Source organism: Ciconia boyciana, chromosome 3, assembly GCF_034638445.1.
Source record: "Ciconia boyciana chromosome 3, ASM3463844v1, whole genome shotgun sequence".
NCBI classification, from domain to species: Eukaryota; Metazoa; Chordata; class Aves; order Ciconiiformes; family Ciconiidae; genus Ciconia; species Ciconia boyciana.
Window position 1 is genome coordinate 93,555,364 of NC_132936.1, and position 70,363 is coordinate 93,625,726.

The following is a 70,363-nucleotide window of genomic DNA, read 5'->3' on the forward strand; positions in this document are numbered from 1 at the left end:
TTTGATGTATGTTTCAGAACCAACAGATGTCTCATGTTGAAATTCACAAAGCAATTGTTAACAAAGATGTCATTCTTTTCCTATGTTTATTAGGCACCAATATTAAGAAAAAGAAATTAATCCTTCAACTTAAAACACCTACATGCTATTCTATTTTTCTTATGATGTAAGAACTGTCAATAGTTCTCACACCATCTCTTGATATTCAGGTTATAGGAGGCTGAATATGAGAATGAAGAGAAATCATTCTTTTTAAAAACACTATGAAAACATTACTAAACATCTACCTCTTAAAGTCTATACATTCAAACAGCTTTTCTTTGGAGGTCAACTTTAAAACATTCTTAAAAGATGATGCCATAATACAGAAATTTAGAAGAAGAATCACATTTAGAGGCAATCAGAGACTTTGAGCAGTTGTTTTTCCCTGGTTTTGATTCCCACTATCGTTTTTTCTTCATATCCTTTCTGTTCTGGCTTTTAATTCCTCCTGGAGGTCAGACATTTGAGGCATCCAATTCTGATTGATTGCTGTGGAAATAACGACGAGGCAAAAGTGAGAGCGGTGACATCATGGGAGAAACAGATGGTGAGAGCCAATGAACTTCTAAGAAACAAAGACACTTCTGCCAATAAGTGTTTCTAGAGAACAAGAAAAAGAAAACTGACATAAACAATCTTAGTTCATAATGCAAAGAGGGAGTGCTTGGAAATTACTCCTCACTGGTAGACTGTCTGAAAGGAAGAACAACTAGCATTGTGGATAGCTTTTTGGACTCCACTACGCCTTTGACCCAAGCTAAATTAAAGCTGTGTTGAATACTGGAAGAGCAGATAATAGAAGAACATTCAGGGTGCAAAATCTCCCAGACACTTCCACATGATTAGGAAGGTAGTTCAGAGCAAGCTCACAAAACCCCTCCCTCTTGGCTCATACATCTTTGGAAAACTTGCTTTTGGGGAACGAGAGTCCTCACAACAAACCAGGTTTTTCAGTTATGGGTGATATTGGTGTCTTTAATAATCTTGTTGAGATGCTGACATTGTGCAAATGTAGCTAAATTTGAAAAGGAATATGGATAAAGTGACAGTCAGCCTTGCTACTAAAGAAAAGAAAGAAAACAGGAATCTGCACAAATGGTTGCCTGTTATCTTCTAGTGTGAAGAACATGAAGAAACGGTTGGTTTGGGGAGCGGGGTGGCAAGGCTTTTAAGTTTTATTCTACCGTCTGTCATAATACTGGCATTACAGTTACTCTGGTGTCTAAATATGAGAGTATTTTGTGATTACAAGCTTGATTAAAAGCCTGCTATCTAGGGTTGCTAGACTGTCTCTGGCTGCATCATCAGCGGGGGAAGTAATTGCAATGTCGTCTCTTGACATGATTTGGAGGGGATCTGAATGTGGCCTCCTATCATGAGGAGGACAAGATGAGGTCTCACTGGTGACAAGCTGCAAACTGTGCTAATGAAGGCAACTGAGCTGATACACTTTCTTGATATGAATTTAGAGATGATGAAGTATTTTGCCTCATGTTACTTTGGGGAAGCATGAGCTAGCATTATGGAAGACTGCATCTTATTGGCATCTGCTCAGTGACACCAGACAAGCAGCTCTTCCCTTGAATGGAGTTTGCTGTGCAGCCTTTCTTCCTCTTGCTGAGACAGGAAAATCTGACTCCACTGGTGGCAGCAGAAACACTTGAACCAAAGTCGTTGGGTTTGAGGCTGAGGCTTAAGCCTAGCTGTCTTCAGGCATGTGAGCGGATACCATTCCCAGACAAAGAGTATAGGGTTGTGATTCCTTCATAGAAAATCTTCTTCCTTATTTTCTGTTACTATTTGATCACATCATGGAAAGCACAAGCTTTCCCAAAGCCCAGTGAGTATTGAAGTGCCTTTGTATTAGACACTTTGAGGACCATACACTTTCATCTCACCTAACTTTTGATGTCTATGTTTGAGCTTCTGCTCCAGGCAATCTTTATAGCCAACAGAGAGAGATAGGCACTTCCAGGAGTTGGTTCATTTGAGCGCTTTTCAACATCTACCTTAAAATGAGATTACCCATGCCCCAGAATGCCTGTTTCTCTCTGCTGACTGTTAAAGTAAGTCTAGACGTCTAGCTCTGATGTAAATGCCAACATCTGGACAGGTTTATCCCACCAGCAAAACATCCCCTGGTAAAATCCAGAGCAATTACTTTGTTCTCTTGAAAGGACAAACAGCTAAATCAAGGGCGAGAGCAGAGAAGAGTGAGGCTGAAGAGAAAGCCAGGGAGAAAACGATAAAGTGATCAAATTCTCACACCACTTCAGGGCCAGTAAGGAACAGAATCAGTGCAGAGGCCTGGCTCACCCCCTTATCTATGGATTTGGTGGGAAGAATTTATAGATTTCAGAGGGAGGAGACAGGAGGATTTGAATGTTTTGATATGGTCTGTAGAAATAAGCTAATAAGTACTGGCCCTGTATGTAAATGAAGTTATCCCATTAGCCTAAACTCTATGATAGTGTTCTGGCTTTAAAGCATGCGCTGTTATATGCAAAGGATCTGTACATTGTAAAAAAAAAAAAGAGAAAAAAAGAAAAAAGGAAAAAAGAAAGAAAAGGAAAAAGAAAAAAGAAAAGAAAAAAGATAGAAAAGATAAAAGAAAAAGATAAAAAGAAAAAGAAAAAATGAAAAAGAAAAAGAAGAAAAAGAAAAAAGAAAAAAAAAAGAAAAAAAGAGAATGCTATTGTGTTCTAGAGGAAAGCAGAGCTGCTATGGGTTAGGTCATCCAGTGACAACTGTCCTGCTTATCCACAACAGGAGCAAAAAAGCAGTGCTAGGTGGTGTGTCACCAAAGGAGACCGCTTCTTTTATCAGCTCCCCTAGAACAAAGGAGCCCATAGATAGCTGCTTTCTCACATACTTGAGAATACTTGATGATTTTTTCATTTCTTCCTTTTCTACCTCTGCTCTTCCATCAAACCAACAGACACTGAATTCTGTCTCTTTAAATTTAATCCCTTAAGATACTGCACCTGCAGAGTTGCTGAACTTGACCAAGGCAGCACAACACAACATTATTTGACATTCACTCATATATGTAGATGCATTTTTCTTCTTCTTCTGTTAAAATTTCCCTCTCAAACATTAAAGATGCATCTGTTCTTAAATTTGCAGTGTCCTGTTGCTGCTTGTAAAGGCAATTACTATTTTGTGTGAGGAACACTCTCTGTGTGACTGCAGTGTATATTTATTACTGAGTTTTCTGCTGTAATGGAGGCAGTTACAATTCATTTAGCGTAGGGAGTAAAATATCAGTGTGACTGGTGGAAAGTAAACCAGCAAGAAATGTCCTACATAGGTGTATTCATATATGACTTGTTGTAAAATACAACATAAAATATGACAGGAAGAATGTTGCTATAATTAAAAACAAAGGACTGGAAGCAAGAATATCTGGTTTCTGCTTTCGGCTGTGTCACAGACGCTCTGTGTGGCTATGGAAGGATCACTTCTCTCTCCCGTGGGTTTCCCCATCTGGAAAATGGCCTAATGATACCTTCCAAAAAGGTGCTTGAGAAGCATGACTCATTAATATTTGTAAATATCCAGGGATCAAAGGGCCTGTAGGTATACAGTGTAACATATTATTATGCTGCTGTTCTTTGCCAATTTCCCTTCTCTGTAAGGATGAGCTCTTTGAATTTATTGCTTTTGACTTGGGAAAATGGCCCCATGGGACTCCGTGTTTTTATTGACTCCAGATGAAGTTTTCTCACGTTTACAAATAAAACGATAACTTACTGACCTCCAGTGCCCACCGCGCAAGCCCGCCCTTGGATCTGGCTCCCAAAAGTGGTTCTCTCTGGTGCATGGCAATAGCAAAATGGCACATTTCTGGTGAGCAGAACCACTTTTCTCTCTCACAGCTGGATGGCTCCTGTGGGGCTAGCACAGAGGGAAGAGCCCTGGGTGAGAGTTTTGAGAGTAAGCAGCACCAGGCAGGCACAGGAAGCTCAGCTCTGCCGTAAAGAGTGGTCATGGCTACAGATATTTTGCGGACCATGATATGATGCTGTTCCAGTAACGATTGGTCCTGTTTTCCCTGTCCTGGGATGCAGACAGTTTACAGTTCTTGTTACGAGGCAAATCACTTCTGCAGCTGCTCCGCTGTGGGGATCTTTCAGACCCAGAAGAGCCAGAGAGAAGCTCCTGCAAAATGTTTTCTCTAACTGAAGAGAATGTATCACCAAACCAAAACGGTCTTGGAAATGCTTGAAAATAACACCAGGGTTATAAACTTTCAGCTATTGGAGTGTGTGAGAGAGTCTGAATGTGCTGGAGTCCACTGGTAGATAACAATTCCAGAGAGTGATTCTGCATAGTTGCAGTCAAAGTGTTTCATCAGCCCTTAAAAGATAGAATTTACTTCAGAATTTACTTATTGTTATTTTGTTCTCCGGGGACAGCTGAAAGAGTTTGCGATCTGGTAAGATAAACGAGTAGCTTTTACTTACTGGAATACTTATGTCCTTTGGAGGTGGATGGATACTGTGTTTTGCTTAAAATAAAGTGCTTGAGCATTTCAGATATAGCTGCATTTCTCCAAATGCACCATACAACCCACTAGAGAAAAAAGAAGTGTGATGGCCTAAAGCCAACATTGGCTAAATTAGGGACAGAAGTTTTACTCAAGGGAAAACTGCTTTAGTTTTGGGTAATTTTTCTAAAAAATTATTATTCAAAAATGTTATCTTCATGGGAACAAGAGGTTGCAGGAGAGGCCAGGGCTGACCACTTTGAGCAGGAAATTATTAACGATTCTTATCTTCTGGAATTTGAGTAGATTTGGTTGGTGATCTTTATAGAACAATATTTATCTTTCCCTGGAACTTTCTTTTTGTCTCCACCAGCTATCAGAATTATAACCTGGCGTTCTGCATGAGTGGTCTTGTAACTGTGAGCCGAGGGACCTGGGAGCAAAGACAATAGAATTACAGTTACGGTTGGCAAATTGTGGAGACTTTTTGTTTAAAGGTTGGATGGTAATCACAGGAGATTGGGTTTTGTGATTACTACTGGTCCCTCACTCCCTTTTCCCATGTGAGTCTTTGCCTCTACAGGGCTGCAAGAAATTGCATGGAGTGAGACTTTCTTTTTTATATCCTATTAATGTGAGTTAAAATTTCAGTGTGTTTTTTCCCCTCCCCCTGTTTATGCTGCTTCTGCGTTTACAAAGGAGAGGAAAAATACAAATGTTCTTTGGAGATCATCTGATGTTTAAAACTTTCTCATTCAAATTTGTGTCTTCTTCAGTCTCTCAACTGCCCTGGTCAAAATTTCTCATTTTCTTTTCTTCCTACACCACCTTATCTGTCCTTCCTCACTGTGCTATCTTGTCCCATAAATACCCCAGAATCTATATGTTTGTACGCCTTCAACTATTTTTCTTACACTATCTTGAGTTATTCCTGCTGCATATGCAATAATAAACAATGATAGCACAAACTGATGGAGTTTTTTACTTTTTGTATATAAATGTGTCTAATCCCAGTTGTTGGGAGAAGTTGCTCTTCGCTGCCCTGCTTGAAACTGGTAGTGTTGTGTGGGCTAACAGTGTGAGAAGTGTCCTACCACAGAGAAAAGCAGTGCTGGATTCCTTACCAGATAGGCCAGAGATATACTAAAAATTTAACTTATCGCTAGTGGGGCCATGCTGTCCCTGTTACAGCAAGGTCTGTGCTCCCTTATTGCTTTATTAAAAGTGTTTTGGTGATGGTGCATAGCCCACAGACCAGACCACACGCTGGTCTGGTGTGTTGGTAGGTGTATCAGAGTCCTTTTGTACCAAAGCCTGGGATGTATTTTCCCCAATGAACCAACTTCTTCTGAAAGAGTGAGTGGGTTTGGTTGGAAGGGGAGCTTCAGCAAGAGATGACAAGGTTATTTTGGCAGAAAGATATTGCCAGGGAGATGGAGGTATCCCATGGGATTCTTGAGCCTCAGCTCTCTCCAACAGGAGTATAATCCTGGTTTTCTTCTTTGGGGTTTAGCAGCCTTGCCCCAAGTCCTCTACAAACAAAGAAAATGCTCAGAGTAGCTTCAGTCTGCTCAGGGTCAGGCCTTCTAATGGCCTGATGGGATCTGGGGAGCACAAGAAATATGAGGTGCAAGGCCAGTTGCATTTCACTCTGGAATTTTTCCATCTTCTCGCAGCTAGAATACATTCCCTGGAAAGCCCAACTAACATGCCCTTCCATTAGCCGTATGTTAATTATTACCAGCTATCTCAGAAACGGAAATCTTCACTCATTTTTCTCCTTAATCCCTATCTTCAGCAGAAAAGTCCTGTCTTCAGAGGGTGGCTGGCAGGAGGGGACAGACCATTCCTTTGAGTTAGTGCTCCCGTATCTGGCTTCTTAGTAATAACAACAACAACAACAATACTAATAAGTTAATTTTTAGCAATCTATTTCTGCTGGGGTTATGACCGTACTGTCAGAGGGTGCAGGTAATGGGATTGCGCTTCCACTTCCAGCTATGAGTCATGCAAAGCGTGAGGTAACATTCAAGTTAATGACATTCCTGTTCGCACGCCTGCCCAATAGCCTCTGTAGCTCTTTGATGCTGTTGAGTCTTTCCTACAGTGGCGTTTGCAGGCAGAGGCTTCCTTGGCTTGGGTGGCTGTGTTTACGTGGGCTTTATTTTCTTGCTAGCATCAGCCGAATAAAGAGGCATTCCTCATTGCTCCTCTCATCCAGGCTGAAATTCATGCCCTGTCAAGACACATGGGTGAGAGGTATTTAATCCCGCGCACCTCCAGGCACGGGACCAGGTGCCATCGTGATCTTTTTCTGTATCTCACCTCCAGAATTTGAAGAAGCCAGAAAACTAGTAGAGTCAGGAATGGGCCAGTCTGCCAGAGTGACCAGCAGGGGGGAGTGTGGGCAGCGCGAAAATTTAGTCGCTTCCTTGTCAGGGGAAAACCCAAGCAACCGACCAAACATGGTCCAAGGGTTTGAATGCTGGTGCAGGAGATGGGAGTCTGCTCTGGGTCCCTTCCCTGCTCTGCCACAAACCTGGAGTATGACCTGGGCAAGTTGTTCTTCATGGGAGTTGCCTTACCTGCTCAAAAGTTGCCTTTAGCTGCCCAAAAACTTGTCTCTGACTCAAGTCTGAGGCAGTTGCATAGCTGCTCTCTGTGGCTGAAGAGAGAGACGTGGGCATCTTTCAGGGCACCCGTAGGGTCTTTCTCCAGAGACATCTCTTGGGATTTAACAGTAGGAGCAGGGCTGGAGGAGCGTGGAGACTTGGGCACGCGGGGACAGGAATGGAGCTGGGGGGAGCCGGGAGTGGCTTGTGAGAGTTTGAACCCTGTGGAAAGCAGGACGGGAGGTAATGAAGCAGACTGCTGCTTCTGGCTACAGAGATGAAGAAGGAAAAGAGGCTGTCAGGAAGGGAATCGCTACTCGATGCGGAGAAACAGCACTGACTGACCAGCAGGAAGGTGTGAATCCCTATTGCAATGAGAGCAAGCAACAAATATACCCACAGACTCCATCAACTTTTGTAACAGATTCAGAAACATAGGACAGAAGGGACTGTGGTGACCATCGCATCTGATCTATATAACACCTGCCAAAGGATCTTCCCGAGTTCTTCCCTGTTTGAGTTAAGGAGAAACATTAAAGCTCTTTTCTAGAAAATAAATGACTGAAAGATTTCCAGTTTTCAAAAAATCCTGCAGAGCTTCTTGTACTTTTCCTCAGTTGTATTTTTGCCTCATTTCTAATCTCCAAGATTGCTTTGCATCATTTCCCCCCATTGGCTCTTTTAATATTTGTAACTGCTAAACCAAAGAGAACCATTTGTTATTGCATTGCTATCTCCAGTGTAAGACTCTTATACGCCCTGACCAAATCACCCATGACCTTCTCTTTCATCCAACGAACAGACTGCGTCCTGGCAGCTCTACTCCACGGCATCTTTTCCAGTGCTGCACTCATCCTCTGGCTCTTCTCAGCACCCTCCAGACTCCTCCCTGCCTATGCAGTGATCCCAGCAGCAGTTGTCTTGGTGCTGAAGGCTGGGATAATGCAACCTCCCTTTTCCTGTTTAATATTACCTGTTTTGCAGCCCAGGATCTTGTTACCCTTGACACCGTATTTCACCCTGGCAGATACATCCATGACCTCCAAGTCCTCTCCAGATTTCTAGCTTGCTTAGGTAGAAATCCCCTTTTGGTAGGAGGTCTCCTGCTTTCTTCCGCAGCTGTGAGTCATACATTTCTGCATTAAAATGCATCGTGTTTGCATGAGCCTAGGCAATCTGTATTGTTCTGCACCAAAGACATATCCTTTTCATTACTTAATAGTTCCCTCTTTGTGCCATCTTCAGACTTCAATAGGAATAATTTCACATATATCTTTCTGAGCTGGATTTGAAGGAGGTGGGCCAAAAGCACCACCTGCCAAATGGTGATTCTTCACTTACAGTATCACTTCTTGAGACCTACTAGTTAGCCAGTTTTTAATCCATTTAATAAGATCCATGCTTATTTTGTATTGTCCTATGGCATGAACTAAAATGGTCTGAAGAAGTCCAAGAAAATTACATCAACCCTGTTACCTCTGTCAAGCAAAATTGTAATCTCACTGATAGAAGCGGTTGTTATTCTATCGAGATCCATTTTCTACATATCTAGGCTCACCAGTGCAAATTATGCTATCCCATTTAATTCATTCTTACTAATTGAAAAGCTCAGGAATGGAGGCTCCACCAGGTCTCTGGGTATCTTGCTGCAGTGCCACACAACCTTCTTTATATGCTCATTGTAATACTGGTACAATGCCACCCTGTTTCTAGGCCTATGAAACCCTTTTTCCAAAACTTATTGAAGCCTCTCAGAGTCTTTTTCTGCCAGCTCTTTTTAATGCTTTGCAGGGGTTTTTTTGTGTATTCAATCTAAATCACTGCCTTCAGGTTTCTTACACTTCTGTTAAGTTTTTAAAAATCTCCGTAGTCGCTATTGGGAAGGAAATACATGTCGTCACTGTCCAAAGTCTACAACAGTCATATTTGTTGTCTACATCTGTTCTCTGTATCATTATTAGATAATTATTTCACAAGTATTTCCACGTAGAAATGGACCAGAATTGTTTTATGATATCCTTTGTTTTGACTCTGCTTGAAAAAAGCTGTTTTACTGCCCTTAAATCTACTGTCCACAAATATCTTCCTGTCCTTTTGCTCCCCCTATCAATTTTCTACAGTTGCAATCAATTAAATTATCAGTCAAATTAATTATTGCTACCAGCTTCTCTCTTCCTCCCTCGTATCTACATACACACAAATCCATACAGAGAGAGCAACATGTACATATTTAATTTTTGTGACTGCTTTATTTTCCCTCCAAACCAGCCTTCTTTCTCAATTGTGATATTTCAGCACCAATAAAAATATCCAGTTTCCCAACTATTCCATTTCTTCTGTTTGTGCTTCTCTCCCAGCTGATTTAGCTCAAAGCTGAATGGTTTTCAGCTTTGGAAACTGGCCCTTTTAAAACTCCAGGTTTACACATTAGCAGTTTGGACTTTATTCTGTTTGCCCATAACAAATCACACTGAGTCACGCTCATTTGAATCTTACCTAATCAATAATTCATTTTTAGTTCTGTAGTTATTAGTCTTCATCTAGTGCAGAATACCAATAGGGAGTGAGTTTCCACTGAAGGAAGGTGTTTTGGAAGGTCCAGCCTGACTCTTCCTACCCCACTCTGCCTCCGTTCTGCCTGCAGATGTGTGCTAGCTGTTGTGGGATCATGACCCACGTTAGCCCAGGCGCTACTAGTGCCAGTCAGAGTAAAATATGCACGAGTCACAAGTCTCCTGGGATGCAACTGCCTGTTTTGCTCTTAATCCTGCAGTGCTTTGGAGTCGGACATGCTTTGGTGCCTTTGGGACAGCAGCAGCCATCAATAAACCACCCTGGATAATTTTTTCCCATTTGCCAGCAGGTGACTGTCCCCAAGGTGTCTGCAATGACAGAGCACAGGCCGTCTTCTGTAAGACGGCACAGAGTCACTGTGCTGGCTGGCTCCAGCCATGTGCTTGGGTGCATCTGGCTAACTGTTGTCCAGCAGCGTGCAGGGACCTCCACGTGGCCCATGTCCTGATTCTTGTCTGGTTTCTGCTACCTGGCCACATCTGGTGAGAAGATTGCTCCTGCACTGGGGGCCTGCCTCAGTGGTGACCCCATCAGAGACCTTTGTTCTCCAAGGTGGCCAGATACGTACAGGTGGGATGCCAGGAGAGAAGTGCCAGCATGATCCTCCCAGTCCTCCCCCTGCCAGGATGAGCTGCAGACCTAGGAGAGCAGGTAGCTGACCCGATAGCCGCTCTGAAGCACACACGCACATTGTCAGAGAGAAACGCAGCTGGCTCAGGCAACCTCAGCAGCTGCTTAATGAGTCTTGACTCATCCGAGTACACCAAACATTCAACCAGATGAAATCGGCGCCGGCTGATGCAGCTCCTCCATTCCCACTGCTCAGTCCAGCGCAAAATGAAAGGCAAGCGCTTTCGACCGAAACCTGGCACGAGCCCCCAGTCACCAGCCTCAGCTCTCTGCGCCATAGGATGCTGTCCAGCAGTGAGGCCAGTCTGCACATGGTCCGCACCTGGGTCGAGGATGTATGTTATTAAAGAAGACAACTCCCTTGGCAACCGCTTCGTTCTCCGAGGTGGTAGCCCTTGGGCTTCTCAATGTCTCCAGTGTGTCAGAGGTGCTCTGTTACATCGTAAACTGACAGGTTGTCCTCTTCCCATGGAATCCTCTAGGTATGGTCCCTTGGGTGAAGGGCTACAGACCCTCCAGCCGCAGCTCCTCTAGCGGCCTCTGCTCCATGTCCTCGCCGTGCACTCTCTGCCCAGCCCAGGCCTGTGTGCCCAGACCGCTCCTCAGTCCCGGGCAGGACAGGAACATGGGTACACACACAGCAGAGGTGTTCATCAGTGAAAGACGTGAAATACAGAACGAGTAAGGTATTCCTGTTTTGGAAGTCGCCTCTTCCCTTCAAAGACTGCAAAGCCACCTTCCTTTCAAACAGAAAAGGCCAGCTCAATCATAGGCACAAATGCTGCTTCAGCAGAGCTGTGTAGCTGGAGCCATTCGCCGTTGCAGAGTCCCTCCGGCTGAGTACGCCAGAACTGCAAAGGATCAAAGCAAACTCCCCAAGTGAAATGCAGTGAAATAGGCCAGTGTGCAAGGGGGAGAGCGAGCAGAAGTGTCAGGGACAGGACTGCCGGCCTCCAGAGCAGGGCTAGCTAGCCAGGCATGGCGCTGCATGAAACACACTTATTCTTGCATTGAGTTTGCTGCCTGGCTTCGTTTGCTTAATTGTTTGTTTTCACAGATAGCACTGGGTTGTGCAATCATTTTCTTTGAAAATGGGATTCAGCTCACGTTATTTCACCTAACTGGGCTGATGTTGAGTGAAGCAAAAGCTGTTTTGCTGGCAGCCCTGGTCCCCAGCCAGTGACGTGTGCTTGGGATGTTACCTCAGAGAACAATTGTCTTGTCCCAATGTCAGGCGTGTCCTGGGGCCCCAGCACAGCACTGCGCATGGCAACTGGGAGACATATAAGCTAAGTCCCCCAAAACTAATGGCACAGAGCTCCAGCTGGGGCATAAAGGTATTTTGAATGGGCAGGAGGGGCTTTTTGCCATCCAAGCTTCAGCATTAATGTGGCTAAAGCATTTAGTCTTGGGTAGAGAGGGTGTGTTGGGGCTTTTGAAACTTTTGGGGGGTAAATGAGAAAGGAAGATCGAAAGAAATTGTATTTCTGAAGGGTGAGGGAAGCTTTATTCCAACTCAGCCTACTTCTCTTGTATTTGCAGGCTGGTTGGCTCTGGAAACGGGCTATCCAGATATAAATGCATTGCTGTAAGAGCTGTTTTATGGATCACTTTAAGGGAAAACAAACTGCTAGGTATTTCACAGCAAGTTTTTTTGAGCAAGGACTTTGTATTTTCCTTTGCTAGGAAGGCAGCTTGCTCTTTCTGAGTGCTGCTGCCTCACATTGTAATGGTAAGAGAGCACTGCCGTGAGCAGGTTTGGAGCACTGCCCTGATGGTCCTGTGCTGCCTTGCAACAGAATGCAGATGGATAAGATGTGAGTGGGTAAGATGCTAGTCCACCCACAATGTAACTCTCGTGAAATGTCCAGGAAGGGGATGGGGTAAAGCTGCTCTATATTTTTTGCTACCAGGATAGAGACAATATGTTAGATTCGCTGGAGATTTGCAAACTCACATCCCTTCCTCTGTCCATCATCCTTTGGAAGAGTTAATATTGCCCCTTGGGGAGAAAAATAACATATGTGGGAATACAGACAATATTGGAAAGCAACTTCTGTATCAAACTATAGATGTCAGAAGCTAAGCTCTTTGACCTATAGCTTAGTTCCAGAAAAAACACTTCTTTTTAGATGAGCAGAAAATAAGCTGGAAATGATGAAACTGATCATATGCTTGAACTTTAATTTTGTTGACGAATGGCAGTTGTATGAGTAGCTGCCTCTATGGTTTTTGTTTTAAATCATCTGGGCTTTGAATGTTGACCTTTCTGTGAATCAGTCACATCAAAAAACCTATTACCCAATTCAAATTTTGCCAATCTTCTTCAAAAGTAGTTTTATTTATGAATATCATATTTGGAAGAAAGGGGGCATTTCTGGCATCTCAGGCATCTTAAGCCTTGGCTATGTTTTGTCCTACTGGTGTAAATGAAGTTTTCCCAGAACTGACACTAGTGAAGTGTTGTCTCAAGCTGAAGCTGTTTGGACCAAAGTTCCTTCCTCCAAGATTTGCCCTAAGAGCTCCATTTCAAAATGCTGAGAGGAAAAAGGAATTTGGGAAATTATAATTAGCAAGGAGGAGGCTGACGAGCTTGGCCAAGGATGAGGAAGGCCCTCTCTCAAATTCTGTTCTTGAAAAATGCTGTACGGGCTGCATTTCAGTTCCAGAGCTGAGAAGTACTCCCCCGGGAGACTGAGAGCTGGAGAATTTAGGAACCTCCTAACAGCCTATTTGCCCTTGTTTTGATCTTTTATTAGTTGGAGTATTGCCCAGCCTTTTTCTGGGTGTGAAGGTGTGGCTCTGGGCAGACAGCCACCAAGGTGTGTGGGCATCTGTAGAGTCCAGAGACAGAAGGAATTTAAGAAAACTCCCCTGCTTTGAGCAACCCAATGTGCTCTCATGAAATTGCTCACTGAACTGTATTCAATATGCTCTACTTAAGGTCCTGACAAAACTGAAATACTATCTTGTGTAAACTGTGATTCAAAAGAGTTATCAAATTTCCATTTATCCAAAACAATTTGTTGAAGTCTATTATTTTTTTAAAAATTGCATGTTTTTGGAGTGTAGAGCCAGATATTAATATGCCTCTGAGATGGAAGCTTTACAATTGTATGTATGGTTTGTGGTTTACACATCAGATAATAATCTAGTTTCAGTATGGAAATATTTAACTGGCATCCAGTTGTAGATTTGATTGGAGCATCCTTTGGTTGGGGTTTATAGCCTGCATGGTTGAGTGAGCAGGATTTCCTGAAGGGATGGGGCCCCAGGTCATTTGTGGAGGTGAATCTGGGACGATCACGAGTTACTTGTGGGAAAGGGGGTGGGAGGAGGAAGTGGTGCAAGGAGGTCTAGAGTCACCTGTGGAGAAGTGGTGCTTGGGGATGGGGAGGTTCCCTACCTCAGGCCCTAATTGCTGGGGAAGAGGCGTGGGTGTCGCTTTGGTGCATATACATTTCACACCCCTCTGGTACCCTGGGATGAGGAACCACAAATGGCTGGCCAGTAGCTGCTCCACAGCTTTTCACCCTAAGGAAGTTATAACTCTCAAATCTCCTCCTTTCATTGCAGAGGGGCATTTGAGTCTTACCAAGCAGATCTGAGAGGAGGTTTGGGTCAGTGCTTGCTGGCACCATGCCTGTGCGGCAATAATTCCGCACCTCCTGAAGGGAGGCAGGAAGGGTTTCTCCTGCCTTGGAAGGAGAAGGAGGCATCAGGGTTTCTGCTGTAGCTTCTTCCTTCTAGGGGAGTGCTGGTGAGTGAGTGGCCAGAGAAAATACATGATTTGTGACAAGGTGTGTCCGTGACCCTGTCCCCATATCCCCAGCATTTAATCCGACTGTCAGATCTGTGGACAGGAGGGAGTTTTCCCTTGGTCAGATAGACACCACCAGTTGGGGTTTGCTACCTTCCTCTTTGGCACTGGCAGCTTCTGATGGTCGTGTGGGGCACTGGTGCAAACCACAGCCTGCCGCTGCTGGGTCTTGGAGACAGCCTTGCACTCTTCTCTCTTTCTGTGGCACGTTACGTTTGTGGTATTTGGCCTTTGCTACAGCTCTGAAGTGTGGTGTGAGGTGCTGGGAGGGACTTTGTGGCCCATGGCACATAGAATAGATGCTTTGTGGGTTCCTCTGGACTGAAGTCCCATTTGCTTGTCTTTGCAGAGGACTGCACATGCTGATTGTCCAACTTCTGTGTCCCTCTGTTACCGTACTCATTTGATGCGTCAGTGATGTAATTCTGATTTGATTGTTGTATAGGTTTATTTACTGTTCAAGTCAATATTGCTAACAGCCACTTGATTTGCAGGGGAGGGATAGGCATGCTTGAGCTCAGTTTTGTTTTTGTTTGGTAGTTATCAAAATGTTGAAATCTGAGGCCAAGTCATACTACCTCCCTCAGCAAGCAACATGTGTCCAGCACCTGGGACAAACATCAAGTGATCAATCTCTAACAACAGAACAGCTTTTCTGAAATTGGCCTTTAGTTCTTAGACCCATAGCCATGAATAACACCCACTCCCTATGCTGGGAGTGTAAAATACGAGCTCCAGGACAAATGATAATAAATGAGCCCAAATGAATTCTCCCCTCCAGGAAATTATTTAATACATAAGGCTGCCCCATCAGACACTTCTCCGGGGACTGTGATGTAAGTGTAAGGTGAAGTACTATCGCAATAACTGTGTGTGTATATTCCTACCAGCTCTATTAGCTGGGGACATATAAGTCGGGGTCAAGGTGTCTGTACCCTTAGGCTGACATTACATGTAGCTTCAGCAGGGAAAAAGCTGTTTGAGTCTCTTGATCTCTCCGTAGATACTAAAACAATCCTGCTGATCGCTGGGGACCTGTCCTGTTACCTCCACTCACTTGTCATTGCCTCTGCTGCCTGCTGCAAAAGGATCATACGAAGATCCAGTGAGAGACCGGAAAATATAGATGGAGAGAGAGAAAGAGGAACAACTCTTCATAATCTGCTGTAATTGTTGACTACAGGAGAAGCACCCAGGCTACCAAATCAACTCAGGAGGACAGAGCGAGTGATGGTGCTGCGCGTTCGTGAGCATTTTTCTCTCTTTCTGGGAGCTGCAGATCTTTGGGCAAACTCCTGAGTGACAAAGGCAAGTGAAACTGCCAGTGGGTGGTGCATGGGCATCTCTAATGCTTGCAAATACAAGCCTAGCGCTGCCCGTGCCCGCTGCATGTATTCTATTTATACCACAGCAGAGGGAGCGTTGGCAAAGCATCTCAGAGGAGCAACCTTTTGTTATACCTACAGCTGCTCCCTTCCCTGTTAGTGCAACCGACACAAAAATAATCCCAATAATAAGGATCGTGCGGTTAATTGATTCGCTGCCTTGCGACCATGCTGCAGCCGGCTCGGCGATAGCCTAGTTCTTGCATCTTGTGTCCCTGTGATTTCTTACAGGGAAGGAAGCACCTGAAATACCTCAGGACATTTAGGAGCTGTTCACCTGGCTGCTTCTCTCAACAGTTCACTCCATTCTGGCCTTTTTTCCATGTCTGCTAGAAGGCCGGATCAAGATGTTGCTTTTCCTCGTGCTGTTCTCCAGGCTCAGCGCGGAGGGACTATATTTGAAATCAGAGAGTGAGCTGTGTGTTAAGAAATAGCTCTGGCACTAAAATGTTTAAAATTACTCTTTGTTTCCCTGACTTCTCTCCTAATTTAGATTATCCAAATCCAGATTCCCCCCAGACTTGCCCACGAGATGGAATTCTAAGAAAATATTGTTTTGTTTCCTTTGTTTTTTAATGTCCCCATTTCTCACATTTCCTGTTCCAATTTCAAAGTGGGCCTGAGCTCCTCCGCTAACATTGCTCCGGCTGTTATTTTGGGGATCCGAGAGAGGGGAGAAAAAATAAACGAAGTGTGGGGAATGTGTTTCTTGCATTTCCCCCTTGTCAGCCACAGGTTCTTTTAGGCGAGACAGTAAAGAGTTACTGACATTCCTCTCTTTTCAGGTCAAATAGGGGGATTAGACGAAGGGTATTACTAACATGGGTCAAGGTATTAAAAAATGGATGCCTAAATTTAGGCTCCTAATTTTGTATTTTGAGACCCTAAATACGGGCTTGATCTTGTGCCCTTTGAAGTCAATGCCAAAGCTTCCACTGAATTCAATCTGCAGGATGAAGTCCTAAATTATGGTCAGGTTCTTAAAAGTTCTCAGCGTCTCACAGCTCCAAATAAGTCATCACTCAGCCTCTTTGCAAATCACGCGTCTTCCCTTAAGTGCCTAAACATGGAGCTCGTGCTTTTAGGTATTCCATATTTAAAATCCTGCCTGTTGATGCCGTCTTTCTTTCTGTCTCAGGACCCTTTGACATGGGAAAGCTAACAAGGCTAATAAAGAAGCGTAGCCTGGACACGCATTGATTTGCTTTTTCGGTGAGCGGTGCTTAGCACGAACACTGCGGATTCTATAGCAATATCAGTATTTATTACGGTGTAACGTTAACATGGAAGGCACATGAATGTCCTTGCTGGCGCCAGAATTCAGGCAAGTACATGACCATTTGCACAAACTTCACACACACCGCTCTCCTGGTAACAGGATGTTGGCAGGTGGGAAGATCACAGGATCCAGATGAAACGTAAGATGAGATGAGCAATCCTGTAGTGGTAATTTTAGAAGCTGGGTTCTGTACATTATTTACAGTACATTGTAGCTTTAAGGGGATAAGGCTCCCCCTTGCCACTCGTGGATTTAACCTTTTCTATGAGATTTCTGTGTGGGACTTTCAGCAGTGCAGCAGCCGGAGGGATTTTGTCCATCCAGAGGAGTGTTAAAATTGCAGGTTATTTGCAGTAGAGCTACCTTCATTCATAAAACGTTCACCTAGCGGGAGGGGAAAAGGCACCTAGGACCTTCTACCAAATAAAGAGAAAAAAGTACCGAGTGAGCTATCTGCTTGCTGCTCATCTGAAGTGTAGAGGCCTGGCATGAGGAGGGAGCTGCTCACGGTGAACTGTGACAGAGTCAGAAGCGGTTCCTGCCTCTGGGAACTTTACTTTGGCTTTACCTTCAGTTAGTGAAATGTCCCCTCTTTTTCCCGGGGGGGCTTGAAGTCTCCCTGTCTCTTGGAGGACATTTTTGGCAATTGCATTCTGAATACGGGAAACTCTGGTTATTTCTGATGGATATTTGTTTCTTCAGAAACCCTCTGCAACAATTAGTTAAAAAAACCCAGAGAGCGCAAAGAAAAAGGGACTCTTTTGCAATGTTTGAACAACACCCACCACTCTGTAGAAACGTGATCCTTGAGGGGAAAGGGATTATATTCTCCTCCAGGCTTTCGACTAGGCTGGATTTCTCCCCTCGCCCAGAAGGAAGGCCGTGGGCACCAGGGGTGCAGGGTGTGACCCCGCAGCCAGGGCAGCGGAGGGGCTGGACAGGAGCTAGAGTCACTCGTCGCTCAGACAGACCTGTCACTCATCTCCCAGCCTTCCTCGGGATCAGTGTGACCCGGGCGGCATCCCCACGTACTGCACCAGGGGGTGACACAAAATCTTTAAAAAATCAACAAAGGGAAGAACAGGTCTAAGATCTACAGAAAGCAAAGATTTTTTTTGTTTGTTTCGTGTGTTTCCCTCAGCCAGCAGGTGCCTCTATAGAGCCAACGCTTTGCCTGTATCAGTAGGAGTCTGTGGCACAGCACTGGAATACCTGCTTTCTAATGATAACATGGCCTTTTCTTTCTTTGGTGTCTTTTTCCCCTTCCCCTTCCTCCAGCCCGCGGTGAGCCCCAGGAATCTGCCAGCCTGGACTTCCACTCCATCCGCCACCCAAGGTCCTTGGGAGGACGGTGGCAGGAGAGAGATTTATGTACGTTGACACATGCATATTGTTACTATATATCCCGTATGAGGAAATTTTGCGTGTGACACGGGCGAAGCAGCTCGGTTGGGGAATGCCTGCAGTAACCCCAGTGAGACAAAGCTGCCTTTTCGCCCTTCAAATACCTTCCCAGGAAGCAGGGTGGGGTTTGCCTGGCAAAATCTTCACCCCTTCAGTACGGCACCCTTCTGCACACTGGGGCACGGCTCAGCCCGTGCAGGCAAGCCCCCTGAGCCAAGGGTGTTGGCGCTGGATAAAGAGAAATAAAACCCAACTGAGGATGGCCCCAACCCGCCCCTTTAGCACATAGGTGCTGAGGAATCGCCGTATCTGAAAAGCGAAGGCCGTGGGGGGGACGGAAGATGACTGTGATCACAATTTGTCCCCCGCTGCCCCCTCCCCCCAAACGGCTCCGCTGGACTTTGGAGCAATTCCCACGGGCAAGGTGAATTTTGACCCGAACGCGCATCCATCGGCGGGGCAGAAAGGGTGGAGGGAGCGCGGCCCGGGGGGCGGCCGGGGAAGGCAGGGCGGGGAGGTCGGGGTGTACCGTGGGAGCGGCGGGGGCTGCGGTCCCGAGTGGGGCGGGCGGGGAGGGCGGCGGAGGGGGCGCGCACCCCTTTACCTCCGTGGCCTTTTCGCCCAGCGCAGAAAGGGATGGGAGGGGAGGAGGGAGGGGAATCGCCGGGGAGGGTGGGACTTCGCCGGAGCGTCTCTCCCCGCGGCCGCGCCGAGCAGTTGCAGAGCGCCGGCGAGCGGGCGGTGGGGCGGGCGCTGCGCGGGGAGCGGGCGCTGCGCGGAGCCGCCGCTGGAGTGCGGGGAGCGGGGCTGCCGCCGCGCCGGGGGCGAGGAGCGCACGCCGCGCCGGCGGGGGACAGCGCGCCGCGGGAGCAGCCCTCCCCGGGCACCGGGACCTGCTGTTGGCTTGCCGCCTTGCTTTATCCTCTCGTTTAATTTATTTTTCCCCCCACCTATACTTTGATCCGCTGGGATTTTTTTCCTCCCTTTCCTGCAGAGCCTCCCCCCGCCCCAGTTCCCTCCCTCTCTAGCCAGTTTGGATTTTTTCTGGTTGTTTTTTTTTTTTTTTTTTTTACATTACTATTCTGCTGTTTTTTTTTAAAGCGGTGGACAGAGAGAGGGAGAGAGAGAGACAGAGAGGGCAGGAGGAGAGCGCTCTGGTCGTCCCCTCCGCCACCACCACCCCGACTTGCGGAGAGGGGTCGGGCCGAGCGGCGGCGGGATCAGCCCCTTCCCCCCGGGGAGGCGACCCCGGCTCGGGGAGCCGCCGGAGGCAGCCGCCGCGAAGAGGGGGCGCAGGAAAAGAGATGCATTGAAACTTTCCGCGCAAACTTTGGCGTGAGTGCGCGAAACCGAGCGAGCGCGGCGCGGGTGCCTGCCTGCCCCGGCGCGGGGAGAGCGGCCGCGGACGGGCGCCGCTGTGGAGCTCGGACTGCCCGGCGGCGGGGGCCGGGCGGCGGCGGGGCGGCCGCGGAGCCTGCGCTCGGCCCGGCGGAGCGCCCACCGAAAGCAGCAGCGGGGGCCGGCGGAGAGCCGGGCTTATGGAGGGGTGAAAGCGGAGACCCCGAAGAGGAACCCCCCTTCCCCCGGAGCCCCTCGCAGCGCCCGGCCGGCGGCACCCCAGGAGGCGGCGGCGGCGGGCACGGAGGAGGCGCGGGCGAGAGCGCGGCGGGGCGGCGGCGGCGGGGCGGCGGCGGCGAGGCGGAGCGCGGCGGGCCCCGCTCCGCGGCGTGCGCCGGCAACCATGAACTTTCTGCTCACTTGGATTCACTGGGGGCTGGCGGCGCTGCTCTATCTGCAGAGCGCGGAGGTAAGCGGCGGGGACGGGGACGGCGGCGGGACGGGGGCTTTTGTGCCCCGCGTACGGGGGGGACGGGCGGCGGAGAAGACTTCCCCCCTCCTTCCTTTTTTTCGCGCCCCCCCTTGCCTCCCACCTGCTCGGTGCGGTGCCGCCGCGCTGCTGGCACCGGCTCCGGGTGGGCGCCTGCAGCGCACACACGTGTGTGTGTGTGCGTGCGTGCAGTGCTGCAGCGGGGGGGGGAGCGCTGCCCGGCGCTTCGCAGGCCCCCGGAGCAGCCGGCAGCGCCGTGCGGAGTGCCCGCGCACATGTGCGCGCATTGCACGCCCCCGGCGCGGGGCTCCCGGGGCGGCGGGGCCGTGGGGTCCCGGCGGGGCTGGGGCCGTGGCCGGGCCCGGGGCGCTGCGGCCGGCGGGGCGCGGCGTGGCGCGGGGCAGGGAGGCAGCGCGCTGGCTTCTTGCATCAGCCTCGCCTCCCGTCCTCGGGTCTCCTGACATTGCAAAAGGGTGTTTCGGCGGTATTTGTCTTGGGTCCCGGCTCGGGTTCCTGCCGCCGAGTGGAGTTCAAAATACCTAGCTGGAAAAAACAAATAGAGATCAAAGAGGACAAAATGGATCCTGAATGTCTTCCAGATTGATTTTTTTTTTCAAAATACATATCTCCTGCACCGAGATTACAAAACCGCGCATTTGTCTCTCCTCTTCCTCCTCAGTCACTTTTACTTTTGCCTCATTGTCATTCATGAGGGATTAGAAACCAACTCTTCCTCCTTTTCTTTTTTTTTCAAGAAAAAAGAGAGGCAGCTTTCTGTGCAAACCTGTCCTATAAATCTGTCTGTTTTCTAAAGAGTCAAGAGGGCTGTGTTGCCAAGAGATATTAAGGGGTTTAGACGGAGTGCCCACGTGAAAGTGCCTGTTCCCTGGGCGGGCATGGATTACGTTTTAAAGACTATAACAGGTTAGTTCTCTCCTGCCATTTCTCCTCGGCACTTGGAGAGAACGCGGGCCAGATCATCTCCCACAATCGTGAAAATCGCTTGCAAACTAATCAGTTATTCACACTGTTTGTTCAGCACCGATGCTGGAAGGTAACTCCCCAATTAGGAGCCATTTCAGCCTGTAACTGAAGTCATGCAGGCACTGCACGCTTTGTTTCTAGCCTGTTATATCTCTACTTTCTCCAGTGACAGCCGCACATTCGGCTGTGCTCGATGGGAACCGAGGCGCAGCTCTCGCTCGAGCGTGGCACAGAGCAGCTCCGTGCTGCCTGCCTGCCTGCCTGCCAGATTTGGCTCCTGGGACAATTCTTTCCGCTCTCCAAGAGTTTTTCCACCCTCATCTAAAACGGGGGCTTTCTTTGCCTCCAGCTCCTCAGTAAACTTCGTGGCGTCTGTTCCCCGGCTGTAGGTTAGACAGCTCTGTATCCGTGTCTAGTGATAATACCCTTTAACCCTCCCCTTGCTCCTTCTCCCCTCCCCTTCCTCTTCCCCAGAGGAGGAAACGGCGGATCAGGTAGAGTCCAGGTCTGTCTGTCCTCAGGAGTCGCGTAAAAGCCTCGTGCTGCCTTTTCTCCTAGGCAGGAGGATGGTGCCGATGAGAAAAGAAAGAGGATAACGGTGGGAAAAAAGTAGGGAGGAATTACGGGGTGTCAGTGGCGTTGGGGGGAAATGTTGCGGGGATAGATACGTGAGGGGTTGCGAGATGTTCAGATAGCTGGGTGACGCGGGCCATATAAGTGCTCAGGCAGATCGACGGTGAGGTCTGCCCTTCGGTTCTGTCCTTATTTGTCTGTTGATTGCCTGGGCACCACAGTGATGGGAACGTTAGAAATACCAGCAGATCTCACGTAGGCAGCTTGACGATGACTCTGGGCATGGCAGAAGGCATGACTCTTCACGCCGGGACTAGGGTTTTGTGCTTTGATGATAATATTTATCTGTACTGTTAATCTGACTGTCGTGCTGAATAAAACCTATCTAGCTAGCCAGGCGCATTGGAGAGCATTAAATAAAAGCCCTGGCAGAGGCTGAGTTGGGAAAGCGGGGTCCAGCGCGTGTCAGGCAGCTTTCCTGAAGGCGAAGGAGGAGGGACACAGGAATCACGGTGCTCCTCTAGTGAAGGCGGCAGGGGGATGCCTCCTTACTGAAGCAGTCGTTACAGTCGCTCCTGCAGCGAGGCCGGGACGGTGGGAAACCGTGTCATGGTCGGGGCTGGGTGGTGCTGATGCCACAGGTGTCTGCCTCCACTGGTGGCAATAGCCTTTCTGTGCAGGAGAGGGAGGAAAAGGTGGTCTTGCAGTGCCACCTTCTCAGCTGTTTGCCCGTGCTGAGCTGCGGTGCACAGTCCTCATGCCCCGTGGGGTCAGAGAGGTTGCGTTGGTGTTGTTCCCTTCCAGTCCCCCCTTCCTAGAGAACGGGGGATGGCAGGTCGTTCCCCATCTTCCTTTGTCTGAGGGTCTCGGTGGCAGCCTGGTGGCAGGTCACCCCTGATGAGGGTCTCGGAACTCTTCCCTTCCTGCCCTGAACTGTGGGGGGACCTAGATACACCAGCTGTATTGCCAATGGGAACAGGCAGCAATCAGACACTGAGGTAGGGAGAGCGAGCCTGTGACCAGACTGCTAATGATTGCACACCCACCAGGCTCCCTGCCTTTGGTGTGCCTCTGCGCCAGGCTACGATGAGGAGCCACCAGAACCTGCTTCCCCAGCCCACAGGCAGCTGGGACGCAGCGGGTCACCTTCCCCAGAGCCGCTGTGGGCCCGTGCTCCAAGGACAGTCTGGGAGGAGGAGCGCTCCTTTGGGAGCAGGGGAGGGGGAAGCCTGTGCTGACATCTCAGGGGGGCTTGCTGATTCCTGAGCAACCCCAAATCCGCTCTCCTGTCTGTCCTGCTCCGTGTCAGAGGTGCCTTGGCTGTGCTTGCGGGATTACTGACCTCTGTCTGCATGTACAATGGAGAAGGAGTGCAGTGAGTCCCGTCCCCCGTCCCCCCCGCTTAAGTAGAAACCGCTGAGAAGAATTTCTAGCGCCTAAGACGAAAAGTGCCTTAACTCCTGTCCCAGAGTCCCTCTCAAAGTGGATGGATTGTTTGTTCCAGTCCTAAACAGTTACAAAGCTCTTTTAATGAGGCTGCACAGATTAGGGGGAGGGGAAGGGAGAGAAAGAGTACTGGTGGTGGTGGTGAGCGGGGTGATGGTTGGAGAGGAATGGCTTGATTAACCTTTTCTCTCCCTTCAGAGAACAACTTGCTTCGGGCAGGGACTTGGGGGAGAAGGGGGACAGGGAAGGTGCAGACACCTGGGTGGTGTGAGGCGGGTTTATTTATTAGGGAGGGTTTTACTCCACCACGGGACGTGCATTTGCTGTGACCTGCACAGGGCACAGAAAGGAGCTTCCCCTTGGTCAGCCCCATTCCCAGGGTCATTTATCCCGCTCTCGAGCCCAAGGGTTGCTTCCACACCTCTGTGAAATGTTGAAAATCTGTTGGAAGGAAATTGTGTTACAGAGCTGTTGGGTAATGCCAAAAGCCAGCAGAGGAGAATGTGACCTTCAGGCTCCCACCGAAGGGCACGCTGGGCCTGCTTGTCCCTTGGAAGGCTTTTGGTTCCCCATTGCCCTGTCTGATATGTAGCAGCCTGGTTTAAAGTGAGGCAAAAGCCCCTGCCTCACCTGCTGTTCTAGTGGACGGGCTTTGAGGGCACTAGCCACAGGTGAAAGGCACTGCTGCAAGGGCAGAAAAGTTTCTTGGTATACTGAGCAGAGAGTATGTTACTGGTAGTTCTGGGAAACCTTTCAGGATTCTGCTGAGAGCTCCTCTGGGAGCGCTCAGAAGCTGTCTGCAGGCTTCCTACCGGTTGTGTTTCCTGTCCTCTGGGTGGGATCGCAACCCAGGTCTAGGTGAGTGCTGGGAGTGTGTTCTGGCTCCTGCTCCAGTACGTCAGGAGCAGGGCGAGGTGCTGGCCAGGCGCAGGTGAGCAGTGAAAGTGTGTGGCTTGCTTCTGCTTCCCATCACCTGTGCACCACGTGTGCTTGCATGTGAGGAGGTGGTGGGCTTGGCAGCCAGCCGGGCAGCCTCGCATAGAGAATGGGCAGAATGACCCTCAAGGTGTCTCCGAGCTAATTTTGCTCAGTGCGTCACGGTCATTCTGTGTGTGAACCAAAAATCCCTCTGCGAAAGGTCTTGGGGGCGTTGTGACTTGGATAAACTGACTTGGCTCGTGATCCTCTTCCTGTGCTACAACACAGATTGAGGCTTTTCTGCCCTTGATACGGTTTTCTTTTGACCCATAGATTGTCGGGTGCTGAGTGGCTTTGGAAGGCCACTGCAACCTCGCTGCCTCCATTTTGTTTGTGCTGTTGCAGTGACCTTCACACTTCAGGAATGAAACTATTTCTAGGAACCTGCTTTTTAAACTGTTGTCACGGCACTGAGGTTGGGCACACAGCCCTCTCCTCCCCAGAGAAGAAACAGATCCATGCATGGGGTGGCTCAGGTCTGGGCTGGTGAGTTATGCCCGGGTACAGAAAGACTTTGGTTGAAATGAGAAGCAAGGAGTTCGGTCAGGGGGACCTTAGACAAAGGGAACTGTGCACAGACACAAAGGAACGGCTGGGAGAGGGCCTTCTAGGGCTTCGCCGGCTCTCTTGCCCCCTCCTTTTAAAAGCTGACACTTTGGGCTGCTCGGATGGTGGTGCTGCCCTCTGCACGAGGCTGCCTAGAAGACCATAGGTGGCAGATGCCTGTTGTGAGCTTGAGGTGGACTTTGCCTGCTCGATTCAGTCCTGTGTGCAGCTATGAGATCAGAGGGCCTTTTTCTAAGCCTAAATGCAGCATACTGCTGACGACACAGTATTGTGTGTGTATGTATTGGCCACGCTCTTTTTGGGCCTCTGCTGAAAGGCAGCAGGTCAGGGGCGGATGGCGTCATGCAGGTGGCAACATACCTCGGAGAAGTGAAGAAAGCTGGGCATTTTTTGGTTTTGGTTCAGAACAGCAGGGGGAAACCTGACTTGGCTGGAAAGTTACGTCAGAGCTAAAACCCTCACGCAGAGCAGGAAGAGTGGAGTTTTTGTTTCACCTGGAATTAAAAGGACTTCCCTAGTAAAGCGGTGTAACGCTTCTCCATCCTGGTCTGGAGGTGGGTTACCTGTCGCCACTCCTGCCTGCGTCAGCGGTGTGGAAATGCCCCTGGTCCCAACAGGGCAGCAGGAGTGAATACAGCGCTTGGGGCCTTTTTGGTTTTTGTCCTGGGGAAGCAGCGGGGAGCGCAGGGATGGGAGCCGTGCTGCTGCTGGGACACGCAGGGGCTGGGGACTGGGCGCGCGTCGCCCTCCCTGCCAGAGGAGAGGAGGGAAACCCGGGCGGTTTGGCGGCATTCGTCGGCAAAGTGGTGCTGTCACAGTTAATCGCCCTGACACCCTGCCAGATACCTACACCTCGGTGGCCACCGACAGACGTCTGTGACATTGAGCGGGGAGCCATGCCCTTTCGCGCCTGGCTGCCCTTCTCCCTTCCCTGCCCTCCCTGCTCTCCTCCCGGGCCGGATTCACCTTTACGGGGGGGAAATGGAGGCCTGGGGGAGAAGAGCGGTGCCCGGGCCCGCCGGTCATGTCAGCGGTCCCCCCTGTTCTTCCCCCCTGCCCGGGCCCAGACTTGCTCTCTGGTTTTTGACCGTAATCACCGAAAAAGCGCATCCCGAGGGACGCGTTTCTCCCTTTGGGACCCCTCCCGGGCCCGCCGCGCTGGAGGCCCGGCCGCCTCCCTCCCTGCCGCCTGCCCCTTCCCTCGGCCCGGGGCCGTCCCGCCCGCTCCGCCCGTGTCCCTCTCGGCTCCCCAGGGGTCGGGGGGAACAAAAGGTCCCTCTGTGCCGCCAGGCCGGCTGGAGGGGAAGGGCTCTGCCTCGGGGGGCGCCCCCTCCCGCCGGGGCCTCCCTCCGCCTCCTGTCCGGCGGGGCGGCGGCGGCGGGCGGCGGGCCTGGGAGCCCTCCCGCGCCCCGGGACCGCGTAACGGCTCCGTGTTGTGACTGATTTTCTGTTATCTTTGCAGTTGTCGAAGGCTGCTCCTGCCCTGGGGGATGGGGAGCGGAAACCCAATGAAGGTAAGCGCTGGGCGGCTTCCCGGCGGGTGGGGGCGGCCGGGGCCTCCGGGGAAGGAGGCCCGAGCCCCGGGAGCCGCCGGCGGCCAACACCGCCACCTCCCGGGGAGCGGCGGCGGCGGGAGCGGGGGGCTGCCGGCGGGAGGCTCCGCCGCCATTAACCCCTTCGCGGCGGCGGCGCCGCCCCCCGCGTCCCCCTGGCGGGCCTGGGGCGGCCGCGGGGCCGGGGCGGCCGTGGGGCCGGACCGCGGGGCCGTGGTGGCCGCGGGGCCGGGCTCCAGGGCGGCCGCGGGGCCGGGGCGGGCGGCAGGGCCGGCCCAGCCCGCTGCTGGCTTCCCACAACTCTGAGGAAAACTGCGTGCGTGCGCTTGTGCACATACACACGCTCATTTATATATATATATATACACACACGTGCGCACGCACAAAGAGCTGAGCAGCGGCGAACAGTTCGCTAGGGATTCGCCACAGTGCCGTAGGAAGGGATTTGTCATCTTTGCCGCCTGCCTCTTCCCCGGCGGCGCTGGCGGTGCCCGGCTGGGTGGCCAGAGCTGATCCCCGAACAAAGGCTGAAGCAGCGCCCCGACTCTCCCCAGATGGCCAGGCAGCAGGTCTCCAGGGGAAGAGAAGGAAAAAAGGACAGCCCAGGATGATTTTCTGGAGTCGTGCCTCCTGACAATCATGGGTATCCCCCCAGTCAGGATATTGCTAAGCACTGTACAGAGCCAGGCTCGAAAAATACACCCTTTTACTGCGATTTGAGCTAGCAGGCTTAGAGGGTTCAGGGGAGGGCAGTGTGAGCTGATAGATTCTGCTTAATTCGTTGCTGGCGGTCCAGTATGGACAGGACCATTGCTTGGTGAGGAAATGTGGTGGTGCCTCTGCAGGCGTTGTCATTTTGTGTCTCTCCGGCTGCCCAAAGGCCAGGCTGTGGCAGTGTCCTCTGCCTCGTTGGTTTGTGTGAGTAAATGTAGACCCGAAGAGCAGTCAGCCCCCAGGTTAGTCAGAGATGCCTCCTGCAAGTGCCCTGACTGGTGGAGACCTGTGTGTTGTAGCAGGTTGGCTTTCTGCCTGCAGTCCTCAGTTCAGAAGTGGGGTAAAAGGGCTGTGGACTTTGGAGCCTTCAGGCTGAGGTGATCATCAGCTGCTTTAAGACCATCCTGACCGTGTTTTCCCCATACCTTCATAGTACAGCAGACCCCTCGCTGCATGGCAGGGTCTGACGAAGGCCTTGCAGGGTCCCCACGGGTTGTGACCTCCAGCGTTATTCCAGCTGGAGGTCAGCAGAGGGCTCTAGCAGTGTGGGCCCAGATTGGCTCTTTTTTTGTCGCACTCTATTTCAATTTCTGTAACTTTATTGGTGTGGCAGGCTGCATGTGCATTGCCAGAGGTTTGTAGCAGGCTGTCTTTGGGATAGGTGTCCATTTTGCATGGGCAAAATTTCTGATTTGTTGGCGGGCTGCTGCCTGTTGCGCTTGACCCTTGCTCCTGCTGAAGTCAACAGAAGAAGGTTCAGTGACTCCAGAGGGATCAAGATGGAGCCTGCTGTGAGGCTTATTTTGGTAACCAGTTCTCTGCTCTTGGTAGAAAAGAGCCAGTGTCCTCATCTATGCCATTTGTTGTGTCCGACTACCTTTCTGGGGAGGGGAAGAATCAAACAATTTAATTCCTGGTCACAAGAAGGCTGATGGGATCGTGGGAGAAGTTGGTCTGGCAACGTGAGCGGTGAGACTTTGGTGCTATTGCCTTGGTGCTATTTCTGGTTCTGCAATGCAGATATATCTGTGAGCTAAAAAATCAGGACTCTCAGCATTACCTTCCTGGCTCTACTTCTGTCCTGCTGTATGACCTTGGAGGTCCTCTCTCAGTACCTCAGTTTCTCGTCTGTGAAGAGGAGGTGATGATGTGCCTCTGTTCCACAAAGACAGTCCTGCAGTTCTTTCCACTGAAGCTCTTGGGGTCTTTAGGGTTGGGGTGAAAGGTGATTTTGTGTCTTTGGCCATTTTGTGCTTGCTCTGAGATGTCGATCTGTGACAGGTTTTTATTTGGGATGGACTTACTCTGGTTGGAGACTGTAATTTTAGCTTCAGCCCCTACCCTTTTGTGCTCAAGAGAGCGTTCCACATGTTTTGTGGCACGGGAAGTTGTAGAGGAGTCAGACAAACACTCTTTGTTTGTTCCACGAGAAAAGATTTTCTGGTATAAATAAAGGAAACCACCAGCACTTGTGGCTGCACTTTTATTTTTGAAAGAACAGTGTGTCTGTATTGCTGCTAAGTCGTTGACGGGGGGGGAGGCAAAATGATCATAGACTTGCTCCTTTTCTAGTCGAGCATGTTCCCACTCGACTGCTCCAAATTTGGACTTAATCCTGTCTGCTGTGGCTATGTCTGCCCTGAAGAGTTAATGTGGGCCCTGACTGGGTTTTAACCTTACTTCCCCCTCCATTCGCAAAGAAGAACCTCTGACTCAAATCTGGAGGTGTTTTGCAGGGCAGGGGTGTGGGTTAAACGCAGGATTAACTTTTAACGTGGGCTGAAGCCCAAATTGCAGGAAGGGAGCAGGCCAAGTGGTGTTAGTCCTTCAGTGACCTTCCTATGTTTCCCCATGAAAGACAGACCTTCTTCCGTCCCTGACACAACCAATGGAAAGGAAGCACAGACTGAATCAGCCCAGCAAAGTGTGGAATATGACTCCTGGTACATAGGAATAAGCGTAGGTACCATAGCAAGGGCAGGGCTTTGTGGTGAGGATGACTGTATCTCAGTCATGCGCTCCGGTTTGGGTGCTAACTGTGCAAATGGACTATGAGCATTGCACAGTCTCTGTGTGAATGCTCCGTGTCCAGCGAAATCAAGGCAACGCGCCTTTTGTAGCAGGATGTTCTGACTGGCAGCTGGAGAAAGGCTCCCCGTTTCGTTTTCAGAGGCTGATTCAGACTTTGGAAAATCATCATATGTTAAAGTAAAGGCAAAAACTCCCAGGTCTTTATGGGAAGGATTTGGTCCTGTCAGATCTCCCAGATCTCAAGTACTGTCATCAAGGCACAGCTATGAAAGTAAAAGCTCTGCAAAAGAAGTTGAATGTGCTGTTCTGTGGCCAATCTGTAGTCTGGATTCTCTGGTGTAATCCAGCTGCTTGCGCAGTGCAAACATTTAGAAAGTGTGGCAGACGTGAATCAGTTTCACTTCAGTTTTCTACTCTGTTTTGGTTTCTGCCTCTTTATGTCCCAGACTACTGCGGTGAGCAGCATTTGATCTGCACAGGTAACTGCTACTTTCCCTCCCTCTTTTCTTCCCTCCCGCCCCTTGACATAGGTCTGTAAGCATTTTTATCCAGAACTGTGCCTTTACTGCCAGAGTTCCCAGGTCCTTTCTGCTGGCACGGCGTGAATAATCAACAGTGCAGTTCGGTGGCTGTCGTTGTGCCTGCAGAACTTCCCACATATTAAATTGTTCAACTTCATGGAACATAGGTGGTGACTAAGGTCACTTCGAAGGGGAACGGGAAGAAGGAGGTAGTAGCTGCAGCCAAAATAGCGGAACAGACAGGAGGCATGCTGCAGTTAAGGGAGGAGGGAAGAGGAAGGGAAGAGGAACAGAAACACGCTGTCTTCTAGATGAGGAATACCAACGAGCAGTCCATGCCTGCCAGGCTACATTTCCCTTTCACAGGCCACTTTCTCTTTTAATAGCTGCTCACGCTCTCTGACACTTCAAACTCCCTGGATGGAAGCTCCTCCCCTCTTGTACCCGCTCTCAGCACTGTGGCACTGTCAGCTCTGCATGACCTAGAATTAACTTTCAACAATTAACTGCGGGCTGTGAGCTCCAAGCCCTGCAGCTTTTGCATTTTTGTGGCAAAGTAACCTTTATGCCAGTTTGTCACAAGTTCAGTGCACTTTAGAAACGCCTACTGGAGACCATTTTTTTCCATGATGCAAGCAGTTTGTGCTTATCACTTAGAGTTATCAACCTTGGTGCTGTAGGACTCTGCATATTGTACAGGTGGATCATTATAGTGCATAACAGCATGGGGCAGGTAGTATCTCTTTGTGCATACTCTTATCCTCTGCTCCATTTGAGACATCCTCCTTTGCCTGCTGCTGGTAGAGCTAGGAGGCCTGGACGGCTCCAGGTACTCACTGTTTGCAGAACTGTACTAGCAGCTGGGTTTTGTGCGTGTGCACTTATCTGTCCTATCTCTCATCTCTTTAAATCTCTCCAACCCTTGACCAAGCAGCAAAATGAAGCTCTGGCAAGAGGCTGGGAAACATTGAGAAACGCTTGTGAAATCAGTGCAGATCGCAAGCAGTTTGTGTTTGCTTCATTCAGAGGGGAGGCAGGGGATAATGGCAGATCCATCCTGTTCCCCCTCCCACGCTACCTCGTTGTGGTTCAGTAGCCGAGTATATGGTCTAGTTAATCCTGGGGGTGCTGTGGGCTGGCTGTGAATCTTTCAGTGGGTGGCTTGATTCCTTGGTCTGGGAAAGTGGTCAGTGTGGAGACACAGAGGCTGTGACTTGTACCAGGTGCTGTCGTGGTTCTGAGGTGGCCTGTTGAGGTGGGTGTTCTGCATGGGCAAAAGAGGTAGCTGATGGGAAGAGTGAAGATACGTGGATGCATGGTTCAGAACCCTCTGCTTGTTCTTGGAAGTGTCTCTGTGCCGAGGTTTGTAGAAAGGATGCTTCTGGCTTATCCCCTTGCCTTCTGAAACCCTCTGGGTCATCCACTGGCTGTTTTGAAAGGGAGTAAAAGGCAAACCGGTGAAGGGCCTTAATCCAGAGTGCAGATCATCTGCAGCAGCCTCGGGTGCTTTTTGGCTGAGCTAATATGCGTAGTGGCAGCATATCTGAGAGTATGGGGGATAGTGGGAAAGGGGTTTGGGAAGGAGGCACCTGTGGGACACATCATGGTGCCAGGGAGGCAAATAGTGAGGCTCTCTTGACTATCTTGCCTCTGTCTTGAAGCAGCGGTAGGAAGAGATTGTCTTTCTCTTCCCCACTTAATTTGTGTGTGTGTGTGTGTGTGTGTGTGTGTGTAGGGCAGAGACAAAGGACTTAGGCCTGCAAGACTGTTAGTGAAGAGCATAGGGTAGATGTGTTGCAACTGTCTGGCTCGTTTTAAGGGGTGAAGCACTAGACATTCTTGAGCTAAGTTTGCATTAACTTATTCCCTCCATTCCTCCTTTTAGTTATCAAATTCCTGGAAGTCTACGAGCGCAGCTTCTGCAGGACAATTGAGACCCTGGTGGACATTTTCCAGGAGTACCCTGATGAGGTGGAGTACATATTCAAGCCATCCTGTGTGCCTCTGATGAGATGTGCAGGTTGCTGCGGCGATGAGGGCCTAGAATGTGTCCCTGTGGATGTGTACAACGTCACGATGGAGGTGAGGGCGCAGCTTGCAAGCTGGCATGCGTGGGTGGAGGAAGCAGGTCAACTATTGCAGTGACTCCAAGTCCAGCTCCCAGCTAATTCAGAGGAAGGGCAGCCTACCACAGGGAACAGGAGATTGTCGGATCAGGAGGGCTCACATCTCTCCTGACCCTTGTGCCCAGCATTACACCATGCAGGGTTAAAAGATGAGTTGCCCATCTCTATTCAAGGCTAAGAGGAAAATCTGTTTTTTGGCTCTGACCTCACAAGTGCCCAAATACAGTAGCCAGGAGCGTGCAAAGGAGCATTTCTGCAAAGGAACACTTCATGCTTAGAGAGCGCAAAGGAGCATTTCTGATGCTGTTATCTCTGAGGCTCCAAAGAAGATACTCCTTGGGCCCTTGCTCTACCTTAACTCTGCGTTTGGTCCACACAGCTGTTGCTCTGAAGGCAGTTGAGTAGTGCAAAAGGGGAAAGCCTGTCAGTACTCTCTCCCCGAGGGCATGTGAGGTCAGCCTTTACCAACAGAGCAGGGGATTTGGGTCATTAGCTACATTGGCACAGCAGGGGTGGAAAGGGGCTCTAAGAAACACACTGCTTCAGTGTCAAGTGGAAAAGCCTTTCTGCCTCTGGGCGTCCTCCTCCTTTGTTTGGAGGCTGCTGAATTCATTCCTTGGAAGAGACAGAGATGGCCGTGATAGCAAAGGCTGGGCACTTGGGGAAGATGCAAACCCTGCTTTAGAGAGCTTTGTCACTGTCCTTATCTGCCAGCCTGGATCCCAGCTTGTGTCCACAATGGTGCTGGTACCCATTACCCTTATCCCATAGCTCCCTCACCTACTTTTGTCCCTCAGCCTCTTGAATGGCCACTGTAAATATTGCCATCACTTTTTGATATGGATGAGAGACATGCAGGACTGTGATTACCAGCAAGCTCTTTTTACTTGTCATTTGAGCTGTGTTTGAACTCTGGCAGAGAATCTGTCTGTGCCCTTCCATGGTTCTCCATACTGCTTTTCCACAGCCTGGGCCAGAGCCTACTAGCGTGGTGTAGCTAGGGATGGTTTTGTTCCTACCATTCCTTGCTGAATTACTGTTTTTGGCTGGTATGCCCACATGCCTGTAAAGGGTCAGAGGGACTTGAACAGATCTCTGGTGCAAATGTTAGAGCTAGTGGTCCAGCCAGGTTCCGGGTTGAGAGACTGACAATACGTGCATAGTTTCCAATATAACTTCCCTGGAGGCACATGGGGCTGGGGGCTGGGCAATGTCTGGCTCTGCAGGGCTGTTCTAAGTGCAGATCACCAGGTTTACTTTGTGTGTCGAGTCACTGAGAAAGTGAGATGTCAGCTGGGAAGAAGTGGTGGCTCAGGGAAAAGGAGCTGGATATGGAGCTTTTGCTGTGGGCCTTTGCGTTAGACTGAAGCATGCCTCTACATGAGAGCAGGCTGGATGCTCCGTTATGCCTCTCTAGCATTAACCAGGGATGGCTCAGTGAGAACCTTGCCATGGTGTTACGCCCTATCCCATGCCTGTCTCCAAGGCAGTCCACCAGTGCTGGCACCTTGCATGCATGAGCAAACAGAGCTTTGGCACGAGCCTGGTGTTGCTGCTTGCTTGTGATCAAAGGCCTTCCCTGACTGGGAGAATGGGGCCTCAAAGCCAGCTCAAACTCTGCCATGCTCTTCCCAGGAGCACCTGGGGTGCAAATGCTTTGCCACGCAGCGGGCTGATTTGGAGCTGTGAGTATAAATAGTGAATGGGCAGTGACCCTCTCTGTTTCTTTCATTCCAGATCATGAGAATTAAACCCCATCAGAGTCAGCACATAGCGCACATGAGCTTCTTACAGCACAGTAAATGTGACTGCAGGTGAGAATGGAGCAGCACTGGTTCTTCTTGCAATAAACTTATTCTGAGCCTTTCCTTTTTTCTGCCATTGGGTTGGGACTGTTGTCCAGAGGCTTCTGCAGTCTCCTCAGTTGGTTTGCTGAGCCTGGGAAAAGAAGTCCTTTGCTGGCGAGGCTCCCTCATCTCTAGATATCACAGGTGGACAATGCTAGCCTGCACCCTGGGGTCTTTTGGCACTGGCTGCCAGCGAGGTGCAACAGGAGAGCAAACACTTTGAGAAGGACCACTTACCCTGTGCCATAGGCATCCTGCAATGCCAGCTGTACATGTCCTTCCCTGGACTTGGTGGGAACTGGGGATAATACTGGAAGCGTACATGGTAAGCTCCCTTTTAATGAGGCCTTTGTTCTCTCTTCCCCCACAGACCAAAGAAAGATGTCAAAAACAAACAAGAAAAGTAAGTGACAAGCCTTTCCTCCTTTCTCTTTTGGTGGTTGGTTGGCGTTTCCTCTCCCCACTGCCCCTTGCCCTTTTCTTTAGTTGGAGATACTCACTTTGAGAAGGTGTTTTTGGAAATGGCATATGGTAGTGCATGGGGCGACACTCTGAATCCGTTCCAGGTGGGCACAGAAACCCAGATCTGACGGTCCTTCCTTCATACCCCAGACCTGGAGCTTGTATGACCCATGGCCATGGCAGTCATTCCTAGTGCTTTATCCTGAGTCAGGGAAGTCCCGTCGTGTGTGTCCTACCAGAATGGATTCAAGGTGCAGCCCCGATTCTCCCTTCCCTCTTCCTGGGGTGTTTCTGGTTACTGCAAATCGCTGCCTTCCTTTATTATTAATTTTTTTCTTGCTGCTTGAGTGAGTACTTGCTGGCTTCTTTCACAGCAGCTTGGGTAGGAACTCTGCTGGCTACAAGGAGAGGTGCCAATAGAGGCCTGGTGGAGGCAGGACTGATGCCATGCAGGATGTGATGCTGGTTTTGGTTGGGTGGGGGCCCAGGAGGGTGTAAAGGGAGGTGGATGTCCTGACTGGGTCTTGGTGGAGGCTTTCTTGAGAGTTTTTTTCAATCTGATGGATTTGCTCTGGTGACCTGAAGGAGCTTAAGGAACAACCTTCCCTTTCCCTCCTCCCTAAAGTAAAAAGGTTGTGGAAGGTAGAGAAATAAGCTCTCGTCCTGCAGTAGTCGCAGGGACGATCACAAAATGTGGAACAACATCGAAAAGAAAGAGTGACCTCTCTGGGCGAGAGGCTCAGCTGGACTGCGCATGGCTGGGATAGTGACTCTGCCATTTAGAGGTGCGGAGTTGGAGAGGAAGGGGGTGAATACTGGGAGATGAGGCTGAAACAGAGACAGAGAGAGCAAGTGGGAGAGTGAGAGAACTTCTTTCACCCCTCTCTTGGTGGTTGTATATTTCTACCTGCCTTCCAGCCTCTCCTTCTCCCCCTGGAAATCTGCTCCTGGCTGCATCGGGCTGTGTGCAGCCAACACTCCTCTCTGTGCAGGGCCGTGTCGGGGACGGTCGGTTTGTGTGGCTCTGTGGTTTGAAGGTGTGTGAGATTTGGGTCTGTGTGAACTCTGGTGAGGATGGGGTGTGGGTGAAGCAGCCAGCCCGGACTGTGTTGCATTCCCTTTCCTCTTCTAACAGCACCTTGCCTGCTCTTTGCTGGTTCTGCACTCCCGGGGGAAGGAAGGGAAGGGATGGGAGAGATCGGTGTGCTTTGATTTGTGCTGGATTGAAAATCCTGTTATATTGGTGCCCCTTTCCTCCCTTCAGGTCGATTTTCCTCCCCTCACTGCCTCCCTGTGACTCCTGACATGTAGGGCAGAGGCTGGGAGCGAGCTGATGCTCTGACACTCGTTCCAGTGAGACGACTTGAACAGGGCCTAAGAGACACCTATGGTGCTTTCCCTTCTGTCCCTCCATGCCCCCTTGACAGCTCCCTCCTGAGGTGGGCTGCACCAGGGAACGAGGGAGCCTTTGCTGAACTGCCACAGTGTTGGGGCTCACTTGCCTCACAAGCCCTGGTGCTTTGCCTAGGGCCTTCTCCTTGCATGTCTCTCCCTTAGTCCCGTGCTAACGTGGCTCAAGGAGCAGCGCAGGCTCCAGCCTCCCTCCCTCCCTGTGCTCTCACTGGCCTGTAGGGATACATGGTTAGTGTCCAGGCCTGCACGTCCTAGCCCCTTCCTGTCCCAGCTCCTGCCCAAGAGTCAGGAGCAACTGGTGAATTTTTCAGAAGAGAGTCAGTGCCTTGGCTCCATCCACTTGTCTGTCTGGCAGATCCATGTGGAAGGCGAGGGGAGGGAGGGAAAGGAGGGAAGATCTGACAGCTTCTTGCTGGTTATCTCCTGGGTATCATAACTAGGTCAGGCCTCCCTCTTTCCCCTTTGGTACTCAGGATGGAGGCTGCCAGACGGGATGTTAGCAGACATCCAGTGAGGTCTCCTGGAGTCCTCCAAACCACAGGCAGGAGGTGGAGTGGGTGAGCAGAGCCTTGGAGCTAGATAGCTCTCTCCCACACAGCACTGCTGCGTAGACCAGGTCTCTCCCCTTGTCTGCGGGGTGCTGAGGCCAGGCCCCCTTTGCTCCTATCCCAAGGCAGGATTACCGCCAGCCCTGCAGCAGAGCTGTTTGAGCTCGGTTGGCCCCTCCTAGGCCCAGTGCCGAGCAGCGCATCAGGTCAGAGCAGTTTCCTTTTCCCTCGGGAGAGCCCCTCTGCTCAGGTTGCCTCTTGCCAGTCAGCGTGCGCCCGCGCTTGTCGCCTGGAATGGTTGTCTGCACTCACTGCGGTTGCGTGATGCTTTCAGGAAACTTTCTGTTCCTTCCCCCTCACCCCTTGTCCCTTTCCCACTGCCCCTCTCTGGAGGGGGCAGGTGCCCCTCTGAGGCTGCAGCAGATCTGCCTCTGCTGGCAGCAGCCCTGCTGGAGGTGGTCTCTGCTGAGTCCCCTGGCATTGCCTTGGCTGTGGGCAGGCTGGTTGCAGTGCTGGCAGGAGCGCAGGAAGGCCGGTGAATGTGTGTGCGAGGTGGAGATCTGTGCTTCGGCCCCGGGACTTGCCTTCCAGTCCTGCCTCATGTGCTTCCCTCCTCCCAGCAAGGCACATGGCTGTATTTTTTTTTCTCTTCTTCCTTGCATTTTCTTCCGTTTTTTTTTCTCTCTCTCCCTTTCTTTCCTCCTCTCTCTCTCTCTCTCTCTGTTTTTTTTTGTTTTTCTTCCAGAAAATCAAAGCGAGGAAAGGGGAAGGGTCAAAAGAGAAAGCGCAAGAAAGGCCGGTACAAACCACCCAGCTTGTACGTTTGTGTCCTCTGCTTGTAGACTCTCTTCCCTCCCTCTCCCCAAACCAATCCGCCTGCTTGCTGCTCACTCAACTCTCACCCCCCACCCCCAGTCACTGGTGGGCTGCAGACCCTGCAGGGGCAGCACTGGTGGTGGCACCGTGCTGGCACTGAGGGTATCTCAGGGAAGGTGGCTTTAGCTTGCTTGGCTCTCTCTAATCATCAGTGGCGACCATTTTCCCAAGGCACAAGAGCACGGGTGGGTGGGCGAGTGCCCTGCACCTCTTTTCCATGCCTTCCGGTTGCAACTCTGTCGTCTGCTTTCCCCCACTCGTCTTGTGCCCTTGCTGCTACAACGACTGGCGACAGGCAGGCTGGCATCTGCCGTGCATGTGTGCGTGTGTGCGTGCGTGCGCGCGTGTGTGTGTGTGTCTGGTGGAGTCACAGGCGGAGAGGAGAGGTGGGATGGTGGGAAGCTGGAGAGGGGGTGCTGGGGAACTGGGGGGGCTCTCTCTCTTTTTTCCTCTCTCTGCTGGATTTGGTGGCTTCTCTCTCCCTGTCTCTCTCTCTGTCTCTTTTGCTCTGCCTGTCTCATGGTGGTTCACAGAATTCTGCATTGTAAATTCATGGCCCCTCTGTAGGAGACTCCTAGGCGGCAAGGTTGGGATGGGGCTTACAGAAAGGAGGGCAGTGCAGGCTGCAGGGGTAAGCATGTGATGCTGGACCCCCACTGCTTTCCAGGGGAGGAGAGACCCTGTGTATTTAACTTATTTAGCTGCTGGCCTCTTTCTACTCGAATAGGCCCCTTCAGAGAACTCCTGTCATTGATACATCAGTAGCTGGTTGGGACCTCTCACGTTCCCATCCTTACTTTCCCCTTCTTCCTCCCTCTGGCCTGTGCCAATGGATCCAATGCAGCATTTGTGAATACTGTGCAGAGAGCCTGTTTTCTTTCTCTTTACGCTAATGCAAGGGGGTGCTGTCCTGGAACTGCCGGGGTGCTGCTGGAAAATCCATCAGCCCGTGACGCTCCAGTGGGCAGCATGGGGGCTGCGGGAGGGGGCAAGGGGATTGCTTTGATGTTTAGGGTGTTGCATGTGTATTTTCTTTCTGCTGAAGCGCTGTAGCTTAGACATCTTTCCTTTTGCCTTTTTGCAGTCACTGTGAGCCTTGCTCAGAGAGGAGAAAGCACTTGTTTGTACAAGATCCCCAGACCTGTAAATGTTCCTGCAAATTCACAGACTCACGTTGCAAGTCGAGGCAGCTTGAGTTAAACGAGCGCACTTGCAGGTTTGTGTCCTGAAGGATGAAAGATAAACACACAAAGAGAAAGAGAGAGAAAGAGAAAGAGGGGGGAGCTTGCTTCCTGCTGACTTCTGGCACCAGTGCTATATGATTACTTCTTTTCTCTGTCCTATGTGGGCCAGAGGGCAGAGGGGCTAACTGAGATGAGGACAGAGTTTCCCTGTGTCAGAGGGCGGCTGTGCGTTTCAGATGTGCTGTCAGGACTTGGACGGGGACGGCTCCCAGAGACAGGGCATTTGTATCTATGGTACCCTTTCCCATAAAACAAGATAGCGGAGTTCATGTTGCTGAGGTAGCCAGGGGGAGGGTCTGTCGCCCTCTGTATATTATCTGTATGCAACTCTGAGCTTACTGTTGGACAAAGACAAATCCTTAGCTGACTAGGATTTGACCACCCCTGTCTTCCAAGCCCTTTTTATGCGGCTTGTGACACTCTGCTGTGTGCAGAGTGAGGAAAGCCAGGCCAGGAGCCTCCCTCAAGGCTGTCCCTGCATTCTCCTTTGCCTCTTTGCTCTTAAAAGCCAGGGAGAGCCCCCTGTCCTCTTGCACTGTGCTCACAGTTCCCTGTCCATGTCTTGGCCAGAGTTGTGGTTTGAGGGGCTGCACTCAGGGCTGTGACGTGGGATACAGCAGGATTAAGTCTGTCTGTAGGTGAAGGCAGGCAGAGGTCTGTATTTCAGGCGTGAGGTGGGAGACGCAAAGACACTAACTGTGTGGTTAGTGTTTGTTCAGAGATTCATGCTGTGCATGTGTCATCCGAGCGCTCTCTGTCACGCACCATCTGTGGCATAGACGTGTAGAAACTGATTCCTGGTTCTCACCTGAGCGCTTTGGTGAACTCAGTGGGGTCTCTTGACTTGCACCAGCTGCGTGTGGGATCATCCTACCTATCCAGAGAGAGACATAGAAATGGGGTTGCTAATGAGCCTTTGACTATGACCCTGAACTCAGGCCCCTTTCACAGAGATCTAGGAGATTGCTTCTGTCAAGACAGTATTGCAGTGGCAGTGCCTGGATGGGAGAGAATAAGGGAGAGAGATCCAGGGTCCTCTGTGGCTACATCCTGAAAGAGGACACATCCTTTTGCCTCCGTTTGCCTGCCTGGAATTGGCTACGTGACTGAGGCTGCTACAAGTAGCAAGTGCTTCCTTTAGGTGTGAAAATGCTTTGTGCCCAAACCAGAGAGGTATTGGCACTGCCAGTGTGGTGGAAACTGCTCTGTATACAGAGGAATTTTCTGGGGTGCTGTAATTTCAGTGGGAAAGTAATTGATGGAGAGGCCAGAACAGAGCAGCTTCTGGAGTTAAACATCTTCCAGCGAGCACAACCTGAAGCATGAGATCAGACCTAACTTTGGCCTTTTCCCTCTGCTCCTGTTCCCTAACCCCAGAATAACTGGAAATTACCCTACAGAGTTTGAAGAGTGACAAATAGTCACAAATACAAAGAAAAAACAAACAATACCCCAAAGAAGTCATGATGGTAGAAGGGGTTTACTAGTTTCTCTTACTAGTCCCTCTCTGTGGTAGGATAATTGGCGCTAAGGGACATTTCCAGAGCTGGTGTGTTGGCCAGAAAGATGGGGAGGAGTCATAGGAGTGGGTAGCTTACCTGTTTCCAGATAAAAAGCTGGTTAAGCTACAGTTCTTCATGCTCTTTCTTGTAGAATTAGAATTGGGTCCTACAGGGGAGGGTAAATTCTCATTTCTCCTGCTGCTTCTTCAGGCTGCTGCTGCTGTTCTCTGGTGCTAACCCCTGCTCATGGCAGCTAGTGGAATGAGAGGCACTTTCTTCTCACCTTCTTGCCTGCATGAAGCCTTGTCTGCACTGCTTCCAACCCAAACAGCAGGCTAGGTGGAGAGCTGAGGGAGTGTCTTTCTGCATGCATTGCTTAGCTTTGTTTTTCTGTGTGTTTGCGTGTATCTATGTGCGCATGGTGTGAGAGGGTGCAAACAAGACACTCAGCTCATCTGTGAGGAAGCCTCTGATTCTGCTCCTAAATTTACCCCTGTGCCAGTATCCCCCCCGCCCCATCTAGGTGGGCCTGGGGGAATAGAATTCATTGACCCATTCGTGGGTCGAGATTCTCAGCTGTTTTGCCCCATCTGCACAGCACTTCACCCCACCAGTGACGTCATGCCATGTCTTAACACCATGTGCTCTTAAACACATTAGCCACCTCCCTTCCTTCCCTTCCCTGTCCTACTTGTACGCCCATCACAAACATTAACCCCTCCTCTCTTTTTTTCCTTCCCTCTCATCTCTGACAGATGTGAAAAACCGAGACGGTGAGCAGCGGAAAAGAAGGGGGAACGGCCCTGTTTCTGGAGCCTGATTTCTCGCCTGGACAGAAAAAAACAAAACACTAATCCAAATGAACCCTAAAAATGAAGGATCGGTAGAGCACAGCACTTTCAGTACGGACGATGGACTCCGGAAGGAACATTCCCCAAGGCACCCGCCGCACAGAATTCACCTTTGGGTTTTGAACTGTTTTACTTTATTTTTCTTTTCATGCTGCTAAATAACAGAGCCAGGAAGACTATAGGGGTGTATTTGATGGGTTTTTCCATGCATACATATATATGTGTGTATACATGCATATACATATATATATATGTATATATATTTTTACCACATCTATATATACATATATGTATATCTTAACCACACACACACACACATATATATAAAATATATATATATACTGATTATTTTTTTTAACATTGCTAATGTTATTGGTGTCTTCACTGGATAATACCCGACTGCTGTGGACACAAGCGGGCTACTTGGGGCATAAGAAACAAGCTAAGACTGGACTTGAGTAGAAGCGCTGGGTGTAAACTTCTTAACTCTAACTGACTTGTGCGGCCTCCGCTGTTTCTCTGTAGAGTGTGCTGTACCACAAACCACCTTCTCCTTGCCTGGGACAGGGAGGAGAAGTGACGGAGAGGATGGGCAGGGAGTTCCAAAGAGCGGCATCCTAGGGTGCAATGGGTCAAAGGCCAAGGAAATGGCCATCTGCGTGATCAAGGATTCCTCCTCCCCTCTCTTCCCCCAACCTTCGCCCTTACTCGTCTCATAACCTGCCTGCCTTGCTGGGACATGGGATGTCAGTGTACATTTTGCGTTGACTTTATTCGCTATAGAAACTTTGCCAGAGAGACACGCTGGCTTCTCTTAAGGATGGTGGGCAGCTGATGCGCACTAACTTTCCATTCAAGGAAGTATCACAGGAGTCTAGATTTCCCGCCCTTGGTGGCTGCAAAAGGACACAAGGCCTACAGTGTGCTGAAGCAAGAATGGGGACCGGTGCATAGCCACACAGTTGTTCAGCACTGTCTGCTTTCTTCATGCACAGAGCTGCCACTCAAGAGCATCCAAGATGCTTATGGAACATTTCTGGAAAGGGATATTAATCAAAAGTATATACACAGTAGGGGGGTGTGTGTGTGTATGTGAATGTGTGCATTTGTGTCTGTGTGTATGTATGTTTGTGTTTTTCTCTCTTTTTTATATATATATATTTATTTTTATACATATATATATATAAAAAAATAATATATATGTATGCCAAGATTGAAGGGGGGAAAAAGAAAGCAACTTTTGCTGCCTTCAGTTTGCATGCCCAGTGTGAATGACCCTTAAGAACGTCAAGATTTTTTTTTTCATGACGTACTGTAAATATCAGGCCCCTTTTCCACATCTTGGGCTGGGGAATCAAATGTGAAGGCAGCCGGAATCCCTAAGCCGTGTCTGAGAATCTTGGCTATGTGCGTATCTGCAATATACGCTGTGGTGTATGTGAAACCCACCTTACACACGCGCGCACACACACACACCCCTGAAAGCGTGTCTGTACATCTATGTGGATATATATAATCTAGTTCTGTGATTAAAATTATTATTAATAATAATAATAATCAAAAAGGTACTCGGTCTGTGTCAGCATGCTGCCAAACATCATCTGCAATTGAATTTTCAACGCCTGATAATGTACAACACGGAAAGCTTCCAAAAAGACAAGACAGTCTAAAAACAGACTCACAACAAGCGACTACTAACCACTAGGAACTCCCCATCCGACTGATGGCTTTCAGAAGGAGAAAAAACACACGGGTGGGTGCTTGCATCTGCAATGTATAATACTCATGCTGCATCATGCGCAAGACAGAGGCTTCCGATGGGGGGGGAGGGAAGAGAAAGTGTTTTATATACTTATTTAATATCCCTTTTTAAATTAGAAATTAAACAGATAATTTAATTAAAGAGTAGGGATTTTTCAGTATTCTTTGTTAATATTTAATTTCAACTATTTATAAGCCGTACCTCCTTTTTTTTTTTTTTTTTTTTTTTTTATTTGTACTGGTTGTGTATAAATTTAACCTTCCTGTTGTCCCGTCCCATCTCTCCCCAATTGTTGGCAGAGTCAGTAGCATGTTATGGGCAGTTATTTAATTAATTTCTCTAACACCTACCCCTACACATTCCTATTGAGACAAGGGTTAGATATACATCTACATACTATATATATATTTGGCTATGTGTTTGTATATATATATATATGTTTATGTATATGTGTGATTCGGATTAAATAGACGCTACGATTTTTTTATATATGTAAAAAGAAGAAACAGGAAAAATAGAAAATTCTACATCTTGAATCTCTCTCCTTTTTAATTTTAATATTTGTTATCATTTTATTTATTGGTGCTACTGTTTATCTGTAATAATTGCGGGGAAAAAAGATATTAACACTACATATTGTGTCTAGTGAATTTTTTCAAGATATTCCTTAGTACATATTTATTTTTAAACAAAGAAATTACAGATATATCTTAAAAACCGACGACGACGACGAGAAACAAACTTTTTTTTGTATTAAAGAATTTAATTCTGACCTTGATTTCCTTTGCCTTCTCCTTCTGCCTTGCATCCTGGTTTTCTTCCATTGTGTAACAGAGCCTCCAGCATTGCCTCTGGAGGCTGCAGGGCACCAGCAACCTGCCAGTCAGCCTCTTGGATTTGGGCCCAGAGCCTCCAAAAGCACCTAGGTACCTAAAGCCTGTTGAAATGAACGGGAGGTAGGCACCAAAATACTTGTGTGGAGCTCTGCCCGAGTTCCCCGCTCGGTGAGAAGAGGGTGGTCTGATGGGCAGGAACGAGGGGGCAGGACTCCAGGGCTCCTTCCCAGCCTCTGATGCCAAGGAGCATGGTGATGATGGTCCTAACCCTGCCTGTGTCTTGTCAAGAGGCAAGGCCCATGTGCTGGGCCCTGTACAGGCACGAGTAGATGCGATCCTGGTGGAGCTTACAATCCAAGATGAAAGTAATGCTCTGCGCCTGCCCTTCACTGGTAATGGACTTGGTGTTTGCAGTTGGAGCAGCGTGTGTGTAACCAGCTGCCAGTGATGGCTCAGCAAGACCTCATCATCCTGCTCGACGTTGAACACAGAACTGTTCAGCTCTGACTGTGAGGGATCGCTTCGTGAGGGATCTTGATACCGTTCCACCTTTTGTGATGTGCTTTGGGGTCTTTGGGAGTAAAAGCTCTTTGGAAGCGCTGTCCTTTCCTCATCAGCCATGAGGTGAGTGTATCACGTGTCAGTCATCTGGCCACGCTGGAAAGGAGCATACAGGATGTTCCTGGATGCCTGGGAGGCGACTCACCTGGGTCAATACAGACCACTGAGTTCATGGCTGCCTTGGTCCTGCTCTGGTGAAGGTAAAGGATCTGGCTTTTATTTAGGGCGGACTTAGGCAGCTTAACAAGTGGATCTGGAGTCACAGCCTCTGCAGAGGGCAGAGTGGAGGACAGAGGACGAGTACTTGAGCAGGCTCTGGTTCGTCTTGGTCAGTAACATCTTCTGGAGTGCAGCGGTGAGGTGAGAAGGTGAGTGGGGCCGTGCATGGATGCTGCTGCGTGAGGAACCCAAGGAGTTGCTTCCCTTGTGTATTCACCACTGGCTTTTGGTTTGTGAGGATCTATGGGCTGTTTCACAGGCGGCTGTGCAAGGTAACAAAGACAGCAAGCCTATCCTCGGTAGACCTGCATTGTCTCTACGTGAGCTGGGAACTGTTTACAACTCAGCAAATTGAAAAGATTCAAACCAGCAGGTCAGTGTTGCTCCCCTGCGCTGAGCTGGATGTTAAATCTTGCATGAGGGAACCCAGGTCTCCTGGATGGATGAGGCAGCGGGTCCCTACTGTCAGTTGCAACACGTCAAACCCTACCTGCTGATGGCAAGCTGGGTTGGCTGCTCCTGGCGCCTGGTGGAGAAGAACGTGCTGCACCTCTCTCTTTTCCTTCCCCTGAGGGCTCAGGAGAAGTAGGACATCTGCAGAGCCAGGTGACCTGGTAGCCTACTCCATGAGGCAGCGGCTGTGCCTGACTGGATGGCATGTTTCAGCTGGGACAACTCCACCTGCTCAAAGGATTTGCTTGCATGTGGCCGCAGCAGAGCCGAGGCAGCTGCCTCAAACCACTGCAGTGAGAACCTGCCCAAGCCAGCTCTGAATGAGGTACCTGGGGCCCTGGACGCAGTCCAGCTCTTCTCCTTTATCTTCCAGAGTGGGCACGGCTGGGCTGTCACGTCTTGTGAGGAGAGCGATCGCAGCTTGATGTTGGAGGGGAGCTCAGCCTGGCTGGAGAGGCTGCACAGGGGTGAGGACCCCGCTCCTGGAGGAGCTGGGAGGCAGGAGCATGGCTGCCCCTCACCCTGCCCAGCCTGAGCCTGTCTCGCACCTGGCTCACGTGTGCCCCATCCCGAGGTGAGGAGAGGACGCGTGGAGCACGGCCAGGTTTGCAGGCTGGCGCTCTGATCTCGGCATGCAGCCTTTCACTCTGCACACGCGAACTTTCCCTCAAAGGCTTCTTGTCACGTCCACGTTTTGGTGGCTGGCTGGCTAAGCAAAATGCTCTCGTCAGGCAGCCCGCTGGTGCTTTCCTCATGCCCGCTTCATTTATTCTGTGGGATTCAAAGGGCGGAGGCACCTTACGAGGGAGAAAAGGGTGCCCCAGCAGACACGACAGAAATCCCCACCAGCAATGGGAAAAGGGTGCTTTTGGTTGGAAACCCTTTCTGTCTTTCCCGTTTGGCACCTGCTAGCTGGTTTAACCCCTTGTCACTAATGTCTTATGCTGCTGATCAGGTCTGTGAGTCAGCCAGGCTCCGCTTGGGCTCTGCCACCACCTGCAGTGCCCATTAGAAATGCCTGTAAAGCTTCTGTCCTTCAGCGTGGTCCCACGAAGGACCTTGGAAGCCCAAAGAAGGTCTGTCCCACAGGCCACGTCCTCCACTGTCTGCCCGCACGAGCTTTGGTAGTGAGAGATGGGTATTTTTATCCCAGACCACACGGTGAGTGTGGGGGGAGCCTCTCTGTGCTTGGGATGCCTGAAATTTAAGGCTAATCCTGATCGTCCAGCACAAGGTCTGCAGTCCTGGTCCATGCAAGCACCATGCTTGCACCCAGCACCCTGTTCGGGACTGGGCCAGTGTGGCCCCATGGCACTGTGCCACCCCACAGGCAGCTGCTGGCCCCTGCTGCGCCCCACAGCACCCAGCACCCTGCAGCACAACGGGACTGCTGAGTTGCCAGCCATCCCAGAGGGACCAGGCATTCATGCCTGGACCTCCAGCCAAGTCACCCCATATCTCGTAGGAGGTGGTGAGTTGTGGATAAGAACTGGGGAGGTGATATCCCCTGCACGAGCAGTGAAGGAGGGTGCGAAAGGAATGCAAAGAGCGCCTGACCACAGCTTTGGGGAAGGCTTTGCCTTTGGTTTGGGGAGCTGGGAGGACCATGGGGGCTTTGCACCATGGAGGGGACAAGGGTCAGGTCCCCCCTCAAATGTCAGTGGTTTGCTGGCAGCACGCATCGGGGAGGGGTACCCAGGTACCTCTGCTGCCCACCCCGCGCTGCCCGTCTCCTGGCCAAGCCTGGTGCACGCAGCAGTGGGATGGCACTGTGCTGCAAGCCCCGTGCCGGCACGGCAGGGGTTCAGCTAGGGTGTTACTTTGACACCTCCTTTGCTAGCTATTCTGGGAGCTGTTGGTGCACTCTGTGCTTGGACCATGTTGCGTGGTGGGACCTGGTCTGGGAAAGGCATCTGGCTCTGCTGAGCGCCCTGCCAGGACTGCCGATGAGTGGCAATTCCTGCTGAGCACTCCCCAGGGAGGCCTATGTAATGCCGAAATAATCTGGGATGCAGGTCAGGATGTCTTGCTCCCAACCTGTGTAGTTGGTGCCTTGGAGGTGAGGAGCTTCGGCTGTGGATGGCAATACCTCCGAGTCTTGGTTGAAAGGGTCTGTGGCGAAGGAAGGGTGAGTCTCACGCGAGCCCTTGGGCCTTTAGTGTGCAACCCTGTTCAATGGGAGCATTATCTCAGCAAAAGGGGAGAGACCTAAGCCCTTAGCTGCAAGCCCTATGGACAGCTCAGGAGAGGTGGCACAAGATGAGTACAATGATCAGCTTAAGCAAATAATCCAGTTCCATCACCTCTTCAGAGATTTTAAGGCCAGAAGTGTGACCTGCTTGAAGCGACCAGAGCCCTTCTCCTTTGTCTTGCTCGTAACTGCTGCCTGAGCTGTGGTGTACACTTTGCAAAGGCATCCTCACTGCCTGGCCTTCCTGGCCTTCCCACCCACAGAGAACCTGCTGGCACTGGAGGCAGCCTGTGCCACGAACATACTGATACCTGGGGAGTATGTGTTTGTGTCACTGGCCTCTTCTCCAGAAGCTGGGCTCCCACCAGCACCCCCCCTGCCCTTCCTGCCTGTGCTCGGCTCTGACTCCATGAGTGCAGAAGCAAAAGCCCCAACAGAGCTTTATGAGGGACTCATTCCTTTCAAAGAAACCCCTCGCCTGGCTGCTCAGACTCCAGTGCAGGTACTAACTTCTGAAAAAGCAACTTGCTGTCAGTCACCTCCACTGTTTTTTTTTCCAGCTTCAATTGGCTCAGTCTTCAGTCAAGTCCCCTTCCTTACGTTGGGCAGCTTGCTGGAATGTTCATGCCTTCTTTTTTTTGCATTGAAAGGACCTCACATCTGGGAGAAGCAGCCTGGAGACTCCTGAGTGGAACACGTTTGTTCTAAGGTGTTGTTGCTCCTGGGGAATGAGGAGCCAACTCCTACTTATTTTGATTTATCTCACCATTGGAAGTGTGGCAAATGGGGGGGGTCAACAGCACTGGACCTGATTTTTTCCAGTCTCCATAGGCACCATAAATTATGAGTCATAGGATCATCCTGAGCTATTCGGTGACTAATCCGAGACTGGTCTTGAGGCTTAGGGCCAATTTCTTGCTTGTGGTATTGGCTTGCCAGAGCTGTGTTGTGAATGTGCAGTGTAGACCTAGTCAATACACGGCACCTAGGAGAACTGGCTGAGCTGCCGGAGGTGGTGCTGATGAGTCAGGGAGTGGCACTGCCCTCTGCATCAGCACCCCACTGGGGTGGCTGGATGTACAGTGCAAGAGGCTGTGACATTTGTGAGTCACTTTGTGGGACTGAATGTGATCCACACCCCTGCTGAACTGTTGGGACCAGTCACGGACTCAGAGAGGTCCCAAGAGGAACAATTTCTGGGTTTAGGTTGTCTTGTCAACCAGTTGCAAATGTGCTGCTGTTCTGAACGTGTCTATCTTTGTGCAGGTCGTACCTCACAGCCTAACGTGTTGCACTGCCTGGACTCTGTCCTGCTCTTTAGCCTCTTTTTTCTCTGCCTTAATTTCACCCTGTTGCTCTAAGTCAGTAGATGTGTTCCCTTCCTCTCTGATGTAGACCCCTCAGATGCTTGTAGAGTCTCATCACGTTTCCCCTGCGGACGTTTCTTGGCCAGTGACATAAAATGGTTCTTCAAAGCCCCTGGCATCAGCTCGTCAAGCTCTGCCCTCGATCATTGCTGTTCCTCATCTCCTGACACCTTTCGTATATAATAGTAATACTCCTTTTCCCTCAAAAGGTGTCTGCTGCTGAACACACTCAAAGCTGGATCACTCCAGAACCACAGAGGAGGAAACAGGCAGCTGGCTCTGAACATATCCCCTTGTGTCCCTCTCTGGATGCATCTCTCCATGGTTGCTCTTTCTCAACCTCTGCTTTCCAGGGTATCCCCTCCCACCTCAAAGCAGCTTTGCCCCAGATACATTAGCTTATCTTTTCCCAAGTTAAATCTCATTTTGTTTCCTGCTCATTTCTAATCTCTCTAAATCCTTTTGGAGGATTTCTCAGTTTGCACTGGAATTCGCAATCACTTCTGCTGGAGGTGCCAGCTCGGGGAGTTCACGGGGGAACCTTCTCCTTGGTGCTGCTGAGTCAGGAGGGTGCTGTGGCTCCCAGGGCCTTGGTGAGGGTGGTGGTGCCCCACAGCGCGGGCACAGGTGCGGCCCTGCACGTAGCTGTGTTCAATCATCTGGTGAGCTGTGTTTCTCCCTCACCATCAGATAGGGATTGCCTAGCGCAGCTGGAGGAACCGTGGGAATCAGCGGGTCCTAGTCTGTAGAGCAGAGCAGAGGTGTGGGAAGTGAGGGAGCTGGGTTCAGTTCCCAGCTGGGCCACCGATGCTCTGCTTTCCCTCCCTGCCTTGATTTCTCCATGCATAAGACAAAGCCCATGCTCCTCTTTTGGGACCCTTGACAGATGATCAAGTGCCATTCACTGCTTATTGTGTTATCGCCAGTTAGTTGAGGGCTTCCCATCTTGCTGAAATCGTTAGCGATCTCTGTGTGCTTTCCCCAAAAGCAGGTAAGTCATTGTCCCCTCACCACCCAGTCCCAGCTGCAGTCATGTCTCCCGGCTCCTCTCCATCATTTGAGAGAGCCTCAACAGGTATTTCGGTACTGATAGCACCTCCTTCCATCTGCTCTTTGGGAAGGGGACAGGAGCATATGGGGTATGGGGGTGGAGGGGAGGGGAAACAGCAAGGCACAGCTCAGGAGGGGCTTTGGGCTTTGCTGGCTGGGAGAGGTAGGGGACAGGGGGCTGGCTAGGTGAGGGCGGAAGGTATGGGATGCCCTGTGAGGTGGGAGGATGAGGAGGAATAGGCTGACTGTGTCTCAGGAGTGGGGTGGGGCAGGCCTGAGATTATCTGGCAGCCCCAGGCGCAGGGAACCCTCCCGGTTACGAAACCTCGTGCACTCCCATGGACACATCTCTCACTGGTGTGAATTGCTTTGAGTGCTGGAAAACTCCTGGTTAGAGTTTGCAGGAGTGCCTGAGCTGCCAGCTTCGCCAGCATCTGGGGAGCCTTCCCTGGGCAGCCCCTCGGCCTCCCCGTGCCATGGAGAGCCCTGCTGCAAAAGGGTGGTCGTGAGATGCTGCACGGCTTCTTCCGTGGCTATTGACTCCCTGGAGTCTCCCCTCTCTGTGGGGTGACCATGCAGGTGAAGGGGCAGCTGCTAAAGCCCCAGGGTGGCCAACGCTGAGAATCTTGTGCTACTTACACCAGCACAAGAGCCGTGTGGTGTGCAAGACTACCTGCTTTTAGTCAAACCAAAAAGCTTTCAATCCATACTCGTGAAAAAATAAAATCCAACATGACCCAAGTATACTCCAAAAGCTCAGAAGGCAAATGTCCCCAGCTTGCATTAGTTTTCAAACCACTGTGGGGTTCAGCTGGGTGGGTGATTTGCCAGATATGACTTTCCTTCCTAGCCTTAAATCCTGCCAGTGAGTCCCCTCGGGCACGCTTCAGGCTCTGGTCTCCAGGCTCTCGCCATATCCCTTTACGTCCAGGTTCCACCCTATTTTTAATCCACTCCCCATCCTCTGGTGTTGTCAATCTCAGACCTTTCCTAAGCCTGGAAGAGGATTGTATATATGTCCTTGTCTTGCTGTGGATATTTTTTACAGTTTCTCTCCTGGTTTTAAGTCACTTGAGCCCTGTTTGCCTTTTGGGTTGTAGATATACACAAAACCCAGGCATCCAATCAGAGGTATCCACAGCAACTGCTAAATATTTTTTTCCAGAGGGGACCTTCAAGGCCTGTTGGTGGAGAGGTGAAGTTTTGGCTGTTCTGTGCCAGGGTACGTCACCTTGCACCTATCCAGGGGCCGTTTCAGAGGGCTGTTGCGCTGCTTCACTCCAAAGTATCTTTACATCCCTTTCAGGCTCCTCAGACATCTGAACACCATGAGCCAAACCCATTAGCTCCTCATCCTCAGTGTCCTGGGATCATTCAGCAGCAACCAGAGCACGGGCACCCTGCAGCTTCCTCATTGGAGGCTCTGCTCCGAGCACTGAGTTTTCACTTTTTCTTTAATCACATCACCAAGTTTTAATGCCCAGCAAGAACTTTGACCCTTATCCAGGGATTAGTTGTTATCCTTAAGAGCTTTCTGCGGCAAGCCTTATAAAAGAACTCCAGCTTTGGAGAATGCGGGCAAATCATGTCCACCGGGTTAATTTTCTTTATTAGCTGACTACCTCATTTTTCTGTCCACAGACCTCGGATATTGTCTCCTCGCTCCGGGAGAAGGGCCGTTCCCATCAGTTCACAGGAAGTTCACTGCCGGGATCCTTGTGACCACCAAGCCACCCTCAGCAAGAAGGGGAAATCTCGGCCTTGGTGAAATTAAGGGAAAAACGTTATGTTCCCTCATCGGGCTGTTTCACATCCCGCCCCAGCAAAATTAGGCAGTGATGGAGGGCTGCCAGATAGACCCTGTAAAGAGGCAAAACGTTTTAAATAGGGGTGTAGAGGCAGCTGGGGTTAAGCAGAGGTAGCAAAATCCATTCAGCTGTTTAGCAAGTTGTCTTCATGAAAAGAAATGTGGGCATCTGTCTCTTTCCTTGTATCTCTATCACAGCAAGTATAATCCTGTTTACTGAGCGGGATTTTAGTAAGGCATAAAAGGGGATTTTTGTTCTGGTTATTGACTGTTATTTTGCATGTGTCTGCAAGGTACTCGGATATGGGAAAACTGGGAGCACAGTGCTTTTTGCTCTAAGTAATTAGAGGCAGGATTCACAGGTATATTCTGGCTGCTTTCAGCCTTTCCCGTGACAGAAAGCAGCTGCACACCCAGCATTAGCCAATCTGCTAATAGGCTGTGTCACAAGACACAGCATCGCCATGTCTCACAAAGCAACTGCATTGTCCTCTCTAAGCTTATTGTGTGAAATATCACGGGAACACCACCAAATCGTGTCCCGCAGACCGTTCCAGACTAAACATCCACGGCCCGGCTCCCTGACCTGGACTGGGGTCCTTGAGGGAGGAGAGAAGGTACCTCGCTTTTGCTGTGCTGGGAGCACAGGAGGTCCGTGCGCTTGTTCGGCATCTCCACACAGACCTGCCTGTATGCATGGACTCCGATGCCTCCAGAGGCTCCTCATTTTCTCGTTCAGATGATGAGTGTGTGGAACATGTTAGTGACAAAAATCGGTCTGTGGGTGCCTCTGAACCAGGTCCTTGGCTCTCCCAGCCCAGGTGGCCAGGCAGACTGAGTCCTGCACCAGAAAAGAGTGGATCCTTTGAATCCAGGGCGCTAGCTAGCACTGGATCACTGGTCTCTAACTCGTTGAGGGTGAGGGGATGTGGGTAAAGATGGAAGGCAGAGTAATGACAGGAAACCTGCTTGGAGGTTTCCAAGAGAAACCTCTACAGAGAACGAAGACAGTTTTGGATAGGATCTTTTAGCCAAGAGGAACCAAAACTGCAGCCTCTATGGAAGATTTTTTGCCAAACCCTGTATTTTGGCTTGGGGTAAAAGCAACTGGCTAGAAGTTACGGGGTTGTGCAGTACAGGTGATCCTGTATCGTGGTGCTGTGCCAGAGCTGGGACTCCAGGGTCCTCTTCCCAGCCCTGTGCCTCGCTTGCTAATTAGGGCGGTGTCAATCACTACTCTGGTCTCTGCCTCAGTTTCCTCATCTGTTAGTGACGATAACAGTACTGAGCTACCCTGGGGGATGATCTGTGAGTGAATTAATGGCGAGGAGTTAAAGATGGATTAATTGGTAGCCTCTGTCAGGTGCTCAGAGATTCCACGATAGTGGGCAGCGAGTGGCGAGCCGAAGTTTTGTGTGCTGTGCAAAGCATGACTTTTGCTTACATTGCAGCCTGTCTCTGAGTCTTTGCTCCTCTCTGCATGGCTCCAAAGGAAAGTCACGCCTTGATTAAGACAAGCGCTCATCAGCCACGCAATGTTATTTCCAGGTGTGCAGCAGTCTGTGTGGGCAGGATGGAGTAGCTTCCCAGCTGCAACTGCCTTCCCCTGAAGCAATATGTAAAGAGATAATGGAGGGGTAACATCCTCTAGGAGACCTCCACATGTTGCATGTGATGACAGAGAAAAGGGAAAAAACTAGGAGAAAAAGAACAAAGTGGGATGTTGCTTGTAGCATACTAGTGCTGTAGTGTTTTAACCATAAACTGGTAAAAGCTGGGGAGCACAGCTCCGGAGGAGAGAAACCTGGAGAGTGCAAAGCGTCACACAAAGTCTGCTGGGAGGGTAAGATCAAGGACTGGAAAGAAATGTCTGCTGAGAGCTTGATTTGGCTTCTGCCTCCATAGTATGAACTGTGAGTCTGGGGTATGACAAGTGCTTGTTATGTTTCAAGTTTTTTCAGTCTCTGAACCCTTACCCCTCTTCCAGGGGTGTTTCAGAGCTCTTCAGAGAAGTCAGATGTGTAGATCTCTGCAGAACACCCAGCGAAGTGCCCTACTTCATCACTTCGTCCAGATTGCTAAGACGTAGCTGCCAGATCTGTGATCATCTCTGGAACACAGGCAGAAGATCACCTTTGGTGGATCATTTCACCTCTCTGCACCTCAATTTCCTTCTCTGTGATACAAAGATGTTAAAACCAGCACCCTCCTAAACAGCAGCTTGGTGCAGGGGCCGTGGGGCAGGAGCGAGGGGCAGGGGCAGAGCTGAGGGGCCATGTGTAGGTCTGAGCGAGACCCCAGAGGACCAGGACTCTTCATGGACAGGGGATGGTGCCTCCAGCACAGCCGAGCGCAGGCGATGGGAGGAAAGCAGATGCTCAGCGCTGGCACGTCTGCTCCCATTTGCACACGCTATGCTGTCCGTTACGCAGGTCACCCTGGGGAGCCAGGGTCCCCCAGTCCACGGGGGCTGCCCTGCACCTCAGTTCAGGATGCTCTGCTTGTAATCCCCTCCCCTGCACACAGCAGGTCCCCGAGGCAGCCGGGCGCCCACCCTGCCCCCCGTCCCCTCAGCTTCTGCCTCCAAAGATGGAGCCTCTTTCCCCTGAGAACGGAGCAATGTGGCAACGCTCTCAGACCTTGGCTCGTAACAGCAGTAACCTCCGAGCTGCTGACTGTTGCTCAGCAATAAACACCACTCGTGCTATTAATAAACACTATCTGTCAGCCTTGGTATTTTTAATGCCGGGACACTGTGCCCTGGCATGCAGAGCCACTCAGAGACTGAAGGCCGGATTCAGAGATGAGTCTAAACTGGCGTAAGGCACTGCATCGTGCAGCCCTGCAGCCTGTGCCTGTTGCAGGGTGGAAGGTCTCCGCTCTCCTTGGTGTATTAGACAGGATCCAAGTTCCTCCCCACAAGGGATTTCCTCTCCCGCCCGTTGCAGTCCCAGGGCACTGAGACTCGGAGACAGGCTCTACCCGCTCTCATAGCCTGGGATAGATCTAACAGGATCTCTGGATCCATGTGAGTCAGTGAAAATACTTCAGCTTTTTCCCGGTGATGTGCCAGTACGTTTAGCTGAATCAGCATGGGAACACTGCCTACTTACACAGTGTCTTTGGACTCACAATTCTGGTATAGGAGGTTTCAAGCACCAGCTTGAGATGTGCTCCCCTGTGCACAGAGGTTGTCAAGGAAGTCCTGATGGGATCGATGACTCTGAACAGGGCGCCTGGATCCTGCCCGCCGTGTGCGACTCCTCTGCTGAAATCCTAGAAGAGAAATAGGAAGGAAAAGGAAGCGTCTGTGGGAGCCAGTCATGTTGTACTGACGCTCCCGGCTGCTTCCACCTGGCTGGGGTGTGAGCCATCCCTGCATTGAGCTGGTGCGTTCTCTGCTGGGGTTAGTCTGTGCCCAGGCAGGGCCAAAGGGCGCTGGTGTGATGCCACGGGAGAGGGTCTGGGGCAGCGGGAAAGAGCCAGTTTCACCTGCAGCCTCAGCGCTTGGCCCTGGAAGTGCAGCTTGGGTGGCGGGTGGGTGGCTCCTCCCGTGCTCAGGGGCAGGGAGTGGGGCTGTGGGTGCTGGCGAGCCGGGGTGGGGTGCAGGTGATGTCAGAGGGGAGCAGCGCGGCCCCGGCGCTGGCTCGGGCTGCGGTGCACACCGGGCTGCCGGACTGGCTGGGGCTGCACCCCGGGGGTGCTTCGCCCTGCGCTGCTGTGAGCATGGCAAGGGTGGCTGTGGAGGGTTTTGGAGGGGCAGGGGGGAGGAACGGCCTAGCAAACAGTGAGCTGGCCGAGCAAACAGCTGTCAAAGTGAAACAATCGGGTCCTGTCCTGGTAAAGCTCAGCAAATACTGTGTAAAACCTGCTGCTGGCAGTGGTGCTTGCCCTAGTCATCAGGTATAGCACTATCAGAGGGCAGATACAGAGCAACGTAGGGAGGCAGGGAGAGATTGTGCAAGAGAAAGCTCTGGCCAGCATGACTCAACACTCATTAGCAGTGGCACACCTACAAGAAGCCCATTAAAACTGAAAGGAAGAAGCTCAAGTACCTTATTTCTTCTTTTCCTGTAAACCATCTCTTTTCCTGTGTGCACATCTCAGTGTCTGCAGTGATGGCAGCAGGGAGAAGCTCTGTGGATCGTAATCCCTGGTTCTTGGAGCTGCACAGCATCTCTGGAGAATTAGTCCCTGGTTTGAAGAGCTTCCAGCATCACTGGAAGCAAGTCATTATAACGGAGTGCATGTGTCCAGAAGAAAGGGAGGTGGGAGAACAAAGTAACAGAGATAATTCCTTACCCTGTCACTTTAACCCCCTTTAAATTCCCCCCAAACCTGGCCCAGGCCCCCTGGCTCTGCCTCTGCCCCTCTCTCCTGCCCCATGGCCCCCACCAGCCCAGGCCCCACCAGCTCCCTCCAGCCTGATGGGCTTGTCAGTGATGTGATCCAAAGCTCGTTTTTCAACCACTACCTTGGCCTCTGGTTTCTTCAGAGCCATGCACCCTGATGTCTGCAACCTCTTATAAAGGCTGAAGTCGCTGAAGGGCAGCACTGTCCTTGTGTGCTGCGTACAGCCCTGCGCTGGGCTGACAGTGGCTGTAGCACAGTTGTAGATCTGCACCTGGGAGAAGCCCTCAGCTTCTAGGGTGAAGCTGTGCTCTCTGAACACGATCCACCTGCCAATTTTCCCTTGCCTGCTGGCTGGTTTCTTGGACATGCCCTTGAAGAAAGCACCAAACTAGAGAGAGAGGGGACTTCTGTATGTCTAGGTATAGATACTCCGACCTGGGGTGTGCAGAGTGGAGACACGAGCAGAAAGCATGTCTGCAGCACACCTCCCTGCCACTGGTGTCCCTTGCTGGTACATCACTGGGAAAATGGGCTTCATTTTTCTGCTCCCGTTAAAGACACCAAAACGTAGGTTCACCCTGAAGTACTTAGTATAGCGCTCTAGGACTGGCCTTGGAGTAAAACTCCCTTGAGTCACTTCTCCATTAGTATTTTACAAGGAGATAGCTAAATCCAGTCATCCCTTGGGTATGTCTGCATTGCATTCCAGAGGTAGGATTGCAGCTTGGTAAATACACCCTAACAAGCTCAGGTTTTAATCTGAGTTTTAACCTAGTTTTCTGCCTGTTAGTGTGGGTACCAGTAGCAGTGTGTCACCGAGATGTCTGGATTGCAGATCTCTCCTAGGCCGAGCTTGGCTGTCTGCTGCTGCTCATACCCTCCCAGCTAGTCTAAAGCTGGCTCAAGGATGTCTCCCCAGGCCAGTCTCATGATTTTGGGCTGCTGTTTTGGCACTTTACATCACTGTCAAACTCCCACCACATCTTCCAGTCCAGAGCCACCGTGAGTGCTCCCCTCCTGCTGCTCCCCATACATGTCTGAGCTCTTGGGCTTGCTGGTTTGGACCAAGGCGGGCAGCCCTCTTGCAGTTTGGAAGAAGGGATCTCTCTGCAAAGGCAGGGGCTCCGGAAGGTGTGGCTTTGCTGTTCTAGACAATTATCTGCCACAAAGGAGACAGCTCATCCTGCCCCATCCTTCCTCCCTATGCCCCTCTCTCCCACCATCATGGTGCCCACAGCAAGTCTTTAGGAGGAGTCTTCTCTCTCTGAAACACCATCCTAGGCCCACTGTCTTTTATCTGATTTGGATTAGGTTTCTTTCTGCTTTTCTCTTCCCTCTGTTGACACACAGAAGAGCGATACCCCCACAGGGGAGGGTCTGGACGTGCTCCAAATGATGTCAGCTTTGATTTATTATTGTTTAGTATCATGTTGCTTACTGTTGCCATTGCATGGAGCTAGCTCGGTTTGGGAAAGACTGCTCTTCTTTGGACAGGACAGATGGTCTGAAAATTAATTTTTTCCCTTGCCTACCTAAATATCCAAAGCAGGCTGTTCTGTCATCAGAGCTTTGCTTAGGCAAGATCTTTCCTCAGCAGAAGTGGCGGGGGAGAAGGTGGGGATAAGGGGGAGAGCAAGAGGGGTTGAGTGCGCTCTACCACAGTTGAGGTTTCTCAATTTGTCTCCTCGTCTCCCCTCCGCAGAGCCTCCTTCCACTCCTGCCAGTTTCCCAGAGGTCTAATTCAGAGTTGCGTCTGGGACGGGGCCAGTGCCAGACACTGCAGGGAAGAGGGGCAGGAAATGCAGCTGCAGGTAATTACAAATCAACCTGCTCAGATGTGTCCTTTTGTCTTAATCCCTGTCAGTCAGAGCTGCCTTGTATCCTGGAGCAAGAGGGCTTAGATCTCTTACATTTTTATTCTATCTCGTGTAGCTCTGGATGTTCTTTTTTATCCATTGAAACATGTGATCCTTTCGTGCTTCCTGCAAAGCTCTTGGCCTCCCTGATGACAATGATTTCCATCTGTGTTCTCCCTCAGATCATTTCCAGGCTCCTTTTGGTGAGTGTGTGGGTTCGCAGGGATCTGAGCTCCCGTTTTGTGAATGAGCTCAAGGGCTTGCTGGGAAGACTGCTTGAGCTCTTGCTGCCTTGCAAGCTCCACAAAGCTTGGTGCCCTGTCCTGCAATTGGCAGGACTGTGTGGGTCCTGCTCAGTGTAGATGGGTCCTGTTATGCTTCTTGCCAGGGTCACGAGCCAAGCTGTTGGGCTGTTCAGAGCAGGGAGAAGAAGACTCCACGCAGGAGAGGAAGGGAAGATGCCCAGAACCCACATGCTCAAGCCAGCTCCAGTTTCAGTCTTAGCAGGGACGCTACCTGACACACACTTTATTTCTTGTATGTCCACCGGACAGACAAAGAACACTACATTTGTTGCCACTACTACTTTTAGTATGCAGCTCTCAAACGCATAGACCTATATTGTCTCAAAATGTTCGTTTATTTTGTTTGGCCTGAATCCTAGAGGACATAACTGTGGGTTTCCGAATATTTAAGGCCAATATGTTATTTATAAGCCATGTCGGAAACATCCTGAGCATGTGGATTTTTAGTGAGGAGAGTCTGGGTTTGGTATGTCCGCACACCTCGGGTTTGCCATTCTGCAATGCTGTCTGTGGTGACTGCATGTGAGGTTAGCAATGTCTGTAGCTGTGCTAATCTAATGACATTCTCTTCTTAATGTCTTCAAATCTACTGGCAAACAGCAATGAATTAATAAGGTGGGTAGCGAAGGACTGAGGGAGACCTTGTGTGCTTTTGGATCCCTTGCAGAGCCTCCATTTAAACTCCTAGCAGCCATCACACCCCTCCTCTCTACTGCCCTTTGGCACCCTAACAGAGCCCTTGCCCTTTTCTTCTGAGATGGTGACTACTGTCCTTGGCGTAGCACTCCAACCTGCAACCACCTCCCCAGGGAGGAGCAGGAGACAGAGAATTGAGGCTCCTCCTCTCATTACTGCTCCATCCACCCATCACTCATGGTGTTTAAACGGAGCTCATCTCCATGCTGGCTGCCCGCGGCATCCCTCCTCAGCAGCCTTTCCTCCGAGATACACGATCCCAGCAGCGCAACTGCCCGGCAATTAGCCGAGAGCCCGTGCGGCTCCTGGGGCCCATGTTTTCCTTCTCCTGCAGGAGCAATTAGGCTGCTCCGAGGCTGTCTTCAGTAGGTTGATGTTATCTCCACCATGACGCAGGCGAGCAGCCCTTGTAATAGCCATGCCAGGGTCACTCTCTCACTGCTGCCTGTGTGCCTCTACCTGCGAGATAGGCTGAGCTCCAGGACTCTTCCAGCTATCTTCAGCCAACGGGCAAAGCCTTTCCTTTAGCAGCATCAAAGCTTGAGAAGGCCTTTCTTCTCTGTGCTTGAGGCAAGCCCGCAAGGCTTTTTTGAGGGGAGATGCATCCCGCAGCTCCTGTGAAAGCCACACTTTGCTTGGCATGCTGAGGCCAAGGAGCTGCTCCGACTGGCGACTGGTTCTCCAGGGGAGAGCCTTGGCTTTCTGACCAGACTACAGAAGGTCTGAGATTGAGCTGCCCACTGATTGAGACAAGATAAAAGTTTGCATCAGGGACGCCTGCTCCTGCTGACACCATCATATCCAGCAGGCCTGCTCTGCTCGGGTGTTAATTGTGTCTAGGAGCGCTCCCAGCCGCCCCATGTCGCTGCCCAGGGAGAGGCGATCTCTACCCTGGAAAGCTTTTACCTGATTAGACAAGACAGATAAGGAGGGAGACAGAAAGAAGGAAGTGGCAAAATGGCTTGCCCAGGGCCATGTGCCGGGTGAGTCGCAGCAGCAGAATGTGAAGCCAGGTCTCGTGGCGCTGGTGCCACTGGTATGTGTTGCCTCCATGGCAGGGCTCCGGCACAGCGCGGTACCGGACCCGTCCTGGGGCCAGGCACCCTCCAGCCCACACTTCCCCTTTGCCCGCGGGCTGCAGAAGGGCACTTTCCTCTCCTGGCACAGACCATAGCTCGGCAGGGAAAGCCTCACCTGCCTGGGGATGCGGGTGGGAGGACGGGGAGGTGAGCACTGGCCAGCTGGCAGCCCCCAAGAGCAGACAGAGGGTTTGGGGCACTGTCTGCAGTGGGTGGTGACAGCTGGGTGAATGAGGGCTATGTGGTCCTGGAGCCAGGGGCAGGCAGGTGTCATGGCTGATGCCAGCAATAAAGACGCACAGTCATGGGAGTGATGCAGTGTGCCACTCCTGTGTACCTGCGGGTGGGTTCCCCTTGGCCAGAGAGACCGCAGCATCAACCACTAAGCCTGGGGCCACCTCTCTGAGGATGTAGTGTCTGATGCTGTATCAGTCACCAAAGAGAGAAGAGCACAGGTCAGGCTCCGCACAGGGCACCGGTCCCATCGTACTCTGTCCCCAGCTAATGTGGAATTTGCCATGGGACAAGAGGGCTGGACTGGCACCAAAACCACCCCCCTGATACCCGCCTTGCCTTGAGCATGGCTCCAAAGTAAAATTAAACCAGACATACTACCTACACCTCTCTGTATGCTGCGGGAGACATCCCTCCAGGTCAGCGAGACCTCTCAGCCCTGCCCTCATCTCACACTGACCAAGGCTCTACCCTGTATCGTCCAGTTTGGCTGCAGAGTGACAGGACACGGAAAGAGACCAGTCCAGGGTAAGGCCCTTCTTGCTGAGCTGTTTTATTCGGCTACCCATGGTTATTTGGGGTACATCAAGATCTTTAGTTATACGTCTTGGCAGAACACTTTATATCTTATGGTGATTGCAAGTTCTTTAAACAGCAAGCCAAGGTCTTGCAAAAGAGGGGAAGGGCAGGGGTGAAAGAAAATGGCCTTGAACTGTGAGACACCGAGTGGAAGAAAGATCCTTATTTCAGCTGTTCCAGCAGACAGAGTTTCCTCTAGATACCAACACCCATTTGGGAGCTGCTTGCAGCTCCCCAGAGCCCTGAAGCATGAATGGGAGAGGAGGTAATTTAGGAATGATGTGTTTCCAGTGAGCTGGGAGGACTACGGCTGCTGGGCTTCAGGTTCAGCCTCGTCTGAAAGCCATTTCTGTGCATGCATGCTTACACGTTATTGCCCACAGGATTACATTAGTGGGACTGTTTTTGCCCCATTCAGCTATTTCTGATGTTGGGGATCACCTGGCATTTTGCTCACAGGCTTTATTCGTTGAGGAAAGTCAGCTGGGGCAAGCAACGAAGTGTTTCACCTTTCTCCCTGATTAGATGAGCCAGTCCCGTGCAATTAAGCAGCTTAGCTCAAGGCAACAGAAGCCATTATCGCTGGGCTCCTCTGCTCTGCTTGAACTCTGTTATCCACGCTAAAAATGTCAGAGAAAGAAAATATTTCCTTCTCTCCCCGGCGTCTCCCTGGCGCTGGCTGAGTGGCAGGTGCATATCTGAGATACCTGTATGTGCATCTATCTGATCACCCTCTCTCCCTACTTCAGGCTGTCTAATTTGAGGTGAGGTGGGAGTCAGTCTCATGAGAGAGCAAGAACACCTGGCCAGGTGTGACTCTCAGCCCTCCTTGGGGAAAACCTCTTTGGTTTGGCAACCTTCCTACCTCTCAGGGAGAGTGGTCATCTTAGCTGCTGAGGGCATCATGCAAAACTCTCCACCTGCCCCATAGGAAACAACAAGGGTTGAGGAGAAGCCCTCCTCTGAGTGCCTCTGTGCTTCTCCATCCTTCTCCACTGTGCCTGCGCTGGGCCTGCACCAGAGGAGAGGGGATGCCTGGGGAAAGCATGTAAAACACCTGACTTTTGGGGGAATCCCATTATTTTTTATCTGAGCCTGAGCTTGGCATGTACTACAGGGTTGGCAGAGGTTTTGCAGGTAGGCATAAATGTTGCAAGGATTATTCTCTTCTGGTTACGAATGTTCGTGCTGCAGTTTCCACTCCCCCTTATCTGGGCAAAAATGTGTAACATGCAAAGAAAAACACACACAAACACATGCGCAATGCACAGAACTGATCCCCGTACGTAGCCCCAGACGCAACTGATGCTTGAGGACAGGGTGTATTCACTCCTGTCCAAAACCACAGACCATCTCTTCCTTCACAGCTGGTCCCTGTTGATTTCCTACCTATTTACCCAGATGTCACTAAGCATTGCTCTTTTACTCAGACATGCTTCCTGGTCATAACTCATTGTGGGTTTTCACATTCAGGTGCTATTATCACCCATTCATGTATTAATAAAGACAATTAAAGGCCTGTTTTTAGAAAGAATCCTCCTTCCAGTGAAGATGCCTCCAATCCATCTTGCTGGTTAGAAAGTCCTCAGTGTCCATTGGCACAACGATAGCCGTGTTATGGTCCAGTGGTCGCTTCCAGCCAAATAGCCTAAGAAGGTGTCCCAAGCTCTCTGGGTAGCTCTGAAAGGGATGTGGGCACTTCCATAGCACTTCAAACACCACTTTTGCTACTGGCTGTGAAGTGGGCCTGCAGGAGATGTTGGTGTATATCATAGCAGCTGGAACATGTGCTGCTTAGGACAGGACAGCAGAGCTGGGGAGTCAGGGCATGGAGGGCAGAGTCTGAACTCAGGTGGGAAAGAGTAGGGAGATCTGTGGAGGTAAACTAATCCAGCTTGTACTGGATGCTGAAGCACATAACCTCCAACAACACAGACCACTGTGGACATAATTGAACTGTGCGGAGAGACCTCTCTCCTTCTTTTAGGAGACACAAGTCTCATACTATCACCCTGACTGAGAGAAGATCAGAATGAACTGGCTTGGCTCCAAGGTGGGCAGCCACGCAGGATTAGGGAGGAATATGAGCTTTTATCCTTATGAAACACCTCTGAGTAGAATTGAAGATCTCAGCCCCTTTCCTTGAAGAGATTACATGGGGTTTAAGAGTGAAGCTGCAGAAATGAGTGATAGAATTTGCTGCCAAATGGGGAAAGATCCTCTGTGCAGGGAGGACAGATTTCTGGTGGGCTAGATAACCTGCAGGAGCAAAGGACCATGCAAGCCTTCCCATCTTCTGTCTTACACGTGAGAGCACTTCTTCAAAGATTCTTTCTCTGGCTATGATACCTGGTGAGCAAAATAAACCACTTGCATTACCTGTGTACTTCTGCCTGTGGGAGAGGAATGAGGAAAGGAGTCCCATAGGGCAGATGTTAGTCAGACTGCCTCAGGTGCTACTGGGAGGTCTTCAGATACCACCACAATACGTTCATGTAAGGAAGGGAGCAACTCTGAGGTTGTGTTTCTGTGGGCTGGGGGCCACGGCTGCTGGCATGGAGTCTGGCATTTGGGTAAGAGTCAGCAAAGAGTCAGAAGTGGGAGAAATGTCTGGTCCTATAAAAATGACACATGGACAGGGGTAGAGAAAGGAGGGCCTCTTCTCGTGAAGTGGTGTCAGGAGAGGGCTTTGATTTTTACTTTAGCAGGTGGTACGTCACCCTGGCATGGGCAATGATGGACTCATTTCTGAAGCTGCTCGTCTCCGTGTTCCTGCAGACACAAATATTCCCCCCAATGCTTTTACAACACAGAGAGGAAAGTGACTTCATGGCATTCCTTTTCTGACTGTTTCTCTGCCATGTGCTTTCTAAACATAGATCTAAAAATCAGAAAGCACCAGGAGAATTACGGGTTTCTACACCCTATTGTGCTTTATAATAATTATAATTATTGTAAATACGGCCCAGACACTGTAATTTTCAGCTCTCCATTGGGTCTTTCTTTTTCATTTTCTTCTTCTTTTTATGACTGTTTTCTAAGAAAGTTTTCATATGTCACCTTATAGATGGGAAATGGCAGAGTCAGCTCTTAAAATAAAAGGAGAGGAGTGGCTTGGGGGGGATGGAGAGAGGGATGAGAAGGGAGTGAGGAGAGAGAAATGTCACATAGTCTGTGGTGAGGGCACCAGTGGGGACAATCAGGAGACCTGGTGCTGTACCTAATCTAACGCCAACCTGCTGTGTGATTATAGGCTCCATCTTTGTACCTATTTTTGGTTGTGGGGGCCTTCTCCTATCTCTTATCTCATTGCTTGGCTCAGCAACTATCTGATCTTAAGTTTAGAGGTGCTGAGCACTTCTCACATGCAATGTCTGGTTGAAGTTATTCTAAGAAGATATGGTATAGGTATTTGAATAGGTGGAGTTTTTGTGGCATTGTTCAGTTACAATCAGGAAAACCTGGTTTACACTATGGATAGATGTACACTATGGTATAGACTGTGATCCTATGCCCTATAAGTGTCCAGAGCAGAGTTGTGGCTGAGATGTGTCTTCCTGCCCAGGCAACTTGGTCTTATTCCTGTGGACATTAAGGCATGGGGTGGAGTGGAGAGAGACTGAGAATCCAGTATATCCAGGTTTTGTCCCACCAGGAAATCAGAATGTGGCCAGGATATGGACTTAGACAGGTAAAGTGGAAAATACTCCTACACCTCAGAGAACAGGCACAGCTAATGCCATCTGGAGCTTTGCACAGGAGTGGTGAGGAAAGGAAAGATGCAGTAAACAGCATCAGGGGAAACAAAAGACAAAATATCCAGATACCCTGAAGTCAGGCAAGAGAGTTTACATTGAATTCAGAGTGAACTGAAAGAAAGAATTAGAAAGGAAATGGAAAAAGGTTGGATAAGGATGGATAAAACCTGGCAAAAGACATGGGGGATACAGTGTGATGGCTAGTAGAAAAATAGCAAAAATATCTATGTGACTTAGAGAATAGGAAAGCAGATCACAGGCAAAGGAGAAGTCACCTGGAAGGAGAATCACTATTTTGAAATAAGGAACTGAGTTGAAACATCATCACCAGAAACCCAGCAGAGATTCAGATTGAACTGCAATTAATTTATCCAACTTTTGCCCAAACAGGATAGTTGAGTAGTCTCTCACTGAGAACTCAGGCTTCTTCCTCTCCTCAAGAGTCTCCCCTGGAGACTTCCAAAGCAAACCAAAGAGCAGAGAGCTGCTCTCTACCACATGACCAGGGGAACCTTGGTTTTATATAATTTTAAAGCAAATGGAGGAGTCTTTCTGGGTGACTTTCTACAAAGAGTGTAGGGTTTACAGTGTAGACTAGGGGCTTGAGAGATATAGGTATTACTCTGCCAATGAAAAAGAAGTAGTTTAGAGATTGCAGCTGGCGATGAGACTCAGGATTTTGGCTTCTAGTTCCAGGTTTGGGAAGTGACTGACTGTAGCCTGGAAGTGAATAGTCGGTTAGTGGAGTTTAATTCCTGCCTTTCCCACTGTCCTACAGCAACCTGCTGAATCACTCTCTTAGTACAGCAACGCCAATTAATTGCCTCACAGAGGGTTTCCCCGATGCTGAAGCTGCTGTTTGCAAAGTGCCCAGAAATCTGCTGGTGAAAGGCGATTTGCAGAAACAATGATTATCCCTTTACTTTATGGGACAAGAACTTCTCACAAGAAGGTTTGTGTATTTGCCTCCAGCCATCCATAAATACACTGCTATTGCAGGCAATGCAATAGGCTGAGCAAGCCCTGTGCATTAAAAGGAACAGTTGCTGTAGTATTTGGAAATAAGTCAAATCCTCTGCTATCTGCATTTCTTACAAATACCTCAGATTCCTTACGTTTGTGCCTCCACCATTCCAAGCTGTTGCTTTGACTTGCTAATAGGTCTCTGTTGTAAAAAAAACATGTGTGCTTCTTTTTTTTATGGGACTAACACTCAGATGTTACTTCAGGCCCAGCAAGACAGCAAGAACATGGAGTCTGCTGGATTCCAGAAGGAAAGATCTGCAGGGATCCTGGAGGGAAAAATGCCATCCAGGTATTTATGAAAAGGAGGAGATCTGGTTGGATTCAAGAATGTACTACAAGCTAGATGCTTATCTGGTGTCAATTGACAGTTTCATTGAATTAATTGGAGCTATTTATTAGAGCTACAACTCTAATTAAGCCCCTTTCAAGGCAGAAAGAATTAGTACCAACAGATAAATCTTGATGAGCTATAGGTCTTTCCCAGTTGTCTTCCAAACTCTGCTCCTTCTTGTCACTGTAAAGAGCATATGGAGCTTTCGTGATCCAGGTTCAGCCAGCTCACTTTCCACCTCTCAGCTTTGCTGATGCAACTCCTCCAGCCTGTGCTGAGTCACTGATGACAAAAACAAACAGCAAACCTAAAGAGATGACCAGCCCCACAAGCAACTGCGTTGGGTGGGAGCCAATGTACGGAGCTAGGTTCAAGCGGAAAATTCTAGCTTGACCCATGGAGAAATATATAGCAATAGAGTGGGATCACCAAGACTTGCATTGTGAAATTGAGCTTGGCTGATTTTCTGAGAGATACGCTTTACCTTGCTGAGCAATCACCCAGACTTGAGGAAGAGAGGACTGACAGAAATGTCATGGCTAGTACTGAGCAGGTATTAAGCAGGAAGCTGGATGAAAAGAGCCTGAGGATCCCTGTGGGCATGCAGAGATAATGATTTAGCCACTCAGACAGCAACCGTTGTTTGTGGGCTCACATCACCTTCCCCACAGACCTGCTCATGGTGTAGGAGCAACACTCAGTAGCTGTTTCCCTGGCAGTGGGTGGAGGATGGCCGATATGTTACCCACCACACTTCATTGATAGATTGCTGGAGGGCTGTGTGACACCTGCTGCTCTTCTCCGGGCCCTGGGTATTGGTTTTGCAAGACTCAATGTGGACCCTGGGCTCTAGGGCTGCATATGCTGCTTAGAGGACTCAAAAAGGGGAGAGTGTGAGGATCTCCAGAGTAGGCAGCTGGCAGTTTAATTTCAGCATGGATAGGTACAAGGTAATACAACATGAAAGACCAATTTAAACTACTTATGTAACACAACAGACCCTAAATTAATTATTTCTTACTCAGGAAAACATCAAGGTCCTTTTCAGGTTCCTTGAGCAATAGTGATCACAACAGCTAGCTAGCACTGAAAAGGTCATATTGTAATACCTTCCTATGAATCGAAATTATGTCTACATTTGAAATGATGTGCTCAGATTTTGTCACTTTTCTGAAAGACATATCAGGCATAGAAGGTATCTAAAGATAGATGATGCAAATTATTAGAAGACCTAGAAGGATTTCACAAAGAAAAGATTAGGACCATTAATTTACTGAGAGGGATGTGACACAGGAATGAAAAGAACAATGGCAAGGAGAAGGCACATGAGACCCTGCTATTTATCCTTCATTAAAATACCAGAATGATAAAGAAAAAGCTCATTACTTAAAATACTGCACCTGAAATACTAATAAGGGAACACACTGCGTTACACAATATGTAACCTGTGGAATTCATTGTTTGAAAATACGACCAGGGCCAAGAGCTTGGGAAGACATTACTCTCACATTTGCCATACAGGAGCAATAAAAATATCATCCACCTCTACACCAGCTGGGATAAAAACCTACATGGGATATAAATCTTCATCTTGCACGACAATAATTGCTGCGAGCTAGACGAGGAAGCCTATTGCATAACTGTCCACTATGAGGGTTTTACTACCTCCCGTGAAGCACGTGGTGCTGGCTGCTAGCGGATATGGGCTGCTGGGAGGGACACTGCCGTTTTCCCTTGCCATCCCTCCCCTCTCCATGCACATCCTTTCATCTGGAGCAGGTCCTTTAGCTGTGCCGGGGACCTCTGCAGTAATGAATGGGACAGACCACCCTCCTCAATGCTCTCAGCAGTGAGGTCTGTATTTGGCATGCATGGCGTTGTTCTGGTGAGCTGGCTGAAATGAGACGTGCCTCTGGCCCTGGGAGATGTGAAAGCTGGTAGTCGTTCACTCGGCTCCCTGCAGGAGCAAACTCCAGGGGTAGGAGTCAGCAGCAGGGAAGACACCCTGTCTGCTGCAGACATCCGCGTTCCCCTCGAGACAGAGATTTTTGGGTGAATCACTGCCCCTAGGCAGCCAGCGCCCAGACCATGAATTGGTTTGGAGAGGAGGGCTGAAAGTCTGGATTTGGCCCAAAATTTGGTACGGAGCTGGCGCAGAGAACCAAAGGGTCTGGTGTTTGAAGTCAGTGCCCAACCTGTAGTTAAGGGGAATAAATTCGGGGGCGGTCATCTCTGGAAAGTCTGCATCAAAATGTGAACCCAACGGGAAAGAGGTGTTGTCTCCTTGCCAAAAGATGCTTTATTACTATTCATCTGCAGTATGGTTAGGTGCCAGCCAAGAATGGGACTCTGCTGCTTGAGGCAATGTTCATACAGAGCAGCAGATATGAATCTAACAGATGTGGCTATTTCAATGTCTAGAAGTGATGAGGAGCCAGGGGAACACCAAGGCCGTGGGTTGTCCTAACATGCCGAAAAATGGGACTGATGATGTAAGTTCTTCTTAGCCCTTGACTGCTGATTTTCAGCGTGAGACCCTCAACTTTTCCATGGGAAGAGAAATTCTGAAAGGTATTTGCGAGCCAAATAAATTATTTTTTGAATTTTCTTACAAAATGGCTTCTCATAGTTTCCAGTTTGGGATTTCGGGTTTTGCATTTTGTATTTCATTCACATTTTGGAATTTCAAAGCATCAGTTAGAAATCCTAATTGATGTCCTTTTCATGTTTTACAATGGTTACTGACTGTTTTAGGATAAAGTTTTAGTGCATAATATGGCAAGAGATTTGAAGCCTTCCATTCTTTTATTTTTAAACAATTAAGGGCAGCTGTTATATAGTACTAATTAAAAAATCTTATCTTTCTCTACAGATCAAAGTGACTTTTGTTTGTTTTGTAACGAAACAGTCTGACAAAAAGTCAAACACAAAAAGTGTCAAACTGCTTCATTACAAAACAAACAGGAGACACTTTGATCTGTGAAAAAAGATAAGGTGTTTTAATTAGTACTAAATAACAGCTGTCCATCATGATTTAAGAAAGGAAATAAAACTCCAATATTTCAAGTCTTTCATATGGTGATGTGCATGCTGAGGAGCTCTCATAAAGTTAAAAAGCCTTACAATGAAAATTGGGATAAAATTTTGAAATGTATAAATTTATGAAAATGTATTTCTCAACCCAGAACAAAGAAGATGCCCATACTGACATACTTTGCCAGGGGAAATTTCCATTGACATCAATATCTGGTTATTAAAAACAATGCATTTAATCAAAACGTCTTTTAGGACGAAAAGCTGTGTTTAAAAACATTCCAGCCTGCTCTGCCTGCAGACACTGGTTTCAGCTGTGGCCCTGCTGGGTGGGGTACGGAGGTAAATAACAATATAATGCAGAAGCAGCTTCACCAACATGTTGCTGGCATGTCTGCAGCCGGTGCGATGCAGATGCAGCCCTCCAAGCACATATCACCTGGTTAAGTCATTCTGGACTTACGGCTGGGCCCTTGACACCTCTCTTCACTGCACTATGCAGCCACATGCGTTCATGGAGGTGTTGGGGGGAAGGCAGGTGAGCTTGGGTCTTGCAGGTGGTGCTGGCTGCTGGGAGGCAGTGGCTGATCCCAGCCTTCTCTGCAAGGAATGAGGCGCCCTCTCGGTTTGGTCCTGCTGAGCTTTTCCACATTCCTGGGCCAGGGCAAGTGTTTTGAAGCTGGCTGTGTCAAATATTGCCAAGAGCAATGCAAGTCTGCTCATAGAAAAACAACGGTTATCTATTAGTAAGTATTTCCACTGATTCTCCCCGGGTCTGTGTGTTGTGCAAACCTGGTCAAGGGAAACTCCTGTCCCAGGGAGCTACACTAGCGGAGGGAGCATAACCCGCAGGAGGACCCCGTTCCTGCTAATGAGGCCAGGGTGATGGATGACCAGGCGGTGGGCGAGCATGTCAGAGGGTCAATCAATGGTCTGAGCCACGGAGTTCAGTTTGTTCTTCCCTTCCACCTTGCTGTTAACAGCCAGTGAATTTCCTACAGGAACCCCATGGAAAGGGTCCTCAAAACAGTGTCCTATGATCTCAGGGGCAAGCAAACATCAGTCTCAGTCCAATTCTTGGACATCAACTCTGCCCCTTGTTCCCGGATCATTGAGAGCTGCTGGGCTATGCTGCTTGCTTTTCACGGCCTCCTGTTTATCTCACCTTTGGTCCTGCTCTGTGTTTACAGTTAAGCTGTTCATTCAAGTGCCATATAGTTTGTCAGGATTTGCTGAGGGAGCAAAGGTCTTCAAGCAGAAGATGAGAGCAGAGGAAAAACAGCCTCTGGCTGCCACACTTGTCCGTGGCTTGCTTCAGAGAGGTTGCTTAAGATGGGCTGGCAGCTAATATGTACAAAAAAAGATAGCAGTAGCAGTATGTCGGCAAAATTTGGAGGCCTCTGAGACTCCCCTTTGTTGTCGTTTTTGGTTGATTTCTCAGTGCATTGATGATGATGATGATGATGATGCAGTCATTGCTGATTTTACTTCTAGAATTTTATCAGGAATGTTTTTCATGGTTGCACTAAATTCTGAAATATAGATGGGGTGACTGCTTCTGCTGCCTCACCCCAGCTCTTCACCTTTATAGTCTCCCATATTCATGTTATAGCTGTGGTAGAGAAAAGATGATAAATAAAGTGTCATGGGGAGAAAGTATGCCTTTTACTTGGACCAAATCACACAGTTAGGAAAAAAAGACAAGCTTTCAGGCACCTAAAGGCAGGTTTCCCCTCACTCGCTCATATCCTACAGTAATATAAGACATCAAGATTTAGCATTTTAGTTCTTCAAAGAAGAAAACCTTGGCAGGCTGGGCCTTTTTGACAGGATCCTTGATATCTATGCGAGGTAGGCACAGGCCTCCAACGCTGTAAGAATCCCTCAGTCATTTCTGCGACTGAAATACCATGAAATTATTTGGGATAGAAGAAATTCAAGGCTGTGAGTGAAAGGCAATAACAGGTTGCTTAAGAGGTAAACAGAAGTGGGAGCCACTGGAGGAGAATGCTAACTTAGGCAGGGACTAAGAAGACCCATCTGCATATTAAAGGACAGCAAAAATATTGTGTGAAGGTGGAAAACAGGTGATTGTTTATACAATTTCAAAGGAACTCTTGAAATAATATTTGCAAAGGGTGAGGAGGGAAAATACAGCTATTTATCCAGGAAACCATATTGAATAAAACTGGAAAAGGCAACAACGCCAGGGGTCAAGACCAGGCATGGGCATCGTGTTTCAACCACTTCCCTCAGGCTGGCGGTGACATTAGGGAAGGGTGGCTGCGCAGGGGGCTCGGGCCTTGGGTTGCGACTCTTGTGGAGAGAGCAGGTCTGAAGAAGCAAGCTCCTAGGCAGGTTAAGAGCTAGTCCCCTTGGTAGGCAGTGCGATGTAAATGTGGTGAGGAGAGGAGGTGGCTGGAGGAACCAAAGGAATAAACACGCTGGAGGTGGAATTATGCATTTTGCTGTATTTTCCAGCTTGGGGGTCTGAGGAATCACAGCTGGGGTTGCAGGACTGGCCCTAAGTGAAAGCTACCCCTGTCCAGAAGGACCACCTCTATCCCA

General features: G+C 49.8%; 1 protein-coding gene across 8 annotated transcripts; it reads left to right on the forward strand.

Moving 5' to 3' along the window:
- The first annotated feature begins 18,954 nt into the window (after positions 1-18,954).
- VEGFA (vascular endothelial growth factor A) lies at positions 18,955-42,207 on the forward strand. Of its 8 annotated transcripts, XM_072856655.1 has the most exons (9): positions 18,956-20,042; positions 26,074-26,125; positions 31,316-31,512; positions 33,294-33,370; positions 33,774-33,806; positions 33,970-34,116; positions 36,572-36,643; positions 37,787-37,918; positions 40,204-42,207. In XM_072856655.1, the coding sequence occupies exons 1-9, from the start codon at positions 19,977-19,979 to the stop codon at positions 40,223-40,225; spliced, it is 798 nt and encodes a 265-aa protein (XP_072712756.1). In that variant the 5' UTR covers positions 18,956-19,976; the 3' UTR covers positions 40,226-42,207. The 8 variants fall into 8 exon arrangements, with proteins under 8 accessions (XP_072712758.1, XP_072712756.1, XP_072712757.1 ...); XM_072856657.1 differs by lacking the exon at positions 37,787-37,918 and having other exon boundaries at positions 18,955-20,042; XM_072856656.1 differs by lacking the exon at positions 36,572-36,643.
- The last annotated feature ends 28,156 nt before the right edge of the window (positions 42,208-70,363 follow it).

Excerpts from the sequence above, each read along its gene's own strand:
- VEGFA (XM_072856655.1), top strand. The coding sequence starts at position 19,977 with ATGAACTTTCTGCTCACTTGGATTCACTGGGGGCTGGCGGCGCTGCTC. Across the intron at positions 20,043-26,073 it reads TCTATCTGCAGAGCGCGGAG|TTGTCGAAGGCTGCTCCTGC; the intron begins GTAAGCGGCGGG and ends TTATCTTTGCAG. Across the intron at positions 36,644-37,786 it reads CGGTACAAACCACCCAGCTT|TCACTGTGAGCCTTGCTCAG; the intron begins GTACGTTTGTGT and ends GCCTTTTTGCAG.